General features: G+C 41.6%; 2 protein-coding genes across 8 annotated transcripts; both read left to right on the top strand.

The window, feature by feature from the left end:
* Positions 1-3205: 3205 nt before the first annotated feature.
* On the top strand, positions 3206-24013 carry LOC139228581 (cold-inducible RNA-binding protein B-like). Of its 3 annotated transcripts, XR_011587582.1 has the most exons (8): positions 3207-3333; positions 5002-5109; positions 6562-6665; positions 7153-7285; positions 7903-7954; positions 8035-8108; positions 13840-13916; positions 23500-24013. XR_011587582.1 is itself a non-coding variant. In XM_070859719.1 (7 exons), exons 2-7 carry the CDS (start codon positions 5010-5012, stop codon positions 10684-10686), a joined length of 477 nt encoding a protein of 158 aa, XP_070715820.1. In that variant the 5' UTR covers positions 3206-3333; positions 5002-5009; the 3' UTR covers positions 10687-11407. The 3 variants fall into 3 exon arrangements, 2 of the variants coding, with proteins under 2 accessions (XP_070715820.1, XP_070715821.1); XM_070859719.1 differs by lacking the exons at positions 13840-13916; positions 23500-24013 and adding an exon at positions 10673-11407 and having other exon boundaries at positions 3206-3333; XM_070859720.1 differs by lacking the exons at positions 3207-3333; positions 13840-13916; positions 23500-24013 and adding exons at positions 3758-3856; positions 10673-11407.
* Positions 24014-29275: 5262 nt separating this feature from the next.
* On the top strand, positions 29276-66089 carry LOC139228579 (cold-inducible RNA-binding protein-like). 5 transcript variants are annotated; one of them, XM_070859716.1, is made up of 12 exons: positions 29277-31381; positions 33894-34003; positions 34598-34704; positions 36393-36534; positions 36839-36920; positions 37054-37109; positions 38037-40153; positions 40617-40697; positions 50319-50452; positions 63910-64043; positions 64586-64842; positions 65815-66089. In XM_070859716.1, exons 2-6 carry the CDS (start codon positions 33904-33906, stop codon positions 37106-37108), a joined length of 486 nt encoding a protein of 161 aa, XP_070715817.1. In that variant the 5' UTR covers positions 29277-31381; positions 33894-33903; the 3' UTR covers position 37109; positions 38037-40153; positions 40617-40697; positions 50319-50452; positions 63910-64043; positions 64586-64842; positions 65815-66089. The 5 variants fall into 5 exon arrangements, with proteins under 5 accessions (XP_070715816.1, XP_070715817.1, XP_070715815.1 ...); XM_070859714.1 differs by lacking the exon at positions 50319-50452; XM_070859717.1 differs by lacking the exon at positions 50319-50452 and having other exon boundaries at positions 29278-31381; positions 37057-37109.
* Positions 66090-72089: the final 6000 nt, after the last annotated feature.

Below are 72089 nucleotides of genomic sequence, written 5' to 3'. Positions count from 1 at the left end.
GGAGTCTCGTGTCTGCCATGCGAACTATGTGGCCTGCCCAGCGAAGCTGATCGAGTGTGGTCAGTGCTTCAATACTGATGTTGGTGCGCCTGTCCTCCCAGGGAATTTGCAGGATCTTGCGGAGACATCGTTGCTGGTATATCTCCAGCGACTTGAGGTGCCTTCTATACATCGTCCATGCCTCTGATCCATACAGGAGGGTGGATATTACTACAGCCCTGTAGATCATGAGCTTGGTGGTAGATTTGAGAGTTTGGTCTTCGATAACTCTTTTCCTCAGATGGCCGAAGGCTGCACTGGCGCACTGGAGGCGATGTTGAATCTCCGCATCAATGTCTGCCTTTGTTGATACGAGGCTCCCGAGATAAGGGAAATGGCCCACGTTGTCGAGGGCCATGTCGCGAATCTTGATGACTGGAGGGCAGTGCTGTACGGAGAGGACAGGCTGGTGGAGGACCTTTGTCTTACGGATGTTAAGCGTAAGGCCTATGCTTTCACATGCCTCGGTGAATACATTGACTATATCCTGGAGTTCAGCCTCAGAATGTGTGCAGACGCAGGCGTCGTCCGCATACTGCAGCTCAACGACAGAGCTTGGGGTGATCTTAGACCTGGCCTGGAGGAGGTGTAGGTTGAACAGCTTCCCACTGGTTCTGTAGTTTAGGTCCACTCCAGCAGGGAGCTTGTTGACTGTGAGGTGGAACATGGCTGCGAGGGAAATTGAGAAGAGGGTTGGAGCGATGACGCGGCCCTGTTTGACCCCCCTCCGGACGTGAATTGGATCTGTAATGGATCCGTTGGTAAGAATCACAGCCTGCATGTCGTCATGGAGCGGGCGAAGGATGTTGACAAACTTTTGGGGGCATCTGAAACGGAGGAGGACGCACCATAGACCCTCACGGTTGACCGTGTCAAAGGCCTTTGTAAGATCGAAAAAGGCCATTTATAAGGGCTGGCGCTGCTCCCTGCTTTTTTCCTGCAGCTATCGCGCTGCAAAGATCGTGTCCGTTGTGCCCCGTAGGACACAAAATCCACACTGATTCCGGAAGGAGCTCCTCAGCCACAGGGAGAAGACAGTTGAGGAAAACTCTAGCGACAACTTTCCCAGTGACTGATAGCAGTGAGATTCCCCTGTAGTTGCCGCAGTCGGACTTGTCCCCTTTTAAAAAAAATGGTCACGATCACTGCATCTCTATGATCTCCCGGCATGCTCACCTCCCTCCAGATGAGAGAGATGAGGTCATGTATCCGTGCCAACAACGCCTCTCCGCCATACTTTAGCACCTCAGCAGGGATTCCATCCGCACCCATAGCCTCGTTATTCTTGAGCTGTTTTATGGCTTTGCCTACCTCATGCAACGTTCGAGTTTCACTGAGTTGGTGGCGGGTCGCATGCTGCGGGATGGAGTCGAGAACACTCGAGTCAAAGGCAGAGTCTCAACTGAGGAGATCTTCAAAGTGCTCCTTCCATCGGGCCCTGACAGCCTTGGTGTCCTTGATGAGTGTTTCCCCGTTCTTGGCCAGGAGTGGGTTGGGGCCTTGGGAGTTTGGACCGTAGGTGGCCTTGACTGCAATGAAGAATCCTCGCATATCATGGCTGGCAGCCAGTTATTGTATCTCCTGTGCTTTCTCCATCCACCACCTGTACTTTAGGTCCCGGGTTTTTTGTTGGACCTGAGCCTTGAGCCGTCTGTAATGTTGCTTTGCAGCTCCGAGTTGGGTTGATGCTTGATGCTCAGAAATGCTTTGCGCTTGCGATCTATAAGTTCTTGGATCTCCTGATCATTTTCATCAAACCAGTCCTGGTGTTTTCTGGTTGAGTGACCAAGTGTCTCTTCACATCCACTGGTTATAGAGGCCTGGAGGGCAGACCAAGCGCTGTGGGTATTCAGTATCTCAAGGTCATCAAGGCACGCCAGATTAGCTGTTGAGGCGCTGGATGTATAGGGCTCTCTTAGCTGGGTCTTTAAGTGCCCCGGCATTAACTTTTATGTGGCACTGCATCTGCTGTCCCCTCTGCTTTGGGGCTATGTTAATGTCGATGATGGATCGGATTAGGTGCCGGTCCGTCCAGCAGTCGTCAGCTCTTCTCATGGCGTGGGTGATGCGCACATCCTTGCGATCCCTGGCTCGGACGATGAAATTACAGAGGTGCAAGAACTATAGAGTAGTGAGAATGGGGACTTCAATTATCCTAATATAGACTGAGATAGTAATAGTGTAAAGGGGAGAGAGGGGGAAGAACTTCTGAAATGTGTATTCAGGAGAATTTTCTTGATCAGTACATTTCTGGGCTGAACAAGGAAGGAGGCATTGCTGGATCTGCTTCTGGGGAATGAGAAGGGTCAAGTGGTGCAAGTGTCAGTGGAGGAACATTTAGGGAACAGCGATCATAGTATCAGAAGGTTTAGATTAGCTATGGAAAAGGACAGGGAGTAATCTAGAGTAAAAATACTTAATTAAGGGAAGGCCAATTTCAGGGGTTAAAAATGGATCTGGCCCGGGTAAATTGGAATCAAAGATTGGCAGTCAAAACTGTAATCGAATAATAGGCTGCCTTTAAAGAGATGGTTCGGGTACAGTTGAGTTACATTCCCATGGGGGCAAAGGTAGGGCAAACAAGCCAGAGCTCTCTGGATGATGAGAGATAGAGAGTAAGATGAAACAGACGTCAGGTTTAGAATACAAGTGAGAACCAGGCTGAATATAGAAAGTTCAGAGTGGTAGTGAAAAAAGAAATGAGGGGCAAAGAGAGAGTATAAGAATAGACTGGCAGCTAACATATAAAAGGGAATCCCAAAGTTTTGTATTGGCATATAAATGTTAAAAAAAGGGAAGAGGGGAGGAGCCAATTAGGGACCAAAAAGGAGACCCAGGCATGAAGGCAGAGGGCATGGCTGAGATACTAAACGAGTACTTTAGCAGCATCTTCTTCCTTGATAAAGATATGTGCAAAGTCATAATGAAAGAGGAGGTAATTGGGACCTGGGTCACCGTTCTCGTCAAGGGGCTAGTCAGCCTTGGCCAGGACCAAGGAAAGCAATCTGGCCACCCTCCCGCGCCTGCGCACCGCGGGCCGCGGGGGTAACGGTTTCTTTCAAATAAAAGATCGGTTCGCCGCGCCTGCGCACAACCGAGCGTTTGGGTCCGCTCACAAGGAGCGGATCGGAGATCAACGCGCCGCGCCTGCGCAGTGCTGAGAAAATAGGTCGGGTGGAAGTTTTTTTTGACCCCATTTTAGTTCCGCCGGGTTGTCTCACAACAAACAGGAGACGACGAGGAGGAGTTGTTGTAAAATAAAATATCTGTGTGTCGTTTGTGGAGAAATACACGGTGAGTGCAACAATGTGCTGGCTAAAATGAATTGAAGTTGAGGAGTTCTGACGTAAATCGTGGTTTTAGGGTGTTGTAGGAAAGTGCGGCCGGTTAAGTGTTTACGTTTCTATTTCGCTGAAGGCTAGGGCGCGACAGAGTCGTCCTTCCGGTTTGTGAAGTAAAACAAAATAGAAGTTAACTTTTATTTAGCGCTAAGAGGATCTCCTTTTACACCTCTTTCCGGACGTTGTGTGGAAAATTAAACCCGGATCGGGTGGCGAGTAAATTTAACACCCGGAAATATCCAGTGTGGGTTGTTGAGCGCTGGGCCGAGGCTTGCTTTGCCCGCGGCTGGCGCTGGGCCACGGTTTAAAATGGCGCCGAGGCGATAAAATGGCGGCCGGCCTTTCTCCAGCTTTCTCCATCTATCTCTCTTTCTCACTCTGAGGGGGTTCGGCCGCCTCCATCTTCTGTGTCGCAGTTGGAATTAAAAACTCCGCGCTTCCTCCTTTTCCCCCTTTTTGCGCTTCAAACGGTGATGGTGAGATCGAGTTGTTTGGGTTATTTTTCTTAATTATAATGCAACGCTAATGGGTTGTGCAACAGTGTATTTCTGTTTCGTAATTTGATAAGCCGACTGGGAGGATTCTTTTGAGCCACTGATAAAACAGCTTAACTAATTCATGTTTGTGTGTGTGTGTCTCATTCCGTAATATTGACCGTCCAGATTGCCAATTTGAGTGACTTTTTAGTGAAGTCTATACATAACTTTCAAGCTAAACCCAACCGGATTTAATAATCATTAGCACAAAATGGGGAATAAAGGAAGTTTTGTATTAACGTGTCAACCATTCTGCCTTGTGTAGAATGTCCTTGCCCTTCTAAAGGAGATGTATGTTTTAATTTTAACTGAGTAAAGTTGTTTAAAGGCATACTGACATGTGTTCCCATAATATTTTCAGAAACGTTGTCCTAACCTTCGTTGTTTTGATCCTGCCCCAACTAGTTTAAAACTACATTTTAAAAAGTCAAAATCTGTAAACTTAGTCATAAATCTAGATAAGTTTTAATTATGTCACTTACCTCCATCCTCCCAAAAATCTTGACTCTGTTTTGTATCTTTTATATCATTAAAACATGGCCTTGAAAAGGAGGCCCTACTTGCTGGTCAATTATGTTTTAAAACGCCCCACAAAGGTGTGTATGAACTGCTTTGCTTCATTTCCTCATTCTTATTGGGAAAGTTCTTTCCTCTTGAGTGCCAATGCAACTGTGTGGCAAATTCAAAAGTTGTACTTTTCCTGTAGGTATACTAAAATTATTAACTGTGTTCAGCAAATGATGAATTGAAGTAGGCCTTGCAGTACAGTATATCTGTGTAAGGAAGTACTTGTAGTGTCTCCCAGTTTTGCAGTTGTCTTTTAGTCTGCCATTTTAATCTGTTTTCAGAATTTATCTACAAAAGCTTAAGAAATAAATGCATGTGTGATATACTACTTTAATGCTGAATTAATTCCTTTTTTTAAGAAAAACATGTTCCAATTTAGATGTGCAAGGAAATTAACTGGTCTTAATTTTCACAGTCGCTTTTCCCTTGCAAAATGTAATTTAATCATTGCGGTATGTAGGATTGTTCATTGAGATTGTAAATATATTTATAGTCTGGATTGGTTTATGTTCTCCCAGAAAACACCATGTCTGATGAAGGAAAACTTTTTGTTGGTGGGCTCAACTTTGACACAGATGAGCAATCACTGGAGCAATTATTTTCGAAGTATGGAGAGGTTCGTGATGGTAAGGCCCTGATGTGTATGTTTATTTTGAGCAATTTTAATGTGGCCATTCCCTTTAAGAGAAAATAACAGGCCTGTCCCAAATCTGCTTTGTTACTGGCTGATAGTGTTTGGTATATTAACTGAAACAATAGGGTGCTGCAGTAGATGATAACCAGGAAAGGAGACTGTCAAAATTGGCTGGTATTTGCTGGGAGTGCTGAAAGACACAAAATATTGTATGTATTGAGCTAGCAATACTAAACCTATTCTCTTAAATATGAGATCTTAACTGTTTCAACTTCTGTGGAAAAATTGACTCTGGCTGGAGGAATCGTGTGTCTTCGTTATTTTGGATTGAAGTCCAACTGCAATAATTCTCATTTGCTTGTCTCGGATGATGGCACTGTCTCCTAAATAAAAAGATTGTGGGTCCAAGCCCTACTCCCAGGATTTGAGCATACAAGTCTAGGTTCAGGCTGCAATGTAATACAGTAAAGAAGAGATACTATTTGTTGCTCTTGTGGATATTCAAAGCCCCATGAAGCAAAGTATTGCGTACACTGGGCAGCATTTTTTCTTCAACCATCACCACTGAAAAATAGTAACTGTTTATTCTTATGGTATTTATACTGCATCATCAATGTAGATAACAGGTGCTTTGTTTTGAGGAGGGGAGGTGACTGAAATCATGGCTGAAAAGTTTGGGTTTGCAAAGGTTTTTTTTTAAGTGGAGAGACAAAGATTTAGGCAAGGAACTTGAGTTTCGAGCCGAGGTGGCTGATGTATTTCCTGGGATTGGGACAAAGGGATGGGAAGGATGTTCAAATGGTCCAAGATGGGTTGAAAGAGTACAGGAGGGAAAGTAAGACTGAGATAGGTTAGGATGAGGTCATGGAGGGATTTGAGGAGTGTTCCAAATTTAATGTGTTGTGGCACAGACAGCCAAATGTAGGTTTGTGAGGATGGGAGTAGTGGGTGAGAGGTTTAGCATATGTGCAGTCTAATTGAAATTTGTGGTGAATGGCATGCTGAAAAGAAGGACATTGACAAAATTACAAAATGGAAGTATGGTGATGGGTGACATTAGAAGTGGAATTAAATGGATTTGGGGTTTGAAGCATGGCTCTGGATCAAATATGGCACCAAGGCTTTGTGATGTGGTTCAGCTTGAGCAAATGGCCAGGGTAATGAATGAATACTGGCTTAAACGCTGGCAAATCTTGTGCTCCTGTTAAAGGCGAGCAGGTTTCCTTGATATCTGAAAAATTGTGGAATCATCAGTCCTCAAGTCCACGGACTATCTAGGGCACAGAAATCCTTTTAATTGCATACTTTCTTATAAAAGCCAGCTCACGAGTAATACCCTGTTAACAAATACTATACGCTAAGATGTTTACTTAAGAAATTTAAATGCATTTTTAACTTAAGCTTATTTCTGATGCTGTTTTCTTTTCTCCTGGCTCGTGTTCAGTCCTTGTGATCAAAGATAAAGACACACACAAATCTAGAGGGTTTGGTTTTGTTACTTTTGAAAATCCTGATGACGCAAGGGACGCCTTGGCCATGAATGGAAAGGTATATATTTCTAGATGGGGGTCTTTTAAAGATTAGGTGGTAGGCATCTCTTCAGAGGCAATGTACTTGAATATTTTTAATTAATCTGGGAAAATAGAATATATTCAAGTAAAAGCAATTTGTATATAAAACCCAGTTTTCCAAAGAACACACATCATTTACATCATTGTAAACTGTCTCAACCTATCTAATTACATATATTCTACTTTCCTTGAAGTAACTAAGTGTCTCAAGACTTTCAGCCAGTAAGTGAATTAGACTAGTGGACTCATTATCTCCCACTTGGTTAGCCTGATGTTTCCAGATTTTATTTTTTTCTCCACCCAACACCTCACCTGTATCTAATTACTTGAATGAAACGAGAGTTCATTTTGAATTCTAAAGTTTGACAAAAACAGTGATGAAGTGTTGTGATTATACTCAGTTTATACTATCAATACTGCTCCACTATGGCAATTCATCAGTTTCATTTCTCTTGACACTTCAGTCAGTTGATGGTCGGCAAATTCGAGTAGACCAGGCAGGAAAAGGCTCTGGGGGCCGATCTCGGAATTACCAAAGTGGGCAATCGCGAGGCTATGGATTCCGTGGTGGGAGAAGCAGCCGTGGATCTTACAGAGGTGATCTATAATGGTGGAAAGTAGTTTGCTGATTTGTGAATGTAATGGGATATGGTAGCCTATTGCTTATGGTGCTGAGCTAGCAACCCAGAGGGCATGAGTTCAAATCCCATTGGCAATTTGTGAAATTGAAAACAATAAATCGGGTAATTTGTGGACGTGCACCATAAAAAAAAAAAATTACCATGAATGCTGCAGGATTGTAAAAACCCATCTGAATGTGTTTTTTTAGGTGTGTAACACTCCTGCCTGGCCTGGCCTACACGGGACTTCAGTTCTACACGACATGGTTGACTCAATGCCCTTAGGGCAACTAGGGGTGGGTAATAAATATTGCCTTGCCAATTTCAAACAATAAAAACTTCCTAGAATAGAAAGTGGGTGCTAGCATTGAATGCGATGCTGCACAGAATGCCTGGGAGGTTGATGGCATTCAGCATGTCGGAGCTTAATGCATGGTTCTATCCACAATTGTAATTCAATTTAATACAAACTGATTTTATATAGTAAGCAAATTTTAAAAGTGTAATATCTGGGTAAATGTTAACTTTCTCCCTTTTCGGTTCCCCCCCATCAACACAAATACTGAAAAGCTAACTTGCTCAATCTTCCACTAGATAACGACAGAAGTGGACGAAGCAATTACAGAAATGACTACTATAATAATAGGTAAATATTTGCATTCTTGCATATCACTAAGTCTATTTTGTATTGCACATAGTAAGTACAACTTTTTTTTTTAATTGTAGGAGTCAAAATTCTAGCAACTATAGCTACAGCACTTCAACTGGGAGGTCCTACCGGGATGACTATGATAGTTATGGTAAGCACATCTATAAACCACTGGAAATCTGGGTTAATTTCAATGTTTTAGTATGTTGTCACCTGTTTTAAACATTTGAATACTTACAGGTATTTGTAAAGATTACCTGTTGTAAACATTTGAAAAATCTTTATCGAAGTAAATGTCTGAGGTTACAATAAAATGGTCAATTCGGCTATTAATACAAGCATGTTTGTGTCAGCTTCCAGTGCAATTTAACACACAATCATTAAGCTTTAAATTGTAGTTGCAGCCCCGTATCTTCCCCATTTAATCGTATTTAAAAAGGTCCATATTTCATCTTTCACAATCGCAACTTGATCTTGTTGGGACAATGACATTTCCCATCCTATTAAAGAACTTGGTGCCAATGTACAGATGAGATTCAACTTGATGTGAAAATATTACATACTGCTTTGTAAAGTACTAGCTTTCTTCAAATCTCACCTGGGGTACATGGGATAACTGGAGCTGTATATTCCTTTCACCTTCCTTTTTCACCTTTTCCCAATATTTGGTTTTAACTGCAGTAATAATGCGGCATTAAGTTAATTTAAATGTAAACAGTTTAATGTATGCCTTTATATCAATGGACTTAATTACAATAATGTTGCAAAAATTCAGTATTGAGCTGGAGATCAGTCATAGGTGATCCCTCAAACGAGGATGACTTGCTTTCACATGAGTTCACAGATGTTTCAATGAAGGACCCATATACAAACCATGACTGGCAGTGATATATTGGGAAGGAACTAACCTGTAAGATTAGTCTATATATTAATACAGCATGGGGCATATTTTTACTCATTGGAAATTCAACTGCCACAATTGTCAATTTTTTAAACTTGGAGATTCAAGTAGCTGAAAAGCTGTTGGTCAACTCCTCCCCTTGTGTGTGCACAACTTTTTGAAATTTATTCCTTCCTCTAAACTGGAAGAGGAAGCCAGCAGAAAGGGCATCTACAATTTCTAAAAGGCTACAATGGATTAGATTTTAAAAAACTGAGGAAGAGATGGAAATTCTGATGGGGTGAGCAGAAGTAGTTGCATTTGTTTTAAATTGTATTTTAGATGCTTGTTTTTGTAATTTAGGATTTTGTTACAGCAATACTCAAATTTCTTTTCCAAAAGTGCAGTTACATCGATTACTGTTTTGTAAAATTCCACTATTAATCTCCAGTGTTTTCAATAAAATGTGCTTCAAGGACTGTAATTATGCAACTGCTTAGCTCAACAGATTTATTTTAGATTCAAAATGTGAAGTCTAAAGGCTAGATTGGATAACTGGGAGTTTACTGTGCTAAATTTCCCATTATCTGTTATCTTCTACCTCAAATAAATTAAGTTCAGTTTTAACAGCTGGATAAATGGAGTGCTCCTGTTGGTCATGTATGTTTACAGAAAAACGCTGGTTACCCTCAAGTATTGTTTCCTGGAGTCTGTTTTTCTGCAAATGTTTGTAATCCAAATTACACAAGATGAGAAAATTGTATCCAGTCAGCTTCAAATTCACATGAAATTTTGGTTTAACTGTCCTCTGGGACTGAAGAAATTGTTTCTATTAAATATGTACTTTATTGCTTGACTTGACAAATAAGATCCAGTATTTTTAAAGCACTATTTTCTAGCTCATTTTTGAGACCATGGCTTCTGCCACTGGTAGCAAAATTATCTTAATGTTTACTATATGTGCTATTTCAGCAACAGTATATTGAAGGCAGAAAGGGATGACTGGCATGAAATAACCTCTTCTCTGCATTGTGGTCCATGGTGCTTTGGCTGTTGAACTTTGTTTGCCAAGGGGCTTCAGGAGTGGAACACTAAAACTTGGGTTACTGGACCTATTTGTGTGAATTATCTATATCATTAGCAATGCATGTTGCCCACTTCTTCTTTGGGCATTGACTCAGTCCTGCAGCTACTACACACTTCTATCCCTAGAAGAAGCTTCAGAAGGTCCAGGTTGCCCACACTTTACAGCATTACTGATGCACTCAAGGGCATTTGCTTTGTCCTGATTTTCTATGAGCAGCACCATAGGAGATCCTTTAGCTTTGATATTTCTCTTGGTATTTCTATTTTCTGCCTACATACAACCTTACGATAACTGAAGGAAATTGTCTTGGTTGTGGATGTTGCCACAATGTCTTCAGTGGCATTCTGTATCAAGTGTTCAGAGGTGGGTGCTTCATGTGCTAGCCTTTCTTCTCTACCTCCTTTTCCCCATTGACTTATCTATAAACCCCAAGAAAAAAAAATTTGAATGAAGTCTTTATCTAGCATTCTGGCAAATGCAAGAACTTTCCAGTTGAAATAGATTCCCAATTTGGAATTGGAATCTTGTGCTACCTGCCCGTTTGTTTGTTTTGAATATACTTAAGTTTGAGCCTTTTCAATACTGGCACTTAATGCAATATGTAGTTAAAATGAATGGTGCTAAACAAGAAGCGTGTGCCAGTCAGGTGCTTTTTTTTTTTACAATCTGATAGAATATGGAGAAGCTGAGTTTAAAAAAAAAAATGTATTACAAATTCTTTACATTGTGCCTGCTTCTCCTCCTCCAGCTACAAATGAATAATCAATCTCCTTGAATCAAGATCATCCTCCTTTTGGCTCTTGAGTTTTGGAACTACAGAAAGCAGTTGTCTTCTGAACTTGTTGCCTGTTTAACATTATCAAAATTATTGACAGTCTGATAGCTTCTGACTTGAATGTGCATTTACTTTTAGGTCAAAAAAGACCTATTGAGCCTATTTATTTTAAAACACTTTTTCGCTTTCAGGCCGATACCTGTAAAGAACAGACTTGGTCTTAATTTTTTTTATTATCCTGTTGAAAACCTCAGTTCCCCTCCCATCCTGTTTTTTGCTGAATTTTGATATATTTCTCATTCTCTTTCCTCTCTTGCCCGTAAACTGATCAATTTGAGCTAGATCACACAAGCTGCGCATGCTGCAAAGTATTGACTTTTTTCACGCTTATTTGATGAAATACAATTATAACACCGATTACTTTCCTGATGGTAAATCAACATTCAGTCGTTCTGCCTGTCATTGAAAATTAACTTGCAGTGGAATGTTCAAATCTGCTGGGTCTTGAGTATTTGCATAGAACCTGTTAAGATACAATTTACAAAAAATGCATTCATTTTTAATCTAATATAGGAGGCTTGTTTTTGGAAAATTATATACCAGTAAAGTTGGCCATTTGTTCATGCTGTATTTCATGCACAAGGATGAAACACCTTTTTTTTGTATAAACTTGGCTTTTTGGAAACTGATTAAAGAACCTTGCCCAAAGATCTCTTGTTGCCTTTAATCAACCATAAATGTTATAGTGAACCCTGTTAACTGAAGTTCATCCAATTTGGATAAAATGTAGCGACTGAAATTGGATGTTGAATACTCATTTAATTGACGTGACATTCTGATTATTGGGTCCTTTATTTACTTTTATAATTCTAAATGCTGAATTTATGCAGTAAGAACTGTTTTCTATTTGACCCATAATTTAAGTAATTCCATGTTCTATGTAATCACTTCCCAGCACAATTTTTTAAAAAGCTCTGTATATGGCGGTTTCCAAAAACAGAAAATTGCATTGTTTCACAGCTTGTTTTCTACAAAGCTTTTAAAAGCAATATAAATGTTCCAACTCTTCCTATTTGTTGGGTAAGCTGTAGTGCATCATCCTTAAAATGGGTTTAATGGTGCAAGTGAAATGATGGACATTTTATCTTTTCTATAAAGTGCTCTACATTTGAAATCACTGAATATCCTACATTTTTAAAAAGTGGGGACATTTGGAACCAAATGAAGATGGGGTGTAGTTGGAACCCAGTTATGCAGAGATGATGATTAATTAACATTGATCTGCTGCTTTATTTCTTCCAATGATTTCCGCTTTTCGTCTAAGCCAGTTTCTCTTTATATGCTGAAAATGATATATCTTTAGACCATTTTTTGAAAAGTCATGAATGAGTCATTTTGATTTGTAGTAAGTGCTGTCATATAGGGATGACCTACTGGCTGTATGCAAACGTGGAAATCCATGTCCTTTCTACCCCCTGTATTTTTTGTAATGACCTCGCCTGAATTTATTTTGTAAACCCTCTTTCCTAGTTCAGGTGGCAAACTAGATGAGTAATCATCGCGGATCAAAACTGCCATGTTTCTTTAAGTCGTTAAAGCTAGTTTGCTCAGGTCAAAACATGCTCCCATTTTGCATAGCTGTTCAAGAAAATTCCACAACACCAGTCCTGAAAGGAACCCAAATGATAGTCGGCATCCTAGAATTCAGGTTGTCAATAGAATGAGATCAATGATTTTAAGTTACTACTTTAGCCCCAAAGCTAGTGATTTAAAAAAAATACTACTGCAATTCTAGTTATGTGGAATGCAACCTCTTCGTTTCTTCTTCTTTCTCTCACCCCCTCCCATAACCAAAAAGCCCTATTTCATCAAGTATTTAAGTAAAATTTCTTCAGGCTATCTTATCTGAAAGTACTTCCTGTTATTTTATCCTTTTTTAATATTCAAAACTTGTGCAACAGTTATGTGAATTAAGATAACAGCCCATATTACCTGTCAGATTTTCATATACTTTACAATATCAAGATTTTTGCTAGCTTTGGTGAAAGTAGTGGCATTGAAGAATGACGTGTTCCTCCTGCAAAGAAACTTCAGCTGGTTATGACTAATGCATCAATGGATATAATCATAGCCTTGAGGTAACTCATTTTGATCTCATACAATGTCCACTTTCCCATTTCCTTAAGCTGATCCATTTTAAATGTTCTGGTGATGTGCTTGGAATAAACTCGAGTGGATTTTCTCCTTGGCCTCTTGAATGTGTACATCTCTATAAAGTTCCCCTGTTTGTGAAATGCACCCAGATCAAGTTGACTTGTTGCCATTGGGTGAAAAGATCAGTGGAGGACTCTTGATATGAAACTGATTTTAAGTGTCTGCTTCCTATCCTAGATCTTAACTTGCCAAACTCAGCAATATGAATGCTACGGTCAACTGTACTGTTAAGTGGAACAGGGAGAGGAATTTGTGTCTTGAGCAATTTTATCAAATATCCCAGTTCCTGTTCATAATACAAGTTATTCCCAATATTATATAGCATAGGTTTACAAACTCAGGTTCGCAAGGTCCCCAGATTTCAGTCTGGGGCCCGGCATACCACGAGCAATGGCTCAATCTGTATTTTTCTTGTATTTAATTTACTAGCATGTTAGTTGTTGAATACTAATGTTTTCTGCAGTTAAAGCACTGTATTCCCTTTTGTGTAGCTAATGTATTTAGGAAGTTGGGATGGAGGATCTCTGGGTCTTGAATATTTGCGCAGGGTCTTAACACAAATTTGGAAACAATCCACAGGTTATGTAATGAGTTTGACTCTTAAATTTTTTTCTAAACGTGCAGTCTTTAATTCCCCACACCGTGCCCCCACTAACAACTTTTTAAATGAGAGGAATACAAACTAGTTAATGATTCATCATACTGAGTAGCACTTGTGGGCTCTCTTGAATTTCTTAATTGCACGAATACTATTCATCTATTTTTGGATTTAAGTAGACATTTTGAAAGCAAGGACGATAACTTTGACGTCTCATCTAAACTACTATGCTGAAGTAGAATGTTAGGCTTGGGTAGAATATTGGTTAATGGATTAATATTTGAAATGACATGCAAGAAAAGGTTAACTTTGACTTATTCCATTATAGAATGAACAAAGCTGAAGTAAGAAGATTGTCGTATTTAAATTTTGGAAAGGATGAGGTGAAATCTCATGAAATGCAATGTAAGTACTTTTGATTAGTTTGAAACAAAATGTGTATAGTAGGCGTGAGCATGTCACCAGTGTGAATTAGATAGTTGTACACATCTACGTTTGACCAAATACAAAATGGAAAAAATGTAACATTTTGAAAGCTCCACCTGATGCCTTTTTTAATTGTAAAACTAACATGTTAGAACTGTGATGTTGCTTTGGTGCCTCTTGCCGTTTCAGTTTAGTTTCTTCTATGCAATCAATTTATATTTTATTAATGTACAAGTGGTGCTGTCAGTTCACATTTATTTAGGAATCTTACCACTTTTGGGTGCAGATCTGAGTCGGTACATATAAAAGACTCTTTGACTTAAAAAATTAACTCCTATACATTAGTTTGGGTTCTAATATATCCTGACCAATCTTGCCTTGACATTACCATGTTAATTGCACCAGTATACAGGAAGCAAATGGTGGTTGTAGAGGAGTATTTAAAATAAACACTCGACACCAGGTCTGTGTTCGAAGATTCAAGTGGTCTCCTCGCACCGGTGGGAGGTGACCTGCTAGGAGTCTAGCCAGGTCACTGTCCAATGATACGTAGTTTCAAACAACCTTTTATACATTTAACGTACATGCTCAACCTTGTGCACGACCCTTTGACACAATTTGATTTGTTTAAAGCCCGCGTGCACAGTGACTGGTTAATTTCCTTCAAATAATCACTTGCCTCGGTTTTCTGCCGAGCTCGCAAAACATTAAGGTACCATCTTCATACTGGTGTGGCCACAATCTATTGTCCGTTAGCCTGACCTTTGCTCAGGCCATGTGGTATCCTGTTAACAGTTCACTTCTGTCCCATTGTTCTGCTTTCCTACCCTCCTAGGCCCCTTGTGGTTCTATTTCTAAATCATGCAGCTTACCTTTGGTAGCTATTGCAAAATCAACATGTTGTTCTCAACATTAGCTCAGCTGCCTTTTCAGCAATCTAAAAGCTGAACACTGCAAACAGCCCGTTAGTTTATTTTGATCCCCGAGACCCCTTCTTAACCATAAAATTATAGCAGAGCTCAAAATCCCCACTTCAGTGGTGGTGGAAGGATGTTTTTCAGACTGGGAGGAAATTTTTGTGCAGTGGTGTTCCCCCAAGGGTCAGTTTTGGGTTTATTACTCTTTGCAATTTATATGGACAACCTAAATTCGGGTGTAGGGAGCAGCATTATAAAGTTTGCAGATAACTTGGCAAAGTATAGATCATGATGAGGATAGTTGTAGGCTTCAGGATGGTGGAATGGGCAGAAGCATGGAAGATGGAATTCAAAGCTGAGAATTGTCAAGAGCACTTTGAGAGGACCAATGTGGAAATACTATAAATGGCACAATTTTTAAAAGTGTAAATGAGTGGCGAGACCTTGGTGACCACATACACAGATGCTTGAAAGATGGCAGGGGAAGTTGACGAGGTGTTTTTAATTTTTTTTTAAAAGTTACTTGCGTTTTATAAATAGAGGACTAGAATTTAAAAGCAGAGATCATGCTAGAACTTTATAAATCATAGATACATAGAAACTTAAGTGCAGGAACAGGCCATTCGGCCCTTCAAGTCTGCACCGCCATTCAATAAGATCATTCAACCTCAGTACCCCTTTCCTGTTTTCTCTCCATTCCCCTTGATCCCTTTGGCTGTAAGGGCCACATCTAACTCCCTTTTGAATATATCTAACGAACTGGCCTCAACAACTTTCTGCGGTAGAAAATTCCACAGGTTAACCACTCTGAGTGAAGAAGTTTCTCCTCATCTCGGTCCTAAATGGCTTACCCCTTATTCTTTGACGGTGACCCCTGGTTCTGGAACTCACCAGCAACGGGAGCATTCTTCCTGCCTCTAACCTGTCCAATCCCGTCAGAATTTTATGTTTCTATGAGATCCCCTCATTCTTCTAAACTCCAGTGGATACAAGCCCAGTTGATCCAGTCTCTACTCATACGTCAGTCCTGCCATCGCGGGAATCAATCTGGTGAATGTCATGTATCTTATATTATATATAACTGTATCTTACATTATATATAACTGTATCCTAACATGCTATACATGACTGTAATAAGATATGACCTGTAACCACCAGCATACCTTACCACCAGGGGTGCACTTGTTAGAGACAGGTATATAAGGACAGGTCTCAGGCAAGTGCAGCATTCCAGAGCTGTGAAATAAAGGAGCAGGTCCAGAGTGACCTTGACTTCACTATATGCCTCGTGTGAATCTATACTGAGGGGACAGGACTTTACAATGGCGACGGGTTACGGGATTACAGAATCCACAGAATGGCAAACAACGGATCAGATGAAAAGTACAATGCGGGAGACAATTGGGAGGACTTTATAGAAAGGCTCCAGCAAAGCTTTGTAACCAAAAACTGGTTAGGCGATGATAAGGCAGACAAGAGAAGAGCCCATCTCTTGACCAGCTGTGGCTCGAAAACATACGCTTTAATGAAGGATATATTGGCACCCGAGAAACCAGCAAGCAAGTCGTTTGAAGAATTGAGCACACTGGTAAGAGACCACCTGAAGCCAGCGAGCAGCCTACACAGGTTCTACAACTACAGACGCTGTGTGGGCCAGAGCATACCCGACTTCGTGGCGGAACTTTGGAGGTTGGCTAGTTTGTGAATTCTCCGATGAACTGAGGAGAGAAATGCTGAGAAACTTTTTCATTGAAGGAATAGGCCACGCAGGCCGTATTCCGAAAGCTCATGGAGACCAAGAACCTGGCCTTGGAGGCAGCAGCACTGTGCACAGACATTCTTGGTAGGGGAAGAAGAAACAAGGTTAATTTACAATGCAGGTTTGACAACTAACGAAATGTTGGAACAAGAAGTTCACAGCACTAAACAAGCTGCTACCCCCACACACAGACAAACCGGGAGAACAGGTTCTCTACAGCAGACAGAAGCCATCAAGGGCCACAGGAACGGCCGTTCACACCTCATCAACCCACAATGCGAGCAATCAACTACAAACTGAGAAGCTCAAGAGAAATCAGCCAGACGCAGCTAATTCTTTGGGAACTCTTTGAACAATGGAACAGGTCTGTGCTGGAGGTGTTGGGGTGGGCACTCGTCAAGGGGATGTCGATATCAGCAGGCTGTTTGCAGAAATTGTGAATATACAGGGCATTTGGCCCGCATGTGCAAAAAAACGGCAGCTCGGCTGGTATACGAATCAGATGGGTCGGAAAGCGGACCAGAAGATGGTGGGGACAGTACCCGGGACACCGGTGTACAGCGGGTCAACACGATCAATGGCCGCTGCTCCTACAACAGGACGCCTCCTATAATGAGGGTCCTACTCAACGGGATATCTGTCAATATGGAGCTGGATACGGGAGCGAGCCAATCTCTCATGGGGGCTCAATAATTTGAACAAACAACTGTGGCCCCATAAGAGACAGACCAAAACTCACTGGTCGACACCAAACTAAGGACCTATACCAAAGAAATCGTACCAGTCCTCGGCATCGCTATGCTGTCACACACAAAGGGACAGTGAACCGACTTCCCCTGTGGATTGTCCCCGGAGACCTCCCCAGCACTGCTGGGGAGAAGCTGGCTGGCAAATGGGATGATGTCCATGCCATGTCATTAGAGGAACGGACCTCATGCTCAACAGTTTCAAGCGATTTGAACATCTCTCTCAGCCAGGTGTGGGCACTTTCAAAGGGGCAAAAGTCAAAATCTACATCACACAGGATGCTAGACCGATCCATCACAAGTCCAGAGCTGTACCCTATGTGATGACGGAAAAGATTGAACATGAACTAGACAGGCTTCTGCGGGAAGGCGTTACATCACCTGTGGAATTTAGCGACTGGGCAAGTCCCATCATCCCAGTCATGAAGCTTGATGGATTCGTACGAATCTGTGGGGACTACAAATCTACCATAAGCAGAGTCCCTACAGGACCAGTACCCGCTGCCCAGAGCGGAGGACTTATTTGCCACATTGGCTGGAGGTAAACTTTTCTCAAAATTAAACCTCACATCTGCGTATATGACGCAAGAATTAACCGAGGAATCCAAGCTACTCACCACCATCAACACACATCGAGGCCTTTTCATGTACAATCGATGCCCATTCGGCATCAGGTCGGCAACTGCCATATTCCAGCGTAACATGGAGAGTCTGCTCAAGTCCATCCCGGGGACGGTTGTATTTCAAGACGACATACTTATCACGGGCAGGGACACCGACTCCCATCTCTGTAATTTGGAGGAAGTACTAAAGCGGTTGGATCGGGTAGGCCTACGAGTCAAGAAATCCAAGTGCCTGTTTCTCGCACCCGAGGTTGAATTTTTGGGCAGAAGGATTGCCGCTGATGGAATCCGCCCAACGGAGTCCAAAACAAGCAATTCGCCTGGCACCCAGGCCCTGGAATGTGTCAGAACTGTGCGCCTTTCTCGGGCTACTCAATTACTTTGGGAACTTCATGCAGAACTTAAACATGTTGCTGGAACCACTCCATGTGCTACTCAGGAAGGGGTGCGATTAGTTTTGGGGGGATGCCCAGGAACGCGCCTTCAATAAGGCACGCAACCTTCTGTGTTCCAACAGTGTGTTGACTTTCTTTGACCCAGGTAAAAAGCTAGTTCTCACATGCGATGCGTCAGCGTATGGGGTCGGGTGCGTTTTGCAACATGTCAATAGTGCGGGCAAATTACAACCCATAGCTTATGCCTCCAGGTCGCTTTCGCGGGCGGAGCGTGGGTACGGAATGGTAGAGCAGGAGATGCTCGCGTGCGTGTACGGTGTCAAAAAGATGCACCAACACCTTTTTCGGGGCCAAGTTCGCGTTGGAAACCGACCACAAGCCCCTCACGTCCCTCCTATCCGAGAGCAAGGCAATAAACGCCAACGCCTCGGTGCGAATTCAACGGTTGCCACTCATGCTGGTGTCCTACGACTATACCATCATGCACAGACAACTGTGCCGATGCGCTCAGCAGGCGACCACGGAAGGGTCTGACTAACAGGACTGCGAGATAGTCATGGCAATCAATGCCTTTGAGTCCACAGGTTCGCCCATGACGGCTCGCCAAATCAGAGCCTGGACGGCCAGTGACCCCACGTTATCTTTAGTAAAAAGATGTGTCCTAACCGGTGACTGGGCAGAGGCTCGCGATGCCTGCCCTGAGGAATTAAAACCCTTTCACAGGCGCATGCATGAGCTATCACTACAAGCAGACTGCTTGGTGTGGGGCAGCCGAGTAATCATGCCTCTGAGGCAGAGAGGCATTTGTCCGGGAGCTCCACCGCGAGCACCCGTGGATCGTTCTCATGAAGGCCGTAGCCAGATCCCACGTCTGGTGGCCTGCTATTGACGTGGACTTGGAGCTCTGCGTCCGAAGGTGCACCATTTGTGCCCAACTCAGCAATGCCCCCAGGGAGGCTCCACTGAGCCCCTGGCCTACCAAACCATGGTCGCGGGTGCACGTAGACTATGCGGGTCCATTCATGGGCAAAATGTTCCTCTTAGGTGTAGATGCATTTTGAAAGTGGATCGAATGCACCATTTTAAACTCGAGCACAACCTCCACCACTGTGGAGAGCTTCGCAACCATGTTTGCAACACATGGAATCCCTGACATATTGATCAGTGACTGGTCTGTGCTTCACCAGCGCAGAATTCCAAGACTTTATAATTGACCACGGCATAAATCACGTCAAGACGGCACCGTTCAAGCCGGCCTCCCAACGGCCAGGCAGAGAGAGCAGTGCAAATCATTAAACAAGGCATGCTTAAAATCCAAGGTCCTACGCTATAGGGTTGCCTGTCATGACTGCTGCTGGCATACAGATCCCGTGCGTACTCATTGACTGGGATTCCCCCCCACGCAACTGTTGATGAAAAGGACTTTAAAAACAAGGCTCTCATTAATCCTCCCAGACATGCACAAAATCGTTGAGGCAAAGTGCCGTAAGCTGACTGAGTACCATGACACAAATTCGAGGGGGAGATGGAATGAGATTGGGGCAAAGTGTTTGTACTAAACTATGGCAGGGGTCCCAAATGGCTTGCAGGGACAGTAACGGGCAAGGAAGGAAACAGGCTACTGGTAGTACAAATGGACAATGGCAAAACCTGCCGGAGGCATGTAGACCAAGTCAAAAGCAGATTTACCAACAACACTGCGGAACCAGAGGCAGACTACAATGTGGAACTCGCACCACACCTGGTGGACAGACAGGGAACAACCTGAGGAAAGGGCAATCCCAACAGAAAGCCCAGGCAAGTCAACAACAATCACACCAATCGAAACAGACAGCCCAGGCGAAATACCAGCAACCACACCCAAAGAAAAACAGACACCAAGGCAAACAACTGAACCACAACTCAGACGCTCCATGCAAGAGCATAGACCACCTGAGAGACTGAACCTATAAAGACAATAAGACCTTGGGGGAGGGTGATGTCATGTATCTTACATTATTATATATAACTATCCTAACATGCTATACATGACTGTAATAAGATATGACCTGTAACCACCAGCATACCTTACCACCAGGAGTGCACGTGCAAGAGTCAGGTATATAAGGACAGGTCACAGGCAAGTGCAGCATTCCAGAGCTGTGAAATAAAGGTGCAGGTGCAGAGTGACCTTGACTTCACTACATGCCTTGTGTGAATCTGTACTGAGGGGACAGGACTTTACAGTGAACCTTCGCTGTACTCCCTCAATAGCAAGAACATCCTTCCTCAAATTAGGAGACCAAAACTGAACACTATTCTAGCTGTGGCCTCACCAAGACTCTACAACTGCAGTAAGACCTCCCTGCTCCTCTAAAATCCTTGAGCTATGAAGGCCAACATGCCATTTGCTGTCTTCACTGCCTGCTGTACCTGCATGCCAAACTTCAATGATTGATGTACCATGACACCCAGGTCTTGCACCTTACCTTTTCCTAATCTGTCACCATTCAGATAATCTGTCTTTCTGTTTTTGCCACCAAAGTGGATAACTTCACATTTATCCACATTATACTGCATCTGCCATGCATTTGCCCACTCACCTAACCTGTCCAAGTCACCCTGTAGCCTCTTAGCATCCTACTCACCTCTCTCACCGCCACCCAGCTTAATGTCATCTGCAAACTTGAAGATACTACTCAATTCCTTCATCTAAATCATTGATGTATATTGTAAATAGCTGGAGTCCCAGCACTGAACCCTGCGGTACCCCACTGGTCACTGCCTGCCATTCTGAAAAGGACCCGTTTATTCCAACTCTGCTTCCTGGCTGCCAACCAGTTCTCTATCCACGTCTATACATCACCCCAATACATGTGCTTTAATTTTGCACACTAATCTCTTGTGTGGGACCTTGTCAAAAGCCTTTTGAAAGTCCAAATACACCACATCCACTGGTTCTCCCTTGTCCACTACTAGAATCTTTTGAGGATGTTACTAGAAGATGTGTCAAGCATGAGTTCCCTTTCATAAATCCATGCTGACTTGGACCGATCCTGTCACTGCTTTCCAAATGCGCTGCTATTTCATCTTTAATAATTGATTCCAACATTTTCCCCACCACCGATGTCAGGCTAACTGGTCTATAATTCCCTGTTTTCTCTCTCCCTTTTTAAAAAAAAAAAAGTGGGGTTACATTAGCTACCCTCCAGTCATAGGAACTGATCCAGAGTCAATAGAATGTTGGAAAATGATAACCAATGTATCCACTATTTCTAGGGCCACTTCCTTAAGTAGTCTGCATCCCAGACTATCAGGCCTGAGGATTTATCGGCCTTCAATCCCATCAATTTCCCTAACACAATTTTCTGACTGACAAGGGTTTCCTTCAGTTCGTTCTTTTTTGCTAGACCCTCGAACCCCTAGTATTTCCGGAAGGTTATTTGTGTGTGTCTTAGTGAAGATAGATCCAAAGTATTTGTTCAATTGGTCTGCCATTTCTTTGTTCCCCATTGTAAATTCACCTGATTCTGACTGCAAAGGACCTATGTTGGTCTTCACAGATCTTTTTCTCTTCACATATCTATAGAAGCTTTTGCAGTCAGTTTTTATGTTCCCTGCAAGCTGCTTCTCATACTTTATTTTCCCCCTCCTAACTAGACCCTTTGTCCTCCTCTGCTGGATTCTAAATTTCTCCCAGTCCTCGGGTTTGCTGCTTTTTCTGGCCAATTTATATGCCTCTTCCTTGGATTTAACACTATATCCCTAATTTCCCTTGTTAGCCACGGTTGAGCTACCTTCTCCATTTTATTTTTACTCCAGGCAGGGATGTACAATTGTTGGAAGTTCATCCATGTAAATGTCTGCCATTACCTATCCACTGTCAACCCATTAAGTATCATTTGCCAGTCTATCCTAGCCAATTCACATCTCATACCATCGAAGTTACCTTTCCTTAAGTTCAGGACCCTAGCCTCTGAATTAACTGTCACACACTCCATCTTGATAAAGAATTCTACCATATTATGGTCAATTTTCCCCAGGGGGCCTCGCACAACAAGATTGCTAATTAGTCCCCCCTCAATACACAACACCCAGTCTAGGATGGCCAGCTCTCTAGTTGGTTCCTCGACATATTGGTCTAGAAAGCCATCCCTAATACACTCCTGGAAATATATATATAAGGCCTCAGCTGCAGTATTGTGGGCAATTCTGGGCACAACATTTCAGGAACGATGTAAAGACATTGGAAAGGGTACAGGGGATGTTTACCAAGATGTTGCCAGGGATGAAGAACTTCAGTTCGGAGGAGAGGTTGGAAAAGTTAGTGTTCCTACAGAGATGGTTAAAAGGTGACCGAATAGAGATTTTCAAGATGAGAGATTTTGATAAAAGTAGGGAAAAAGTGTTCCCTCTGGTGTGGGTAATAACGAGGTCATAGATTCAAAATCTTTGGAAAAAGATCTAGAGGGGAGATTAGCAGTTTTTTCAGTCGTTGTTGGGATCTGAAACGCTCTACTTGAAAAGGTGGTGGAAGCTGATTCTGTAAATAATTTTAATGGGGAGTTAGACATGTACTTGAGGATGAGGAACTTGCAGAGTTACGGACAAAAAGTGGGTATGTGGAACTAAGAATGACAAAGAGCCAGCACAGGCACAATGGGCCAAATGGCTGCCTTCTGTGCTATAAGTTTCTATGAATCTAGTGTAAATTAATCAGGATGGGCGAGGGTTAAGTAGTGGTTAGGTTTGTTTCTTTAGCCTAATTATTTTGAGTGCTGCTATGTTTGCTGTTAAATAAATGTTCTGACTGGTAAACATGGATGTTCGATTTCTTCAGTTCTTCCCACTTCCATTAACCTTGTGTTTTCCCAGCTGTGTATTGAGTTAATCCTTGAACAGTTTCTTCAAGCCATTGCGTTTGTAGAATCTTGCATCTAATAGCAAGATATAATTGAGTTTGAGTAAGATCTTCACTCTTGTATAACAGTTGTAAATGTAGATCATCAATACTCAATACCCTAGATTTGTTTCATTTCTATTTTGTATAGAAGTTTTGAAAGAGTCAACAAATTCTTGGATCTGGCTCTAAATAAGCACATTTGATTGAACAATCTTTTAATGCTGTGTTTACTCATTTCAGGCTGATCCTTCTGTTGGAAAGAAAAAGAAAAAAGGAAAAACATTTTTAGCATAGTTGCAGTTAATGTTTTCAGGTAACTGGACCAGACTTTTGTTGGATAAAATTGTTTGTGTCCAGCCAACAGTTTTCCCTCCCATTTTGTTACACATTGCAATCTCCGGAATTTCATTGTTGAAAGCACCATACTTAAAATATTGTGTGCACCAAGGTGTGTCCCCACCCCAACCCAAGAAAAAACGCTTGCAGTTACACAATATGCTGTCCTGATGAGCTAAATGTGGGCACACTTGGACATGATGAATTTTTCCTTCATTCTCTTATGCATCAATCCCTGTCCAAAAATGTTCCATCTAGCTGCCAAACCAGATCCTGACTCTACATCACTGGTTACTTCAGGAAGCTCAATTAATGTGCTATAAATGAGGACCATGCTTACTGTAAAAAAAAAAAAATTAAAAAAAATTAATGTACTTAACCTGTTAAATGTTCAATTAAATGTTTTAGTTCTATTGAATATTGTTAGTGTTTTTACTTTAACAATTAAAAGTGATCAAGACCCAATTTTGTTTTTTATGAATCTATCTGGTAGCTGCAAAAAAGAAATTGAATTCGAAGTCAAGATTACAGCTGGATTACAGGTCATTTAAAAAGCTAAATGATCTGAATTAGCCCCACAACCCCCCCCCCCTCCACCCTGAGATATCTGCGCTCCTCTAATTCTGCCATCCTGAGCATTCCCAGATTATAATTGCTCAACTGTTAGTGGCCGTACCTTCTGGGCCCTAAGCTGTGGAATTCCCTGCCTAAACCTCGCTCCCTCTTTCCTCCTATAAGACGCTGCTTAAAACCTGTGAGGTAATGCATTTGGAGAGGTCGTACAAGGAAAGGGAATACACATTAAATGGTAGGGCATTGAAGTGTAGAGGAACAAAGGGACCTTGGAGTGCATGTCCACAGATCCCTGAAGGTAGCAGGCCAAGTAGATAAGGTGGTTAAGAAGGCAAACTGAATGCTTGCCTTTATTAGCCGAGGCATAGCATACAAGAGCGGGGGGGCGAGGGGGGGTTATACTTGAACTGTATAAAACACTAGTTAGGCCACAGCTAGAGTACTGCGTGCAGTTCTGGTCATCCCATTACAGGAAGGATGTGATTGCACTGGAGAGGGTAGGGAGGAGATTTAAGAGGATTTTGCCAGGAGTGGAGAATCTTAGCTATGAGGAAAAATTGGATAGGCTAGGTTTGTTTTCCTTGGAACAGAGGAGGCTGAGGGGAGACCTCATTGAGGCGTATAAAATTGAGGGGCCTGGATATAGTGGATAGAAAGGGCCTATTTCCCTTAGCATAGGGGTCAACAACCAGGGGGCATAAATTTTAAGTAATTGGTAGATGGTTTTGAGGGGAAATGTCTTCACCCAGAGGGTTGTGGGGGTCTGGAACTCACTGCCTGAAGGCTAGTAGAGGCAGAAACCCTCACACATTTTTAAAAAGTACTTGGATATGCACTTGAAGTTCTGTAACCTGCAGGGCTACGGACCAAGAACTGGAAAATGGGATTAGACTGGATAGTCTCTTGTTGGCCGGCACGAACACAATGGGCCGAAATGGCCTCCTTCTGTGCCATAAATTTCTATGATTCTATCCCTTTGACCAAACTTTTGGTCATCTGCTCTAATTTATCCTTGTCTAGCTCCGTGTCATTTTTTTTTGTAATGCTCCTGTGAAGTGTCTTGGGACGTTTTACTGCGTTAAAGGTGCTATATAAATACAAGTTGTTGAATTAGTATTTGATTTATTAAATTATACTGTACCTGCAGCATTTCATTTCCAAACTAGCCTTCAAGTGCATATCCAAGTACTTTTTAAAATCTGAGGGTTTCTGCCTCTACTACCCTTTCAGGCAGTGAGTTTCAGACCCCCACAAACCTCTGGGTGAAGACATTTCCCCTCAAATCCCATCAACTTCTGACCAATTACTTAAATTACCCGTAAATTTTTACCCCATGTACGTGAAGTAAATGGGGTAATGAGTGGAAATTACTAATTGCAATAACTGTCAACCATCTCAATTATGTACGTTTTAAACTGACCAAAGCTGGCGCCTGACAATGTTTTAATTGAGAATTTACAGATATATATATATATATATATATATATATCTGTAAATATATATATATTATATGTATATCCACATACATGCATGTGTATTGTATAACACGATTTTTTTTTAAATGAGTTGGCTTCAATTGAGCACCATGTGTAGATTAGGTGAATGGGAGCCTGTTCTGCTTTTGAAAGAGTATTTAAATGTTGAAAGGTGCTCCACCATTTGATTTTCTGAAAGTGGCATTCCTCACTTATCCATAAATAGGGATAGTGCTGCTCAGTACAAGTAGGAAAGAGTCACTTTGAGATTCATTAATAAAACTAGTGTCGTCACCATTTTTGGTTGCATTCCTTCTGCTTTTGTGCCCTGCCTCCAAATTGTTGTGGCCAGGTGGCAAAAGCAAATTGAACCATCAGATGTCCAATAGACTGCTGTTAACACCTTCAGTGCCTATAAATGGTTAATCTTAATTTCCTGATCATTCAGAAGTCAACTTCAAATGAGCCAACATCAGACAAGCATATAATTGAGCAGCTGCCCTAGGGACCTCCGTTCTTCTCTTTGCCCAGTCGGTCACACACGGGTAGTGCAATGAAAAGCTATTGGAACAATGACAAAGATCTGTCATTTTTTTGGTATTAAAATAGCCTGCATATGATGCAATCCAATTATTCAGTGCTAATTTCATGCTGCGTAATTATCTAAATTGAAAATAAATCTGGCTTGCTTTTAGGCTGAAGTGTTGAGTATATTTTAGAGGGCTGAAGAGCATAGTTCAGACCCGAATGCTCTATTAACTTATACCATTTATTCCTGTGACCTGCTTTGCCATGTATTGGAGTTTTGAGATTTGGTTTGGTTTGTGGAAGATTGCCTTTGTTAAATTTTGGAAGGATTCCTGAGCATACTCCAACCTGTCTTCAGGTGTGATTATCCCAATGATTGCATTTTATTGCCCTTTAAAGCTATGTCACCTGTTGTGCAAAAGGTTGTACTTGTTCTCACAGGTAGTGAAAACATGTAACTGTCATAGGAACAATAGGCCATTTATCCCCTCAAGCCTGTTCCTCCAGCTGATGTATACTTCAAACTCAACTTGCCTAACAAAGGATATGGAGATCAAAGGATATGGAGAAAAGGTAGGTAAATAGAGTTGAGGTGCAGATCAGCCATAATATAATGGAATGGTGAAACTGACTTGAGGCTGAATGGCCTACTTGTGTTCCTATGTTTTGGCAGAAATTAAAAGTTTATTTGCTGCAATCAGCTTATTTTTTGGCCCAGCTGGTCCTAGATTTATGAAAGCTGTCTATGAAGATTATTAGCCTTTTTAACCAGTTTTTTTTTTCCTCCTTGGATTTGAATTTGGAGCTGAAGTCTGAGTTTGTCCAGGAAAATGAGCACGTATTTACACAATGGTTTATCGCTGGGATAACCTGGGTCAGCTGTGTATATGTTGACTCAAGACTGAGTTCTTGCCTCCAATTTAAGATGCTTTGGCACATTCAACAAATTACACATGTGGCAGACAAAGCATGAGGCCTTTCCCAACATAATTCCACTAGTTGGAAAAAGCTGCAATATGATCAAGGCTGCCGATTGAAACCGTAAGATTTATGAAGTGTAGGAACAAAAAAAAACTAGTCAAATCCCAGGCTGCCAACTACTAAAAATGGTGTTTGGCTTAATTCAGTCAGTGCAAAGAGGTACTTGGGTTGGGTACATCGATTGTGTTAAATCATGTTGACAATTTAATATGTAGAAGATTGGCCATTAGCCTCACTTTTGGAATTTTTGTATTTTTCCTCAGTCCCTTCCCCTGGAATGCTTTGAAGCTTACTTGTAACAGCAATGAGGGTGCTATGTTTTCAAATGTGTTACTCCTGGTAAGGCATAGTTTGTAAGCTATTGCAAAGAATTATTGCCTTGATCTGGCTAGCATTTTGATGTGCAGCACTCCAATGTTCTGAATATCTGGCTCTTCAGGGGTATGTCACAATTTATAGTGCACTGCTTTTTCTATATGGGGCTGAGCATGCCAACTAATTCTAACCTGGTATTGTTTACAGCTGTTTTAGTATATATGCTTTATTGATTACCTGCTCTATTTGACAACTGTGCTGCAGTTTTTGGCTGAATAAGAATGAGATGCTGGTGGATGGATTTGGACTGGGAGAAGAATTCATATAGGAGAAAAGAGATGGTGATTGAAGAGACCCTGGTTGATGAGGGGAATCTAAGGTGATAGAGGTCCAAAGGATGGTAGTGTTGGAGAGAAGGGAGCTACATGAAGGGTGAGATTGAAGTTCACAAGGATGTCCATTCTGTTGAATGAAATTACATTCATATAGCGCCTTTAGTAAACCATCCCACGGCACTTTACAGTAGCATTATCAGACAATCTGACACCAGGCCACTGGAGACACTAGGGCAGGTGACCAAAAGTTTGAGCAAAAAGGTGGGTTCTAAAGAGAGTTTTAAAGGCAGGGAATTCCAGATACAGGTGTTACTATTAGAAGTGGGAGAGGGTAGCTTTAAGTGGAGGTGGGGATTGCTAATGAGGTGCAGTGATTGAAGGCAGACAACAGAATCATTTGGTGAGGAAGACACGAGGATCTGGGAAGACATGGGGGAGGGGGCAAGATGTTTAAATGTGGGGGAGAAGCTGGAGATCAAGTTGATAAATGTACTTCCCGTGTGTGTGTATATATATTATATATATATATATAAATATATATTTTTTATATATATTAATAAAAAAACAAGCATCTGCCACATTTCAATGTTAAACTTTTAACAAGTCTCTTTCACCAAAGTTTGGAATTCTAGCATGAATTCAGACACAGCACATCTTGATGCAGCTTCTGGGTTTTTGTCCGGCAGTTACGAGTGGTGCTTGTCCTGAGTGATTGCTGCGAACGTTTACTCACACGAGATGTGGCAGACCCGCCCTTGCGTTCCATTGTGGTTGGATGCTGCTTGCTTTTTGCCATGATGTGTACCATTGGAGCTGCTCTTTAATAGTTTGGTTTGCTTTCCTGGAGTGGTTATTCCAACAATAGTGCTAACCAAGGTGATTGCTCCCTTCTCTGTACGATGTTGTTGGTGTTTCCATGATGCTGAAGTTGTGTTTTTACCCATGTTACACATTTTAACACATAACCAATGAGCAGTAATTGTGGATGTAAAGTGCGCACACTGATCAAAAAAACATGCACACTTTTTTGACTTGCTATTTTACGAACAGAGTTTAAAGTACACATGCAATTGTTGTGTGAATTTGAGCATCATTATGCCCAACAGCTATCTTACTGATTTTTAATTTAGAAAGCAAAAATGCAATTAGCCACATCTGGATTCCCAATTGGCCGCATGTGGAATGATGTGGCTAACATTGGACAACACTGGTATACCACTACTTTTTGAGCTGAGCAATTACTATTGGTGATATGAACACTAATTATTTGCTTATGAGATACTCCTTTGGTCTGCTAATTTGATGTAGTCATTAGCCTATGGGCTGGATTTTTGGGTTTTTGCAAAAATGGTAATTTTACGCCAAAATGACCGTTTTCACTGCGCTACCGTTTTCAGAGCTAACTTTCGGCGTTCTGCGCAGAAAAATAAAAACTTTTAACTTGCCTTTTTGCAGGTCTTCATACTTAGCTCTGCTGGCTGTGCTGTACAGACAGGTTTGACCCGGTCAGTATTCTGGGCGTGGCGTATGCATCCAGAGCGCCGAAAGTGCGACGCAAGCGCAATCTGCAACGTTGCACGTCGCCGCTCCTCTCCCCGGTGGTACATGGAAGCGCCGCCGCAAAGTGGTCACCGAGGATCCCGCCGACTAGGTTTTCGCCGCGGAGGGTCAAATCGTGGTGAAAACCCAGTCGCAAAATCGTCCAAAATCTTGCCCATGTATTTTAATCTGGTTAATACCTCAGGCCATAAGAATGTCAATGAACGAGATGACGTGAGTAGTTTTAACATGGCTTTTTATTGCAGTAACTGCCACAGAATCTTCAGAGGATGGCTGTATGCAATGCCTTGACATTGTCGTCTGCCATTTTATGCTTTTGGAGCCAGGATCTGATGTACTACTTTGAATCCCAGGAGGTGGTCCATTTCTGCTGCACAATATAAAACTTGCCATGTTTTGAGATGTTCTATTATTTTTCTTTGTTAAATGGCCTAATTTATGTATTTTCCTTAACACATTGGGTTTGCTCAAATTAAAAGTGAATTTATTTTTTTTTAAAATGCTATACAGCATCTCAAAAAAATCTTAGTCTTGCTTTCCAAAGAGGGATGTGATTGAGGATAAGATGAACCCAAATTATTAATCGGATGCCAGGTTTGAGCAATTAGTGGGGATAAATTGTATGGACAATAAATCATTCATAATTATCTACTTAGTATTGGAATAGGGATTTATTTTTAGCCTTTGGTAATAAGCGTGAGGGGGAAATTACATTTTTGCATATGTGTATGAATGATGAACATTGCTAATAAATGGATTATACATGGAATATAATGTATGAATAAAGATTAAACATAATGTCTATATAAATGGAAGATGTTACCATATAATAGTTTTCCCCCTACTATCCTACCCCTCTTTTTTTTAAAAAAAAAAGAGGTAGTAGTGAGTTTGAATGGAAAACTGGGCATAGGGATATGATAAACTGATGTGAGAAGACTATTTGCCCTGTGGTGATGTACACAGGAAGTCAGGACCAGGTGTGTCTTTGGGTGAAGTGGGGTTAGGGGCAAGGGGTAATGCGACCAAGGTGCACTGACATTATATCCAATTTTAAATTCACGCATTCTGTCTTTATATTTACACTATAAATTCCTGTGTCCACATTTGTAATGGAAACAGACTAGTGTAATCTTGTCACCAGGTAATTATATCCTCCCACCAATTGTGGTAGTGTGCCTCCATTTGGAAAATGTGAAATTAAGACCTGATGAGACCTCTGTTATAAATGGGAGCTTGGGCAATTTGTAATGTGGGGAAATTGATTGGCAATGAGTGCAGATCTATTGTTTTTAATAGATTTATGACTATTACAGTTGTAAGTGCTTTCTGCTCCTTTCTAGTTGTGTTGACTATTTCTCTACTTTCATGGCTTTCTGTGGTGTTTCATGCCTACAGAAGATTCCAGCATCTGCAGTATTTTGCTCTTGGAGAAGTTATTTCACTTATGTAATTCACATTCAAAGGAAATAATTTGCAGCACTGTTCACAGCCTCAGGATGTCCTAAAGCACTTCAATGTGAATTAAATATTTTAAAATATTTAAATCATTATTGTCATGTGTGCTTGTGGTGTAATACTTCCCCAATTTTTCCCAAATTCTCAACACTAAAATTTGTGCAACTGAAATCACAAAAATTACCTTACAAAATAAGTTAGTAATTCTACAAAGTACACTTTTTTAATAACTTGAGTGGAGATTGAGTTTTATAAATGGAACCTTGCTTGTTCATTGCATGGTTTCAAAAATACTAGAATGCTGAAAGAGCAGAGGGAAAAATTCTAATAGTTTGCAATATCACTTCTACACTTGAGGGAGTTTATTAATTCTACTTTGTTGCCCAGCTAATTATTTTGGTTGATGGCTTGGCTTGATCTGTTTTTAGATGTGTCTAGGAATTCATAATTTATCAAAGTGAAGCTATGAATTGCTTTTTTTTTTAAGCACTTGTCTATACTGGTGGTGGAATTCTCATCAAACCCTCTTTAATGGAGAGAGAGAAAAAAAGAGTGGAAAAGGTGAAATTACAAGCAATAGCTGCAGTCTTGCTTTCTCAGCCAAGATATGGATGATGTATACCATAGCAGTGTTTTACAAAGAAAAGCATAGCCCATAGTGCTAGTGATGTAGCATGTTGCAGGACTATTTTAAATGCAGTAAACCAAGTACTATAAATGGGCCCCCAGCACAAAGTGCAGTATCTGCATTGAAGATAAAGCTATGGCAGGCAAAGAACTGTTCAGTGCTTCGGATACAAGCCTTGTAAAATTCCTACATTTCATAGGCAGCCAAAGGCATGATATGTGCTAAGTTCTCAAATTCCCTCCCTATACCATCTCAAGCCTACTTCTTTGACAAAGCTTTTGGCCACCTGCCCTAATGTTTCCTTATGGGGCTCTGTGAAATTTTGTTGGATCACAATTAAGGAGTAGGTCATGTGCCCTTTTAAGCCTGCTCTGCCATTCATTAAGATCATGCCTGATCCCCACATCCCTTGATTCTCATGAGCCCAAAAATTTAATATACCTTGAATATACTCAGACTGCATCCACAGCTGTTTGGGGTAGAGACGTCTTAGGCAGTCCCCTGGAGTCGAGGATGACTTGCTTCCACACAGAGTTCTATGGTGACTGATTACAATCTGCCACAGGTGGGAAGGTAGTGGTGGGTGGGGTGCTTAGTTTGTCGCACACTCCTTTTACTGTTTGCGCTTGGCGCCTTGTCGGATGATTCTCCTCCCCTTTGAGCGGTCTTGGGGCCAGAGATTCAGAAGAGTCATTGGGGATGTTACATTTTTTTTCAAGGCGGCTTTTCGGTAGACTAACCCTCGTGTGAAGTGCCTTGTGCCGTTTTTACTAAGCTAAAGGTGCTATCTGAATGCAAGTTGTAGGTTGGGCCTATACTCATTAGAGTTTAGAAGAATGAACGGTGATCTTACCGAAACATATAAGATACTGAGGGGGCTCGACAAGGTTGTTGCAGAGAGGATGTTTCCACTTGTGGGACAATCTAGAACTAGCGGGCATAGTTCAAGAACTGAGATGAGGAATTTCTTCTGCGGGTTGTAATTCTGTGGAATTCTCTGCCGCATTGGATATATTTAAGGTGTATAGACAGGTTTTTTGAAAGATAATGGAGTCAAGGGTTAGGGGGAGCAGGCAGGCAAGTGGAGTTGAGCTCAAGATCAGATTAGCCATGATATAGAATGGCAGAGCAAGCTCGAGGGGCCGAATGGGCATCTATTCCTATTTCCTATGTTCCTAGAAGAGCAACTTCAACTTTACTGAGCTGTAAACAGACCAACCTGCCCTGCCTGGTTTATAATGTGATAGACCCCCCCAGCCTCGTGTTTTATTTTGTGTGTGTGTGTATAAATAAAATGCACCAGTGCTAAAAGACGACTGATGGGGCTTGGATCAGTTCCCTCTCGCGTTGGGCTTGGCTGTTGGGACGCGAGTTGCTCAAGACACTAGGAGCCGCTGGCAGCAGCTGTGGTGGATGGGGGTTTCATTCACAAAAGAGTGGGGAGAGGGGCGGGTTGGAGGATGCGCAGAGCTGTGGATACGGGGCCGCGGCTATAAATACCACCCAGCGGCGCCATGCTCCCATTTCGACCCTGACACTCGGAGCCGCGGTTGCTGAGCCGCTTGTCCTGTGAGTGAGTTGTGAGTAAATCCTGGTGCCGCGTTGCCAGTCTCGGTGTGAAGAGTGAGCGGCTCCCGGTTGGCGGGGTCTCGGGGGCCGCCCGGGGGAGGAGGGATGGGGGTTGAACCGCGTTTCTATCGGTGTGGTCAGCGGCTTCCTTTGAACTGGGAGCGAGGGGTGGGGCTAGAAGCTGGTCCTTTAAACTCGGGCGGGCTCGAGGACAACACTAACTCAAATCTGTGGAGATTCGCGCAATTGGAAGAATTTCTTTTTTTTAATTAAAATTGTTCGACTTATTATTTTAACCCGCGCCGGTCGCAGTCGCCTTCATGCAAAACCGAATGCAATCTGTGGAGATGCGTCCAATTTGGAAGCATTTCTTCAATATAATAAAACTGCTGACTTTATTATATTTTAACCCGTGCCGACTGCAACCGCCGTGTAAAAACCGAATGCAATGGGGAGCCCAATTATTTCTTCAAAACGCTGACTTAAAAAAAAATATATATATATTCCCCTAATGTAAAAAAAACAATACAAGAGAGATGGGGAGGGCGGTCCCTCGGGAGTCGAGAGCGAGCAGCCAGGGCGAAGATGTTGGCGGCAGTGGCGGTGGGTGGGTGGGTGGGTGAGGGAGAGATGGTCTCCCACAAAATGGCGGTTAGCCGTGCGGCCCGGCGGCACAAAGCCCGGGTGGATGGGTGGGCGTGTGCTGCCCATTGGCTGCGACCCGGATCCTGCCGCAGTGCGGCACGCGCTGGCTGGGGCTGGGGCTGCAACAAGCCTTCCACTCTGGCAACCGCGCGGCTGCAAAGTCGTCTCAATATCTCTCATTAAATTCTGTTGCACCCTCTTCTTTAACCTCCCACCCCCACCCCAAATCAGGTAAAGCAAAATGTCGGACGAAGGAAAGCTTTTTGTCGGCGGTCTCAACTTCGACACCAACGAGCAGTCCCTGGAATCCGTGTTCTCCAAATATGGACAGATCTCTGAAGGTCGGTATCGCATCTAAATATAATCCTTCCCCGTGTTAGCCATGCACGCACGCAATGCACGGTTTTGGGTCTGCAGTCGCTCAGTCCATGAATGCCTCAAGACCATTCTGACCCGGGGGTTATTTTCAAGATGGGTGTTTGTTTACATTCTCCATCTTCGGTTTATAATTCAAGACTGGAATGTGTTTTTTCCCCTGACCAGTGCGCATCCTCATCACATTCCTTATAATTTTGCAGTTTTAAATGGTCTGGAAGTTTTTTTCCCCATATTGTACCGTGCTCAGGCAAATAATTGGGGGAGATCACTAGTAACTAGAGTGGGAGGAGGCTGTAGTGGAGCATAAACACCAACAGACCTGTTGGGCCAAGTGGCCTGTTTCTGTGCTGTAAATTCTATGTAATTCTATTATAAGTAACAAACTACTTAACTGACGTTCAAGATCTCATTTTGATTTGGGAAAGAAACTTGGCATTGGTTTCCAATTGCAGCTTTAAATTATTGAAAGTTTGTGTTTTAGAACTTTTTTTCTTTAGCTGTTTTGGTCGTGAAGTGGTGTTTGATAACTTGAAATGTTTTCCCCTTATCTGCTTCAGTTATTGTCATTAAGGACCGGGAGACGCAGAGGTCGAGGGGGTTTGGTTTCGTCACATTTGAAAATCCTGATGATGCAAAGGATGCTATGTTAGCTATGAATGGAAAGGTACATTTTAAATATCCATCAATTGCAAAGGTTTTGCAGTTTAGGTGTCAGCCTTGGTTAAGTGGTATTGCTCCTGTCTCTGTGTAAGAAGGTCATGGGTTCATGCTTCTATTTCCAAGATTGAGCACATAATCCAGGAAGAGTCTTCAGTACAGTATTGAGGGAGTTCTGTCAGAATGTGTCCTTTGGATGAGATGTTAAACAAGGCCTCGTCTGTCCTGTCGGTTGGATGTAAAAGATCCCACGGCACTATTCGAAGAGCAAAGGAGTTCCCCCAAGTGTCCTAGCCAACATTTATCCCTCAACTCTATTTATTCCTGCATTACAACAGTGACTACACTCATAGAAACATAGAAAATAGGTGCAGGAGTAGGCCATTCGGCCCCTCTAGCCTGCACTGCCATTCAATGAGTTCATGGCTGAACATGCAACTTCAGTACCCCATTCCTGCTTCCTCGCCATACCCCTTGATCCCCCTAGTAGTAATAGAAACATACTCAAAGTACTTAATTGGCTGAAAAGCACTTTGAGACATCTGGTGGTCATGAAAGGCACTATATAAATCCAAGTCTCTTTTTTTCAACCAACATTATAAAAACTAATTATCCAGTCATTTATTTCATTGCTTTTCCTGTTGTCTGACATCCAGTCTCGGATGAGCTGAAATTTCTTCCAATTAAACATCGGGAAGACCAAAGCCATTTTCTTTGGATCCCAACCGCAAACTCTGCTCCCTGCTCCTTAGCCGCTGATTCCATCAACCTCCCCGGCAGCTGATCTAGGCTGTGCAACTTCAGCGCCCTATTTGACGCTGAGCTTCCAACCCAATATCCTGCACAAAGACTGCCTATTTCCACCTCCATAATATCGCCTGTCTCTGCCCATGCCTCAGCCTATCTCCTGAAACCTTCATCCATGCATTTTTGTTAGCTCTAGACTCAGGTTTTTCAATGCTCTCCATTGCTCTCGTGAACTTGAGCTCATCCAAGTCTTTTGCCTGTACCCTAACTTATACTAAGTCCCCTTTACCCATTATCCCTGTGCTTGATGATCTACATTGGCTCCCTGTCCAGCAACTCCTCAGTTTTAGCATTCTCGTGCTCAAGTTCCCCTATGGCCTCGCCCCACTCTATCTCTGTCACCACCTCCAGCCCTACAACCCTCCAAGAATTCTGCATTCCACCCACTCTGGCCATGTGCACCTCCTTCACCCCACGATTGACAGCTGTGCCTTCAACCGCCTGGGCCCTATGCTCTGAAATTCCCTCCCTACCTATCTCTTTGACCAAGTTTTTAATCAGCTGTTTTATCTCCTTCTTAGGATCAGTGTCAATCTGTCTTGTTACATTGCTGTGAAGCACCTTTGGATGTTTTATTACATTAAGGTGCTGCATGAATGCACGTTGTTATTACTGTTGATGGAAGCTAACTGCTAGTTAGCTGCCACATTTCTCTACATTATAAAAGTGACAACACTACAAAAAAAAATCAAGATCAGCCATAACTTAATTGATTGGTGGAACAGACTCCAGAGGCTGGATGTCATACTCCATTTGCTATGTTTCCTTGTAAAGTGTGTTGGGATGTTTACAGATCATGGAAAGTGCTATATAAATGCAGGTTCTTTATATTTTAACACAAAGCCATTTGATAACCAATAACTAGTTGATGCTTTTCTCCAATTCTAGTCTATTGATGGGCGTCAGATTAGGGTGGATCAAGCTGGCAAATCCTCTGGAGACCGATCCCGAGGCTACAGGGGTGGAAATGCAAGCAGCCGTGGATTTTTCCGTGGTGGGTCTGGACGTAGAGCACGTGGGTTTTCTAGAGGTATGTAACTTTACCAATATGGTTCATATAATTTTATCCACTTTAGTGTTCAGAGACAGTGGCGGTTAAGAGGATCGATTCTCCTGAATGTCATTGGTCCCTTTGTTTGTTATATTGAACACTAAAATTACTGCGCCTGGAGAAAGTGTATAGCAGTATTAAAATCAGTTTTTAACTTGTAGGCAGGAACTTTTGGCCACTGGAGTCTTCCAACAAAAGCCCATTTCATGTAGTTTGATTTGATTAATGATGCACCTTTTTCCATTTGATTGTATTCACACCTTTTATTTGGATTCTTACACAGGTGGAGGAGATAGGGGGTACGTTGCACGCTATGATTCAAGAAGTGGTTACTCAGGGTCAAGAGACTACTATAACAGAGATAGGTAAAGATGTTTCTTTATCATTTTATAGTTTGATTTTATTATATTCAGTTTATATTTGGGTACATATTGTTATGATTGGCTATTTGCTCTGAACTGATCTGCAAACACTACAGGGGTTTTTGTTTGTCCCTAGGAGTCAAGGGAGCTATGGCGGTGGTGGTTCCTACAGGGACAGTTATGACAGTTAAGGTAGGTGACATTAAAAATGGAAATCAAGTGAAAACTGTCGGGTTGGGGTAACTATAATCTTCTGAAAAGATCTAGATAACATTATTATATAATGTGAATGGCCAATAAGCAGTGTATCTGCATGTCAACGTTGTCCACAAAGGATTTGGGTTACTTAACCATAACCTGAATAATGAAAGTCCTCAAAGCTCAGTACAATGCAACATTGATTCTTCCTGTAGTACCAGTCAACAGTGCATTTCTGGGGGCGGAAAGTTCTACTGATGGTAGGTTCTGGCCTTGCAGTTCTGTTGGGTCTAGGCGGAAAGAACAGGTTCTTGGTCTGTGCTGCACCACAGTGCTTGATCCTTGCTACTAGGTTGTATCAGTTAACTGCAGCAGTGCAATATTGAGAAACGGATTACAAACCTTGAAGTCAAATATAAAGTACCATAGTTTAATGCATTTTTTTTTTTGCATTGACGTCTTGGGCTAATATACTTTTAGCTCTTGTTCTGCATGTCAAACTTTTCAGCGGTCATTTGGATAGCTGAATGGATTTGTCCACTCCTTTATAAATCAATTTATATATGTATTACTACCTTGAACCAAAACCAAGAAAGCAGCAGTGTATTCTAAATTTTTGAACCATTGAGGGTATCTTAGGAAAGTTCAGTATCGGACTTTAAATATATCAGAAATCTCATAAACCAGTTCCCTGCTGCATTCCCATAATAATATATTCAGTTTGAGATTGCATTTACTCTGATATGAGAATGCAAATGCCATAACTTTCAATGTTACGTGATGCTTCAGATAATGTTCTACCATACCCCAGTAGCTCTAAACCATGATCAAGTCAGTCCATACCACTGATCTAACAGTAGGAAGAGGAAGCTATGATTACTGTTGCAGTCTTTTTACATTGTACCTGCTTCTTGTTCTCAGCTACACACAACGAATAAATAAATCTTCCTGACTCAAGATCGTCCTTCCTATGGCTGTATTTATAAAGATTTTCGGAGCTTCGTGGAATCGTATTGTGTTCTTGTATTCTCACTGACTTGTAGTAATTCAGTTTGGCCTTGTTAATCACAGCCTGACAGCTTCTGACATGAGGATGCACACTAAGTGTTGGCTCAGTAATTTTGGAATTAAACAATCAAGCAATCTTAAGCATTCTCAGGCACTTGGCAGAGCCCTCAATATTTTATTTTTTAGTAATGTTTTGAGGTTTTCTTTTTACTTTAGATCTGTTTTCTTTGTTTTTGTCTTAACATTGCTCAAATGCTTCAATCCTTCCCATAATGTCTAGCTATTTCTGAATTGAAGTTGTGGGGTTGACTGGAATTCTGGTGAAAACACATGCAAAAGGGGTTAATAGTGTGTTCTCAATCTATTTTTATGCTAAGCAAACTGATGTTTTATAGAAGCTGAACAAGCTGTGGTCTTTATTTTAAAATAAAGGCTTTCATAGCCACTTATTCTTGTAAAAAATTGTCATTTGAAACGTTCCTTTAGTGTAGCAAGGTAGGGAAGCAACACGGGAACAGAAGATATTCTCTGCCTCACAAACCGCCTTGATACTGCTAAAGATAAAAGGCTTCATTTTTGACTTGTAATTGGACATTTGTGCATCTTTCAGTAGTTTCAAGAGTTCTGTACACTGTAAATAACTAGTTAATCATGTTCCAAATTCTTCAAAATTTACAAATGAAGTTCTGAGCAATGTATCTTTATAAGCTGACATGTATTGGATGAGAAATATTTGGAAATGGCTTTCTTTGTGTTGTATGTTCAAGTGGTTTAGAGTTGACCTTTTTGTACTGAAACAGGCTTCACGAAGCCTCATTAAAAGAAATACCTGACTCATAACCCTGATCTTCCTGTAGTTGGATTCTTGTGGGATGGGATATAGTAGAAAGGGTATAGGTGGGGATTAATTGTAATTAAACTAATAGTAAAAGCAGTTGGGGAAAGGTAATTTTATAAAGTAATTAGTGGATATTAGGAAACTACTCTTGAGCCAGCAGTGAAGTCTTGTATTGCTGTTCAGTTGTAGATGTATAGCCACTGCAGTTGATGCCCCACATAGCTTGACAACTAAGTGATGTGAACAAATTGCCAGCTTAGCATCAAGCAACCTGTGGCAAAAAGTTGTTCCAGATACACTGCATTGTCATGATTGTATACCATATAAAGTACTGTATGGTGTACAGTATTAACCAATTGATCTCAACTGTCCCTTTGGAACAGTTGTAGGAGTACTAGTAAAAATTAGTACTACTTGTTTTCCCATGTAGTTGGCATGTCTGAGGTCATTGGCAACTATGGTGCTTATTTGAAATGGTTCCTTAGGTTGGACTTGAATCTGTCCAAGCTTTTATTTTCGATCAGCCATTTATAATGCATATAAACATCTCGTCATGTTTTAGTGCTAACTCTTACCACTTCACTTGTGCAAAATGGCAAATTATGAAGTGGAGATTTTCTATGTATGATTGCCATAATTGGTTTGAAAATAATGTTTTTTAGTGCCAGATATCAAAAGGCTATCTGTCTGAAACTTCTTCATTTAAAAAAAAAACTCCTCTCTGCCCTTTCATGTTTCTCAAAAACTGGTAGCTTTGTAATGACTTTGATGACATAAGGAGTAATTGATAAAAATGGAAAATTTCCATTCCGAAACTTGCTGCTATATCGGTGAAATGATGAAATTAGTATTAGCAGCTGGATGGTCTATAATAGCTTTTTGGAGTTCAGTTATCCGAAACATCAGGATAAAAGGTTACAAACAGTTCAAAAATAAACTGTCTCTGTTGCTGTAAAATAATTTTTTATTAAAAGGAAAAATTGGGCACAGCTAAATTTAGTGCAAACGTCTGTTCAGAAAGGTGTTCAAGTCCATTAAAGATTTTTATAACACTTCACAACTTCTAAGGATCTTTGCTAGCATTTGGAAAGAAATGGCCATGGAGAACGAAGTGCTGTGCCTTCTTCAATGAAACCTGAGATGAAAACAGCACATGGCTAAGTGCAAATGTGGATATAGTCCTAGATTTGAGGTAACTCCTTTTACTCTCGTGGGCAGTTTACGTTGACTGTTCATTCAAAACACTTCTGAAATAATATGCTTGTGAAATTTCATTTATTTTATTGGGTTAGTTCTCTCAAAGAATCCGACTCTTAAGATTGGACACCACAGCAAACCTTACTATAGTGCTTCAGTCCTTGATCTTTTATTCATTCAGTTGCTTGCTGTATTCTACTCCATTGACGTGTAACAAAGTGAGCACTCTAAAATATTGTGTCTCCCCCCCCCCACCCCCGAATAAAGGAAATTGCATCTTATACTGTTAGTGGCACAACGTGTTTCCTTAAATAGGATTCGCCTTGTTAGTGACTCAAATAGAAAGTGATTTTCTGAAAATTGTAAAAGTAATCACATCTTTACGCTTGAAAAGTTTATATTTTGCTGAGTTGCTTCAAATGTCCAAATATAACTAATGGTCTCTCTTCATATTACAGAATGAAATGGAGAGATGACTTCATGAGTGAATAATGATGTTGATGGCCCATTGACATTGAAGGCAAAGGAAAGCATGTATGGTATGTTTGGCTTCACATTTATACTAGCCTGCTGAATATGTAGTTACATTTTAACTTTAAGTGCTTGTAGGTTAATAGACTTCATGTAAATATTTTTGGTGGCTCCTAAATTGCCCATCTACCACATTTCCATTAACTTGAGGCTAAAACTAGTACAGGTGATCACTTAGTTAAATGAAGCACTTGCTATGTAATGTAATTGCTCAGCAAAGTTGCTGTGTCTACAATTGCTGTATTATTTTTTTTTTGGTAAAGGGTGAAGTGTCCTGTACCATTGAGCCAGGCAAATAAAAATGAAGCTGCAAGACACTAAAGGAGTGCTTTTGAAATTCAAAACAGTCATTGATGCACCTATTTTTCTTAAATGCCCCAGAAACTGGTGTGTACTATATACTAGTATTCAATATATTAGTACTAGAATTAGTCTCCTTTACTACAGTAAGTACTTATATGTTGCAGTTGTATGGATATGATATAATAACTTGGATAAACATCTTAATACTTTTTAATGGTCTCCAGTATATTATGCTAATAATTATAGACAATAATAATAGACAAGTTGGACTTGCAATGCATTATGACCATATTTGGAAACCACAATTCCACAATCCATCATTGTAACTTCTAGTGTTTTAAATGGTGCAGTATTGTTCCCTGGTGTTGACTCTTTTTAAATATAAGTAGAAGCTATTTGGAGCTAAAGTTTACCGCCCCCCCCACCTTTGACCCCTTGCTAAGGTACAATCTCACATGAGTGATGGCCGCCCTTTGGCTCCTTGCCCAATTTGTCATTATTCATGTTGAGCATTGATGGTGAGTGGCAACTGACTATTTGCAAAGGGGTTATTGCATCCAAGTATCAATTTTCTTCACCCACTGTTTACAGGCATGCACTTCTAGCATGGGCCACTGGTTAGTGATCAAGAGTGGGAATCCTGGCTGTTTTATCTTAACCCAAGGATATTGAGGCTAGTTGCCACATTCCTTTTGCTACCCAACTGAAATCTGTTAATTTTGCTGAGCTTGGAGCCTTTTTGATCTGTATAACTTAGCCTGTTGTTCAGTAAACCCACTGAGCCAAAAAGTTAGTTTGCAGGTGCAGCAGGTAATCAGGAAGGCGAATGGAATGTTGGCCTTCATTGCGAGAGGGATGGAGTACAAAAGCAGGGAGGTTCTTCTGCAAATGTATAGGGTATTGGTGAGGCCGCACCTCTGGAGTACTGCATGCAGTTTTGGTCACCTTACTTAAGGAAGGATATACTAGCTTTGGAGGGGCTGATTCCGGAGATGAGGGGGTTACCTTATAGAAACATAGAAAATAGGTGCAGGAGTAGGCCATTCGGCCCTTCTAGCCTGCACCGCCATTCAATGAGTTCATGGCTGAACATGTAACTTCAGTACCCCATTCCTGCTTTCTCACCATACCCCTTGATTCCCCTAGTAGTAAGGACTTCATCTAACTCCTTTTTGAATATACTTAGTGAATTGGCCTCAACAACTTTCTGTGGTAGAGAATTCCACAGGTTCACCACTCTCTGGGTGAAGAAATTCCTCCTCATCTCGGTCCTAAATGGCTTCCCCCTTATCCTTAGACTGTGTCCCCTGGTTCTGGACTTCCCCAACATTGGGAACATTCTTCCTGCATCTAACCTGTCTAACCCCGTCAGAATTTTAAACGTTTCTATGAGGTCCCCTCTCATTCTTCTGAACTCCAGTGAATACAAGCCCAGTTGATCCAGTCTTTCTTGATAGGTCAGTCCCGCCATCCCGGGAATCAGTCTGGTGAACCTTCGCTGCACTCCCTCAATAGCAAGAATGTCCTTCCTCAGGTTAGGAGACCAAAACTGTACACAATACTCCACGTGTGGCCTCACCAAGGCCCTGTACAATTGTAGCAACACCTCCCTGCCCCTGTACCCAAATCCCCTCGCTATGAAGGCCAACATGCCATTTGCTTTCTTAACCACCTGCTGTACCTGCATGCCAACCTTCAATGACTGATGTACCATGACACCCAGGTCTCTTTGCACCTCCCCTTTTCCTAATCTGTCACCATTCAGATAATAGTCTGTCTCTCTGTTTTTACCACCAAAGTGGATAACCTCACATTTATCCACATTATACTTCATCTGCCATGCATTTGCCCACTCACCTAACCTATCCAAGTCGCTCTGCAGCCTCATAGCATCCTCCTTGCAGCTCACACTGCCACCCAACTTAGTGTCATCCGCAAATTTGGAGATACTACATTTAATCCCCTCGTCTAAATCATTAATGTACAGTGTAAACAGCTGGGGCCCCAGCACAGAACCTTGCGGTACCCCACTAGTCACTGCCTGCCATTCTGAAAAGTCCCCATTTACTCCTACTCTTTGCTTCCTGTCTGACAACCAGTTCTCAATCCATGTCAGCACACTACCCCCAATCCCATGTGCTTTAACTTTGCACATTAATCTCTTGTGTGGGACCTTGTCGAAAGCCTTCTGAAAGTCCAAATATACCACATCAACTGGTTCTCCCTTGTCCACTCTACTGGAAACATCCTCAAAAAGTTCCAGAAGATTTGTCAAGCATGATTTCCCTTTCACAAATCCATGCTGACTTGGACCTATCATATTACCTCTTTCCAAATGCACTGCTATGACATCTTTAATAATTGATTCCATCATTTTACCCACTACCGATGTCAGGCTGACTGGTCTATAATTCCCTGTTTTCTCTCTCCCTTCTTTTTTAAAAAGTGGGGTTACATTGGCTACCCTCCACTCCATAGGAACTGATCCAGAGTCAATGGAATGTTGGAAAATGACTGTCAATGCATCCACTATTTCCAAGGCCACCTCCTTAAGTACTCTGGGATGCAGTCCATCAGGCCCTGGGGATGTATCGGCATTCAATCCCATCAATTTCCTCAACACAATTTCCCGACTAATAAGGATTTCCCTCAGTTCCTCCTCCTTACTAGACCCTCCGACCCCTTTTATATCCGGAAGGTTGTTTGTGTCCTCCTCAGTGAATACCGAACCAAAGTACTTGTTCAATTGGTCTGCCATTTCTTTGTTCCCCGTTATGACTTCCCCTGATTCTGACTGCAGTGGACCTACGTTTGTCTTTACTAACCTTTTTCTCTTTACATATCTATAGAAACTTTTGCAATCCGTCTTAATGTTCCCTGCAAGCTTCTTCTCGTACTCCATTTTCCCTGCCCTAATCAAACCCTTTGTCCTCCTCTGCTGAGTTCTAAATTTCTCCCAGTCCCCGGGTTCGCTGCTATTTCTGGCCAATTTGTATGCCACTTCCTTGGCTTTAATGCTATCCCTGATTTCCCTTGATAGCCACGGTTGAGCCACCTTCCCTTTTTTATTTTTACGACAGACAGGAATGTGCAATTGTTGTAGTTCATCCATGCGGTCTCTAAATGTCTGCCATTGCCCATCCACAGTCAACTCCTTCAGTATCATTCGCCAATCTATCCTAGCCAATTCACGCCTCATACCTTCAAAGTTACCCTTCTTTAAGTTCTGGACCATGGTCTCTGAATTAACTGTTTCATTCTCCATCCTAATGCAGAATTCCACCATATTATGGTCACTCTTCCCCAAGGGGCCTCGCACAACGAGATTGCTAATTAATCCTCTCTCATTATACAACACCCAGTCTAAGATGGCCTCCCCCCTAGTTATGATGATAGATTGAGTAGACTGGGTCTTTACTCGTTGGAGTTCCGAAGGATGAGGGGTGATCTTATAGAAACATTTAAAATAATGAAAGGGATAGACAAGATAGAGGCCAAGAGGTTGTTTCTACTGGTTGGGGAGACTAGAACTAGGGGCACAGCCTCAAAATACGGGGGAGCCAATTTAAAACTGAGTTGAGAAGGTATTTCTTCTCCCAGGGGGTTGTGAATCTGTGGAATTCTCTGCCCAAGGAAGCAGTTGAGGATAGCTCATTGACTGTATTCAAGTCACAGATAGATAGATTTTTAACCAATAAGGGAATTAAGGGTTACGGGGAGCGGGCGGGTAAGTGGAGCTGAGTCCACGGCCAGATCAGCTATGATCTTGTTGAATGGCGGAGCAGGCTCGAGGGGCTAGATGGCCTACTCCTGTTCCTAATTCTTATGTTCTTATGTGTCCGGTTAGGGGGAGTGGTCGGGGCTGGCTGCAGTTAGTGTGCAAGTCTAATCTTGATTTCTGGAACCTATAGAATTTCTGACGATTGTTGAATTATAAAGCTATCTTTATATAAGATTCAATAAAATGTTTGAAACAAAACGGTTTGATTGTAGTTGACAGTACTAAGACTTGGTATTTACTTCCTAATCATACAAGTGGTTATAACTTAATTTGAAATCTAGGCCTGCTATAGTTCGTGGAGTCACACTTTGTTGCTAATTGTTGGGTCTAACTATAATAGACAACATGTGGTGACTTAAGCAAATGTGACTAGTACTTGTTTTTAAAAATGAAAGTGGCACACCTTTTAATTCAGCAGAATGGTAATAATGGTAAGCTTGCATGTATATTGTACTGTGGGAACACAGGAACTCTTCAGTTCAAATTTGGATTGACTTCATAAAATCATAGACATTTACAACACGGAAGGAGGCCATTTCGGCCCATCATGTCCACGCCAGCCAACAAAGAGCTATCCAGCCTAATCCCACTTTCCAGCTCTTGGTCTGTAGCCTTGTAGGTTACGGCACTTCAAGTGCACATCCAAGTACTTTTTTAAAATGTGGTGAGGGTTTCTACCTCTACCACCCTTTCAGGCAGTGAACTCCAGACCCCCACCACCCTTTAGGGGATAATATTTCACCTCAAATTCCCTCTCTAAACCTCCTACCAATTACTTTAAATCTATGACCCCTGGTTATTAACCCCTCTGTTAAGGGAATAGATTCATCTCAGTGATGGCTAATTATATGTTCTGTTCCAATGTAACGATTGTTTCAACTCAGACGAAGGACTCAACATGTCATCTTATTTGCTTGAAGGCTAGCCTCGCTCTTGGATTCCATATATATTCTAAACAAACATGAAAAATGGCATGAGCCAGGCTGGCTGCTTAATTAACAGTGCCTTGGATTCTTGCAAACATGCCTGACTGATGCCAGAGCAGATCAAATCCATTTTAATCTCCAGGTGTGCCAACTTGAAGCTAACACCAAAAAAAACCACTTAATTAGAGACAAGGTAGATTGTCCTGCAGAGAGGTGCAAAGCTTGAGATGAGCGACACATCGCCTGTTGGATGACTAGCATTTTTTAATATCCTGCACAGGAGTGCAAGAGAGGAGTTAGTCCCGAGGCATATTTGAATTTTGTTGTATTTTATGGAGGGAGGGAAGGGGATGTGGGGGTGGGGGGGAAGGGAGGAGAAGAAGAGAGAGTTGGAGGCCAGAGTTTAGAGAAGAATCACTTACCAACAAGCGTTTTTCTTCTATCCTATGAAGAACTAGAGCTTTCCATGATATTGTGGCAGTATTTAATTGTTGGGTGCACTTGGACATTAGAGAGATTGAGGACAAAATAATTTTTTAACATGACGAAAGTAGGCAGATTGGACCCAGCTTTAGTACCGGAGGATATGGTGAAACCACAAAGATGGTGCTGTTTCAGGGAAACCCATCATAGATGAAGTGATAGCAGTTGGTTAGACTTGAGCGACATGAAAAAACTGTCTGAAGAATTGTAAACCAAGATTTCTTTCCTATTGAATGATAGATTAAGATGTAGTGATTCAACTATTAGGGAGATGCAGGTAATATTGTAGTTGAAAATAAGGAAATGTTAGACTTGCTAAATGATTAATTTGTTTGTCTTTCTCTACTGTGAAGACCTAATGAGGAAAACAAAAGGGTGTTTGCAGAGAGGATGTTTCCCCTTGTGGAGCAATCTAGAACTAGGGGGCATAGTTTTAGAATAAGGTTATGGGGAGTGGGCAAGGAAGTGGAGTTGAGGCCAAGATCAGATCAGCCATGATAATGAACAGTGGAGCAGGCTCAAGAGGCCAAATGGTCTACTCCTGCTCCTACTAAGGTTCTTATGAAACATAACTCACAGGGAGAAACTTACAGGATTTAATACAAATCAAGTGGAGGAGAGGTGGTGGGAAACTGATAGTGGAAAAAATAATGAGGCTGAAGATTGACATCTGCAGTACCTGGGTTTCCACCCACTGCCCACATGTTGCATAGACTAGGCTTGTATTTCTGAGTATAGAAGATTTATGATACTCTGGGTATTGGGAGAGAAAAGATGCTGCGCTTTCTTCGGTAAGAGTCATGGAGATGAGCAGCCATGACCCGATTCTAAAATAGATAGGGCATATATGGGTACTCAGTGCATTCTGGATACTGACGTCCGCCACTAAGGCCCAGAATCGTGTACCAGACCCTTTTCATATCCGGCTGGGGAGAATCGCTTTTACGAATTGAAAAATTAAATCAAGTATTACTATGCCTGGCTGCTGTTCAGATCCATCTCTGACCCACAAGGTGAAAGTGGATAGACTAATGTGCAGCTTGAGCTCCGGCTCGCGTTCTATTTCTGTCCCGTCCAGAGGGCCAGATAGAATGGCTTGGCGGGTGGGATTTTTTCCACCACCAGCTTGGGGCTTAGAAGGCTGAAGGCACAATTGCCAATGGTGGGGGGTGGGGGCGGTGGACAAGATGCCAGAGTTGGAGGAACATAGAGTTCTTGGAGGGCTGTAGGGCTAGAGGTGGTAAGAGAGGTAGGGAGGGGTGAGGGCATGGAGGGATTTGAACACTATATGATTTTAATATTGAGGCATTGCTGCACTGTGAGCCAATCTAAGTCAGCCAGCACAGGGGTGATGGGTGAACAGGACTTGGTGTAAATTAGGATATGGACAACAGAATTTTGGATGAGCTAAAGTTTATGGAGGGTGAAAGATGGGAGGCCGGTCAGGAGAACATTGGAATAGTCGAGTCTGGAAATAACAAGTGTGGATGAGGGTGCGATAAACTGCAGTAGGTAAAATATTTATGCTTGTGATGCAAAAAGATTATTGTAGTCATTCTGATCTTTATTTTTGTATTTTTTTTATATAGTGATGCAATTGAGTTTTTGTTCAGGCAACATTTCTAAAGGAAGCACTTGGTCAGTTACATTTTCTGTATATAGGACTCAGATTCTGATTCCTGGTTGTAATGGTGGCTTTGCACATTGCTGAGCATTCAAAAGAGCAGTACAAAGGATTCAACTCTTCACTGATTCAGTTAGATGGGTTTTATTTTTGTGCAAAATGTTTAGGTATTTTTGTCATTTATTGAAACTGCATTAATTTCTCTTTCAAGCTGCAAGTAGATTGCATTAAAAATAAAATTTTAAAATGGGAATTTTCTGATTGCTGTCTGTTAGCTTTGCGAAAAGTTCAACTTCTCTATTTGCTAACTTCCAAATACAATTTAATGATGGGTTTCATCACACTGTGCTGCAAAAATACATAATGTAGCTGGAGTTCTTTAAGTGGAGGATACGAGTCCAGCCATTGATGAGGATTAAAAAAAATAGTGCAATGTTATTTGATCTGTTTTTATGCCTAACAGTTGCTATGCTGGAAACAGGACAGTAACCAACACTCCCTCATAAGTATAAATATGTCCACACAAATGTAGAGGCATTTCTGCCATCTTGGTACATACTCGGCAGAGGTCATCAATATTACTGTCAAAAATTTGTTTGTATGGTGTTTAATCATTTAGTTTATTTGCTATTTGGTAGTTTGCTTTGTAGCTTTAATGCATGTGGAATAAATAGTACTGGGTGAAGTAGTGTTGGGAAAACGGTATGTATGGTTTACTTAATTATATGAACTTGATTATCTGCATTAGGCCCGACTGTTACTAATCAAAAAAAAGCTTAACGCATGATAGTGTCAACCAAGCAAGTGTCTTAGCATGAACTTTTGGTGGCAGTGGAGGGTTATCCACTGCTCTGAATTAAGACAATGATTTTTAAAAAAATTATGTGTAGTTGAAGAATAAAACCATTTGTAGTGATAGGGTTTTATTCTTCAAATCTACATGAAATTCTTGAATGTTGGTACAGTGCACGTGACTGTATTGTCCCTTAATTAGATATACAAAACAACAATATTGTCTGACTGTAAAATGTAACTGACATGCCAAAGGTTACTTTTGTGACATCCAGAATGCTTAGCTAATTTGCATTTTGTATAATTAGGGAGTGATTTGACCCCGCACCAAATTCTGGGAAATATTGCAAGACCATAGTGCTAGGTAGTCTGACATTGCCTCACTTCCCACAGTTGCAATATAATTATAACCAATGGAAAGCGAACTTTTTCTTAAAAGTTCATTTTAAAGTATTTGTGTTGGCAAAGAGCTGACCCGTCCTTTTGTAACTACTGCCCGCATCTTGTCAAATGGATAGTTGTAGCGTAACAGCACCAATAGATAGCTGGCTTGTTAAGTGCACCATCAATTAGGTGTTTTAGGTTCTTTTTTTTAGAACTAATTGCAAGTCAGGAGTATGAATGATTTGATTAAAACAATGGAACATTGTGTTTCATTTGATGAGGATATTTTTGAATTTGGTGTACCCAATTTGACGTCTTGGAGTGTCTATAACAATACAATAATAATGCAAAAGCAAAATACTGCGGATGCTGGAAATCGGGTATAAAACCAGAAAATGCTGGAAATAATCAGCACCTGTGGACAGAGAAACAATAAAAAATAGCTTGTGCTAAGCAACTATCTGAGATATTTTGTTATTTACAGGGTTAAAATGGTTAGATGGCTAAGCTGCTTAATTTTGCCAGTTGGAGCGACTAGCTGTTGCCAGAGAGGGGGGGCATCAAACAAGTTTTTCTACATTCTGGGAGGCTTTAAAAGTATAACTTGCGCAAATATTAATGAGAACACTATCCTCCCCATCTGCTAACCCAGGTCCAGCAATCAGCAAGAAAATGTGAATGGTCTGGGTCAAACCCCAAGCCTCATGAGATTTAAAAATGGAGTCACTGTTCTAATATTTGGCTGGAGAAAAACAAGAATCCAATTTTGGTTTTCCCCTCCCAATCCTGGGATTACTGCAAATTGCATATCCTTCATTGATGCCCTATGTAAGAGCTACTAATTTTACACAAACGGGGCACTGTTGGTATGACTCAGTACATCGCTTTGTAGCTATGTATCAGAGTAGCTATGTGGTAAGAACACTAGAATGCGATATGATTATTAGATTAGTCATGCATTTCTTTGAATTCAGGAAACCTTGCTTGAGGAATGGATTAGATGCCTAGTGTCACCTATTCGCATTGTGTCGGCATGTACTGTTTTTAATAAAGTAACAGCCTGCAGCAAGCAGTTATTTTAAGATGTGTATATATCACAAAACAACTTGGGTTAAAGCCTTTAACAACCTGGCAGAAGATCTGTCAGAAACTGGTCATCTGATTGGAAATGTAAGATATCCGAATTGTCTGGATTTCAAATCTAAAAGGCGATTGTGTTGCTGAGTTAATGCTGTAAGATGATCACAGGGTGGGAGAGGAAAATCACAGAGAAATGTAGTATAATCCCCTCTATCAGCCAGTAAAATCAATACCGATAGAATTCATTCTGGCCTAGTCACATGGCACATGCGGAATATGCTACAACACCAGCAAAAGAAAAGAAATGGAAAACCGTAAACAGACCATGGAAAAAGATGAAGTCACTGATACTGTACTAAATACTGTAAGGAACTGAAATGCACTCCCAAGGTGAGCTAACTGTTGATATCATATTTTATGTTGCATCCATTCATTTTATTTGAATTGTATTTTATATGCATTTGTTCATTTAAAAAAAAAAATTCATTATGCAACATTACAGTATCTTGAAGAATTTGTTTTACATAGCCTAATGGCTAGTTGGAGAGTAATAATGGAAGATATTTGGGAGCACAAGAAAGATACAAATGAGGAAAGTCCACACTAGTTCATCTTTCCAGAAAAGCCCTACAACCCTCCCACGCACATCATCTTCCTTAAATAGAAACATAGAAAATAGGTGCAGGAGTAGGCCATTCGGCCCTTCGAGCCTGCACCACCATTCAATAAGATCATGGCTGATCATTCACCTCAGTATGCCTTTCCTGCTTTCTCTCCATACCCCTTGATCCCTTTAGCTGTAAGGGCCATATCTAACTCCCTCTTGAATATATCCAATGAACTGGCATCAACAGCTCTGCGGTAGAGAATTCCACAGGCTAACAACTCTTGAGTGAAGAAGTTGCTCCTCATCTCAGTCCTAAATGGCTTTACCCCTTATCCATAGACTGTGTCCCCTGGTTCTGGACTTCCCCAACATCGGGAACATTCTTCCTGCATCGAACCTATCCAGTGCCGTCAGAGTTTTATATGTTTCTAGGCGATCCCCTCTCATCCTTCTAACTGCCAGTGAATATAAGTCTAGTCGATCCAGTCTCTCCTCATATGTCAGTCCTGCCATCCTGGGAATCAGTCTGGTGAACCTTTGCTGCACTGCCTCAATAGCAAGAACGTCCTTCCTCAGATTAGGAGACCAAAACTGAACACAATATTCCAGGTGAGACCTCACCAAGGCCCTGTACAACTGCAGTAAGACCTCCCTGCTCCTATACTCAAAATCCCCTAGCTATGAAGGCCAACATGCCATTTGCCGCCTTCACCGCCTGCTGTACCTGCATGCCAACTTTCAATGACTGATGTACCATGACACCCAGGTCTCGTTGCACCTCCCCTTTTCCTAATCTGCCGCCATTCAGATAATCTGCCTTTGTGTTTTTGCCACCAAAGTGGATAACCTCACATGTATCCACATTATACTGCATCTGCCATGCATTTGCCCACTCACCTAACCTGTCCAAGTCACCCTGCAGCCTCTTAGCGTCCTCACAGCTCACACCGCCACCCATATTAGTGTCATCTGCAAACTTGGAGATATTACACTCAATTCCTTCATCTAAATCATTGATGTATATTGTAAATAGCTGGGGTCCCAGCATTGAGCCCTGCGGCACCCCACTAGTCACTGCCTGCCATTCCGAAAAGGACCTGTTTATCCCGACTCTGCTTCCTGTCTGCCAACCAGTTCTCTATCCACGTCAGTACATTATCCCCAATACTATGTGCTTTAATTTTGCACACCAATCTCTTGTGTGGGGCCTTGTCAAAAGTCTTTTGAAAGTCCAAATACACCATATCCACTGGTTTTTCCCTGTCCACTCTACTAGTTACATCCTCAAAAAATTGTAGAAGATTTGTCAAGCACGATTTCCCTTTTATAAATCCATGCTGACTTGGACCGATCCTGATTCTGGTTTTTGCCTCTTATCCTATCTAGAAGTCTGAAACATTCTGTGTGCGTAAGAACTTTCTGACCTCCGTCCTGAATTTGTCTTTTACTAGTTTGAACCTATGTTCTCTTGTCTTATGCTCACGTTTTATGTTTTAGGTAGTGTTCGGGATCAATTCTGTCATTTCCTGCCTTTTTAATATTCCTGTAGAAGCCTCCCAGTTGCCTCCTTTCAAGGCTGCAGCACACATCTTTCCTCATCAATCAGTTCTCATGGCTCTTCTCTGAACTGCACCTATGGCTTAAATGTCTTCTTTGTCTCTAACTAGACCTAGACATGACATAACTCCTAACAAGTACCTGATGTTTTCTGTCCTTTATTACCAGTTTTTGAGCTTTAAGCTCAAGTATGAGCCTTTAATACAGAACTTTGTCAAATGGTTTTTGGAGATTAAGGTACACCACATCATGGAGTTTTCCATTGTCCATGTGAATGTTCCTCAAAAACAGAATTTGGTCAGGATTGTTCCCTCTGAACCTATGTTGGTTGCTATTTACTAGATTATCTGCATGCAGGTAATTCAGTTTATTCATAGTTGATTCCATTATTTTAATTAGTATTGATGTAGGACGAATGAGCCTGTAGTTGCCTGTGTCTGCTTTTGTTTCCTTTTTTGAATATGGGCATCACGTCAACTAGTTTCCAATTTGGCATGACCTCGCCAGTGTTCAACGATTCCCTCATAATGACGGTTAGTGCATCACAAAGTGGATCCCTTGTCTTGTCTTAGTCCTGTTACATAAATACTAACCATTCCAGGGGATTTATTTTAAATTCTTAAAGCTTATCTAGAACTTCAATCTCATTTATGTCAGTTATTAATTCTACTTGGATTAGTATTATTTAGCACAACATGTTATGTTTTCCCTAATGAGTACTTGGAGGAACAATTCATTTAGTATATTAACTATATTCTCCTCTGCTACTTCAGCCTCATTAGTATCTTTTGAGATTCTTGTTTCTTCTCTAACTGTCTTCTTACTGTTAAAATATTGAAGAGATTTCTTACTGTTATGCTTTCCACCTGCAGCTATGCTTTTATCCAAGGCTTTATTTTCCTCTCTTCTCATCCTATTATTTTTGCATGTATTTAAGTCTATGCCTGCTAATGCTGGAATTAATGAATTTTGCATACTAGCATTATGCCTTCTTCCCACTTGGCCTCCACTGATGTATTGTTGCACAACGCTCCCATCCCATCAATTTGTTTAAGCTGTACATCCATTTCCTCAATATTTATCCTTTTTAAAAAAAAATAGATAATGTATGTGTGGTCTCTTTCCCCCCCACCCCAGTGTCCACAGAATTTCTGAATCCCAGATCATATTGCATTTATTCTTTGTGGTTGTTGCCATCTTTCTGCATGTTATCTGGGCTATTTTCCATTACCAAGCCAAGATATCCATTGCCTCTAATTGCTTCCCTGATGCAATGGGTCATGAAGCAGTCATTATGTTTAGTAAGTGACTCCAAGCTATACCAACTCCTGATTCCAAGCTGCTTCTGTAGTCCCAATTTTTAATTTTATTAATTAAAGTCCCCATTAAAATAAGTTTCCTGTTTTCACACACCCTTCTTAATCTTCAATGAGTAAGCTCTCTTCTCATTCTGAACTGGCAATCTAGCATGCTCCTTTGCCAAATTTCCAGCTACAAGCCAATTGTCCAGGAAATAAGGCAGTTGAGCTGAGGGCACAGATGGACATATGGGAGTATGATGTAGCGCTTACTGAGACATGGCTGAAAGAAGGGCAGGAATGGCAGCTCAACATTCCTGGTTACAGGGTTGTCAGACGAGGTGATGATATTGATTGAAGAAGCAGCTGTGAAGGGGGATTATATGTTGGAAGGATCATCAAATGAGGCCATATGAATTGAACTGAAGAACAAAAAAGGGGCAATCACACTGCTGGGAGTGTACTATAGACCCCCAAACAGTCAGAGGGAGATAGAAGAGCAAATATGTAGGCAGATTTCTGAGACGTGCAAAAACAATAGGGCAGTAATAGGGAATTTCAACTGCCCTGATATTAACTGGCATAGAATTGGTGTGAAAGATATAGCAGGAGCAGAATTCTTAAAATACATTCAGGAGACCATTTTTAGCCAGTACGTAGCAAGACCAACACGTGAGGGGGCAGTTCTGGACTTATTTTTAGGGAATGAAACAGTGCAGGTGGAAGGGGTGTCATTGGGAGCATTTTGGTGGTCGCGGTCATAATTCAGTTAGATTTAGGGTAGTTATGGAAAAGGACGATAGACCACGAATAAAAATTCTCATTTGGGGGTAAAAGCTAATTTTACTAAGCTAAATGATTTAGCCAAAGTGGACTGGAAACAGCTACTTGAAGGTAAGGACATAAGAAATAGGAGCAGGAGTAGGCCACACGGCCCCTCGAGCCTGCTCCACCATACGATCATGGCTGATCCGATCATGGACTCAGGTCCACTACCATGTCCGCTCCTCATAACTCCTTAATCCCTTATTGGTTAAGAAACTGTCTAACTCTGTCTTAAATTTATTCACTGTCCCGACTTCCACAGAATTACAACCCTCAGAGAAGAAATTCGTCCTCATCTCAGTTTTAAATGGGCAGCCCCTAATTCTAAGATTATGCCCCCTAGTTCTAATCTCTCCTATCAGTGAAAACATCCTCTCTGCATCTACCTTGTCAAGCTCCTTCATAATCTTATACATTTCGATAAGATCACCTTCCATTCTTCTGAATTCCAATGAGTAGAGGCCCAACCTCCTCAACCTTTCCTCATAAGTCAACCCCCTCCTCCGGAATCAACCTAGTGAACCTTCTCTGAACTGCCTCCAAAGCAAGTATATCCTTTCGTAAATATGGAAAGCCAAACTGTACGCAGTATTTCAGGTGTGGCCTCACCAATACCCTGTGTAACTGTAGCAAGACTTAACTGCTTTTATACTTCATCCCCTTTGCAATAAAGGCCAAGATTTAATTGGCCTTCCTGATCACTTACTGTACCTGCATTCTAACCTTTTGTGTTTCATGCACAAGTACCCCCAGGTCCTGCTGTACTGCAGTACTTTGCAATTTTTCTCCATTTAAATAATAACTGGCTCTTTGATTTTTTTTCTGCCAAAGTGCATGACCTCATACTTTCCAACATACTCCATCTGCTAAATTTTTGCCCATTCACTTAGCCTGTATGTCCTTTTACAGATTTTTGTGTCCTCCTCACATTGTTTTTCCTCCCATCTTTGTATCGTCAGCAAACTTGGCTGCGTTTCTTTCTTTCGAGTCAGTCCTTTCTTTCAAGTCATTAATATAGGTTGTAAATAGTTGGGGTCTCAGCACAGATCCCTGCGGCACCCCACTAGTTACTGATTGCCAACCCGAGAATGAACCACTTATCCCGACTCTCTGTTTTCTGTTAGTTAGCCAATCCTCTATCCATGCTAATATATAACCCCCAACCCTGTGAACTTTTATCTTGTGCAGTAACCTTTTATGTGGCACCTTGTCAAATGCCTTCTGGAAGTCCAAATGCACCACATCCACTGGTTCCCCATTATCCACCCTGTTCGGTAGATCCTCAAAGAATTCCAGCAGATTTGTCAAACATGACTTCCTCTTCATAAATCCATACTGACTGCCTGACCGAATTATGCTTTTCCAAATGTCCTGCTACTGCTTCTTTAATAATGGACTCATACATTTTCCCAACCACAGATGTTAGGCTAACTGGTCTATAGTTTCCTGCTTTTTATCAGCCTCCTTTTTTAAATAGGGGCATTACATTTGCAGTTTTCCAATCTGCTGGGACCTCCCCAGAATCCAGGGAATTTTGGTAAATTACAATCAAATGCATCCACTATCCCTGCCGCTACTTCTCTTAAGATCCTAGGATGCAAGCCAGGGGATTTATCCGCCTTTAGTCCCATTATCTTACTGAGTACCATCTCCTTAGTGATTGTGTTAAGTTCCTCTCTTCCCCCACCTCCCCCTCTCATAGCTCCTTGACTATCCAATGTTGGAATATTGTTAGTGTCCTCTGCCGTAAAGACTGATACAAAATACTACTTCAGAGTTTCTGCCATCTCCATGTTCCCCATTACTAATTCCCCGGTCTCGTCCTCTAAGGGGCCAACATTTACTTTAGCCACTTTAGTGTCCGAGCAGTGGGAGGCATTCAAGGAGGAGATGGTGAGGTTTTAGAGAAAGTGTGTTCCCTTAAAGAAAAAGGGTGAAGGGTGGGTCTAACAAATCTAAAGCCCACTAGATGTCAAAGGGCATGCAGGGTAGGATAAAGAAAAAAAGGGAAGCTTGTAACAGATACTGAGGGCTTAATACTACAGAAACCTTGGAGGAATATAGAAAATGCAGGGGTGAAATTAAAAAGGAATTTAGGAAAGCAAGGAGGACATGAAAAAATATTGGCAAGTAAAATCAAGGAAAACCCAAAAATGTTTTATAAATGCATTAAGAGTAAGTAGATAATTAAAGAAAGATTAGGGCCTATTATGAACCATATAGGTAAACTGGAGGCGGAAGACGGGGGTACGTTTCTTAATGAATAGTTTGTGTCAATTTTCACAAAAGAGGGACGATGCAAACATTGCAATCGGGGAGGAGGAGTGTGAAATATTAGATGAAATAAATGAAGTGAGAGGAAGTATTAAGGGGTTTAGCATCTTTGAAAGTGGATAAATCCCCAGGCCCAGATGAAATGTATCCCAGGCTAAGAGAAGCAAAAGAGGAAATGACAGAGGCTCTGACCATCATTTTCCAATCCACTCTGGCTATAAGTCTGGTGCCGGAGGACTGCTAATGTTGTACCATTGCCGAGAAAGCGATAGACCAAATAATTATGGTTGATAATGAAGAAGAAAGTTGTAGACTGTCAGAAGATATCAGTAGACTGGTCAGGTGGGCAGAGCAGTAGCAAATGAAATTCAATCCGGAGAAGTGTGAGGTAATGCATTTGGGGAGGCCTAACCAGGCAGTGGAATACACAATAAATGGTAGGACACGGAGAAGTATAGAGGAACAGAGGGCCCTTGGAATGCATGTCCATAGATCGGTGATGGTACCAGAACAGGTTGATAAGGTGGTTAAGAAGGCATATACTTGCATTTATTAGCTGAGGCATAAAATTTATATTTAATTCCTCAGCAAGGAGGTTATGCTTGAACTATATAAAACACTAGTTAGGCCACAGCTAGAGTTCTGCGTGCAGTTCTGATCACCACATTACAGGAAAGATGTGATCGCACTAGAGGGTACAGAGGAGATTTACGAGGATGTCGCCTGGGCTGGAGAATTTTAGCTATGAGGTAAGATTGGATAGGCTGGGTTTGTTTTCTTTATAACAGAGGAGGCTGAGGGGGAGACCTAATTGAGGTGTGTACAATTATGAGAGGCCTAGATATAGTGGATAGGAAGGGTCAATAACCAGGGGGTATAGATTTAAAGTAAGTGGTAGGGGATTTGAATCGTCATTTTTTCACCCAAAGGGTGGTGGGGGTCTCGAATTCACTGCCTGAAAGGGTGGTAGAGACAGAAACACTCATAACATTTAAAAAAATACATGGATTATGCACTTGAAGTGCTGTAACCTACAAGGCTACGGACCAAGAGTTGGAAAGTGGGATTAGGCTGGATAACTCTTTGTCGGCCGGCACGGTCTTCTATACTGTAAATTTCTATGATGCCAGCATATTTTGGAAAATTGTGGGTGTGTTGCCTGCAATTTTGTCTCTTGAAATCGGTGGATGCAAAATCACAGTTGTGTTTTTGGATGTGTGCTAGGAAGGTTTTTAGGCACAGCTGCATACTCCTAACATAGTGTTAGCTTTATAGATAGCCAACCAGAATAGCTCAGTAGTGTAACTATCCATCTCCCAAGAGAACAACTCATTTAATTTCCGAGTTGCCCCTGATCTAAAGGGCTCCATTGCCGCTTTTCTTGGATGCTGGACCCTGCATTTTCTATTATTATATTGGGCATTGGAGGTTTCTGATATTCCAATTACATCTTCCCTACTGCTATAACAGCCTCCAGTTCAGGTAATTCACTCCTAACACTTCATATTCATGTATACACCTCTTGTAGATCTGTCTCTTTTGGCACTTGATGGCTACTTTCTACTCTTTGACCAGTCTACTTTTAGATCAAGTTCAATTTCTTTCTCCCCGCCCATCCCCCCTCCTCCAACCACCTTTATGACTAACTGCTTCGATATTCTTCGCAAGTCTCATTGTCCCTACTTAGCTTTTGTAAGAGTCCTTATTTTTCTGAAAATATTTTTACATGGCATTGTTATTTTCACATCAGATTGCCAACAGAAAATAAATGAAAAGGATAAAGGAACAAATTATGAGCCATAATGGGAGAGTTGGCTCAAAAATTGATGAAAAGTTGGCTTTTGAGAAGGTTTATAAAAGTGGAGAAGCAGACATTAGAGAAAGAGTTCCAGAGGGAGGAGAGGCTAGAGTTGGCGTACTGGAGGGTATGTGGGTGGGAGGTTGTAGAGATGGGGCAAAGCTAGGAACATAATCAAGGACTATGATTTTTATGCATTGGAGGGCATGAAGCCAATGTCGGTCAGTGAGGATAAGGAATGATTGGTGAATGAGTCTTCGTGCAGCATAGGATACAGACAACTGTTGGAATTTATGGAGGCTGGAGTGTGGGATGCCAGCAAAGAGGACATTGGTGAATTTGAGCTGAGGTGAGAAAAGCGCAAGTAAGGTTTTCAGTGAGGATGGGGTAGTGACGACCTGAACGATGTTGCAGAAGTGGCAATGAGGTTTCTAAGATGTGGGATTTGCTGCTTAGCTGTGAGTTGAACAAAATCAAAGTTTTACACAGTCTGTTTCAACCTGAGTGAGTGGCCAAGTGGAAGATTGGAGTCAGTGGCAAGAGAGTTGAGTTTAATCCAGAGGCTAAAGCCATGGCCTTGATCTTCCCGATTGTACAGTTGGAGGAAATCTTGACTGATCCATGACTTAATGGTGGATAGGCAGTCTGAGCACTTGGGTGATCGTGGGAAGTGTTGGAGAGGGAAAACTGGGTGTGCTCACCAAACACACAAGCTGACCCTGTACCAGTGGATGATGTAATCAAGGAGCAGCATGCAGGTGAAGAGGAGAAGCCGAAGGATACATCCTTGTGGAACTGGAGGTGCCTGTGTGAGAGTGATAAGAGAAGAGCGTGTTGCATTGGATATGCTTGGACAGGTGTGAGTGGAACCACACGGTCCTATTAGAACATAAGAACAGAAGAATTAGGAACAGGAGTAGGCCATCTAGCCCCTCGAGCCTGCTCCTCCATTCAACAAGATCATGGCTGATCTGGCCGTGGACTCAGTTCCACTTACCCGCCCGCTCCCCGTAACCCTTAATTCCCTTATTGGTTAAAAATCTATCTATCTGTGATTTGAATACATTCAATGAGCTAGCCTCAACTGCTTCCTTGGGCAGAGAATTCCACAGATTCACAACCCTCTGGGAGAAGAAATTCCTTCTAGAAATTCCTTCTCAACTCGGTTTTAAATTGGCTCCCTCGTATTTTGAGGCTGTGCCCCCTAGTTCGAGTCTCCCCTCCTTGCCTCTATCTTGTCTATCCCTTTCATTATTTTAAATGTTTCTATAAGATCCCTCCTCATCCTTCTGAACTCCCAACGAGTAACGACCCGGTCTACTCAGTCTATCCTCATAAGGTAACCCCCTCATCTCCGGAATCAGCCTAGTGAATCGTCTCTATATGCCCTCCAAAGCTAGTATATCCTTCCTTAAGTAAGGTGACCAAAACTACACGCAGTACTCCAGGTGCGGCCTCACCAATACCCTGTACAGTTGCAGCAGGACCTTCCTGCTTTTGTACTCCATCCCTCTCGCAATGAAGGCCAACATTCCATTCGCCTTCCTGATTACCTGCTGCACCTGCAAACTAACTTTTTGGGATTCATGCACAAGGACCCCCAGGTCCCTCTGCACCGCAGCATGTTGTAATTTCTCCCCATTCAAATAATATTCCCTTTTACTGTTTTTTTTCAAGGTGGATGACCTCACACTTTCCGACATTGTATTCCATCTGCCAAACCTTAGCCCATTCGCTTAACCTATCTAAATCTCTTTGCAGCCTCTCTGTGTCCTCTACACAGCCCGCTTTCCCACTAATCCATGCTGTCCCCATCATACAATGTATTATACTCACTGAGAAACACCGTGGGAGATCAACCTATATACAATATTGATTATTTCACTTACAAGATATTAAATTTGCTATCTCTTGGTGACCAACTATTAGGATCTCATCTTCAGCTGCTTTGGAGTCATTTCTGTGTCGCACTGGATTGAATTTGAACTCATTGCCGTATAACTCCAGCCTTACTGTATTTCCCACATGAGATAATACTGTTGATTTAGGAAAAAAATTCCAGGTTGTCTTAACTACTTGAGAACCCATAGAGACTTAAAAAATATACATACATAGATTTACAATAGTGCACCTTTTAGATGGTTGGCTTGGATTAAGGGGCCGTCCATTTAAAACTGAGATGAGGAGGAATTTCTTCTCTAGGATTGTAAATCTGGAATTTGCTGCCTCAGAGCTGTGGAAGCTGGGACATTAAATAAATTTAAGACCGAGATAAGACAGTTTCTTAACTGATAAGGGGTTATGGGGAGCGGGCAGGGAAGTGGACCTTAATCCATGATCGGATCAGCCATGATCGTATTAAATGGCGGAGCAGGCTCGAGGGGCTGTATGGCCTACTCCTGCTCATATTTCTTATGTTCCTGTGTATCTCTGGGTTAACTGCACCTTTTGGTGTCCATAGGCAGAGCCTAAAAGGAAAAACTAATTTAAAGAAACTCTTTCAAGAAGAAAATTATGGAAATAAATAACCGATTTATCAGCATCTAAAACTGGAAATGGTTTAATGCTTCAGGTTGATTGGAATACTCTTTTTGTGCTTCTGGTTCCATGCTTTGAAAGCGGTATACATGTATTGGAAAGGGTGCAGAGAAGAGCGACAAGAATAATCCTAGATTAACTATTAATCAGCTTGGCTCATTTAATAGCACACATCTCGAGTTAGAATGTTGTCTGTTTGCATCCCGCTGTGGACTTGACTGATACCCAAGATGGTAGAGGGAGTACTGTTGTGTCAGAGGTATCCTCTTTCAAATACAGTGTTAAACCTAGGCCCTGTTCAGGTGATTTAAATGGTATCACTATTTGAAGAGCAGGGAGTTCTTGTCTCCTGGCCATCATTCCCCCATTAAATCATGACAAAAACATGATCTGGTCATTCATTTTAATGTTTATGGGAACTTGCTGTGCACATGCCTATATAATAGTGACTACGTTTCAAAAAAAGTAAATCCATTGGCTGTAAAGTACCCAAGGTAAAATGCTATATAAGTCCAAATTCTATCTGAATTTAGTACCATGTCAATTTAAAAACAATCTTAGAAAGAACATTTTTACTTGAGTGATAAACAATTGGAATGATTTACCCGATAAGATAATGGAAACGGAAACATCAGTTGGATGCTAAGCTGGGTGAGTTGAAATAGTCGAGATAGATTTGATGGGAGAAATAGTCTTTTCTTCCACTTGACTTCCTTGCCTATGACCTTTCTTGGGGAACATTGAAGCACCACAAGTGTTGAATTTTATTCCCAGCATTTCGTGTTTAAAAAAAAATAACTAAATGTACAGGCATTCAGTACAGTATAAGAGCCAATGTATACTAATCAAGGTGAAGCATAAAACTATTACACACCAGTTGAAATACAAAGACTGGAGCAGACCCAAAGTATTTTTTTACACCGAGGAGGATGATCAGCAGGAATGTGTTGGTAGAAAGCATGGTCAAAGTCCAAAAAACAACTTGCATTTAAATAGTGACCTAAACCTAGCAAAACATCCCAAAGTGCTTCACAGTTGATCAGCACTCTGGACTCGTGCTGTGATTGAGTGTGATGAAAGTTAATATCCTGGGAGGATGAGATGTAATGGGTTAATTTATCTGAACCTAACTTAATTGCAGAATGCTGTGTGAATTTGAGGGTGTTTGCCATTTATATATTCTGTAAACCTGGGCAATATTGAATAGAGTGATACAGCACAGAAGGAGGCCATTCAGCCCATCGTGCCTGACAGCGCATTGAAAGAGCTATCCAATTATTTCTGCTCTTTGCCCACGGCCCTGCAAATTTATCCTTTTCAAGTACAGGTTAAACCTCCTTTATCTGGAACCCTCGGGACCTGCCCTGTACTGGTTAAGGGATTTTTTCAGACGAGGGGTGGTCACGTTAAATTGGATGGTACAGGTACTGAGCAAGGGGGTATTGGGGCTGGGAGTGCGGCAGAGAGATTGGGGGGGGTGGGATCACAGGGTCAGGCCAACGATTGCGGGAGTCGGCAGCGAGAAAGGACTTCAATTTGTTCATGTCGGAGTTCTGTGCATGCGCCATCTGGTGGTCGGGAATGGTTCTGGATGATGGGTGGTTCCAGGTAAGGGAGGTTCAACCTGTATATATCTCATTCACCGTTGAAAGTTACTTTTGAAGCTTCCACCACCGTTGCAGGCAGTGCATTCCAGATCATCATAACTTGTGTAAACAAAAAAAAATCATTTTTCCCCCTGGATTTCTTTTGCCAATTATCTTAAATCTGTCTCCTGGTTACTGGCCATTCTCCCAGTGTAAACAGTTCTTCCCATTTATTCTATCAAAACCTTGCATGCACAAAAAATGTCATTTTTGGGGCGGGTGGGAGTTTTAAAAAAAAAACTATTATTAAAACATGAATTGTGATTTTTAAATTGCTGGTAGAGGATTAATTGTTTATCTTCAATTTTTGCCCCTCATCAGCCTGAATTAGTCAGTAGGCTATTCAATTACGGGAGCATTAAAAATCTAATCCTGTCTTCACCCACTGTCCATGCATGCATTTTCTCTTGGGACTCTGCACTTTTTAGGCAGATAGGGTGAAGAGCAGCTAACCTTGTCTGTGCCAGGAATTGCATCTGGACCTTCCTGGGTTTTATGGCTAAACTCTAATAAGCAAAACTGGGCCATGCAAAAGGAGTCTTATGATTTTTTAATTCTATTTTTCAGTTTTTGAAATAGCTGGCCTAAAACACAATGTATCTTTAATTTCCCATTCTACTTGTTTTAGCTAGGATTTCTTGCTAAACTGTTCATTACCACCTTCTTGTGAGAATTTAACACTTGAATAGTCACATCATTTACATAGCTAACCACTTCAGAATTGGATCACAGAAAGTCAAAGCCACTTTCATGCATCGCCGGTTTGTTGTATCAAAGCATCTTTGCATATTGAGATGAATTTGTTTCACAGTTGTCAGTTCTTGCTAAGTGGTGGTAAAACGGGTGAGCATAAAAATGTTACTGTATTTAAACATTTGATAATTTAGGTTGATCTGTTCAAGTATTGTTTGCGCATTGATACTGGACACTCATCTTGTTGCTGTTGGGTGAAGATTAATGCTTTGCGATCTTATCGGAAGTGGAGTCCTCTCTCAATTAACCTACTTCCTCTGTCTCCAAATCTTCTTTGAGAAGATTCTCTGTCCCTTTGTCTTCAGTGTTACTATTTTAGTTTATAATTATTCCTCTCCATTCCACCTGTGCACTTGTACTTCTGACAATCTGCTTGCAGTTCAGTATGGTTAATGTTCCTGGGTCAAAGACTGGGTCTAACTGCATAATTAAAGGATGGAAAAAAACATGTATTCTGTTCTCAAAGGTTAAGGTCCTAAATTATGAATTTTACTGAAGATCTGCCTGCAGTTCGATATGGTTAATGTTCCTCCATTGGCTTTCTATTGCAGATCAGAATTGCCATTTGAGGTTGTATTGGCTGCTTCTTCTCTACGAAACAATGAAGCACAGAAGAATTCAGGTTTACTTTCATCATCTGGAATATAATGGTATCACAAAAGTAAACAACAGCATGCTTCCCAAGGTAGTGTAAGAATTAGAAAAAAGAGCATCTCTAAGTTTCCAATATACAGTCTGCTAATTTATTGTAATTTAATGCAAATTATTGGATTATTTTCATTTTTAGCACTAAATTCACCACTTTGCTGTTATTTACATTGCTTATTTTGAGGTATTGGATAGCTTGGAATTATCAGGAGTAGTTTGAATATATTTTAAAATAAACCAATTTTAGCATGCAGCTGCTTAGTTAAATTCTTTATTTTAATGTACCAAAAGGAAAAATCGCACGGCACTATTTGAAGACGAGATGGGGAATTCTGGTGTCAAGGCCACTATTTGTCCCTCAACCAACATCACTAAAACAGATCATGTATCACATTGCTGTGAGGGGGCCCTTACTATGTGCATTTTGGCTGCCATGTTGAGCTACATTACCACAGTGACCACACCAAGTATTTATTAATTGGCTGTGAAGCACTTTGTGATGTCCTGAGGATATGAAAGGTGCTATATAAATGCAAGCTTGCTCTTCTAATATTTATTTTGCATTGTGCCCAATTGCAGCTTGATGTGAAAGGGGCTATTGACACTTCGAAAATCCATCAACTTTAAAAAAAGAAAAGAGAAATCTTTCTGTTGGAACCATTTGCAATGTAGCTGGATGAAGAGCAAATGGTAAAGGAAAATATCCTGACAAATGAGAAGCGAATATAACGACCATAAGCAATGCAAAGCGCAGTCGGCTGTATTTGTTTGATCATCTGGTGAAGGATACAAAGATATGTGCTGGTGACTTGAATGAGGAGAAAAATGCCTGTGTGGTAAGCATTTCACACACTTTATTTTATTTTCAGTTGAAATTTGTTCTTTGTTTTCACCTATTTACAGCTATGGTTCATGCTCATTTTTCAAATCAGTAGTTTTTCTGTACACATAGTCGATTAGTAAGTGATAAAATGTAGAAAGATGGACCTGCCTCCTTTGCTAAATTTTAATCTTGACAAACAAGGGTATTATGTGTTTATAGTTAAGCGCTGTATGAGCCAGACTCAGCCAGTTGTACCATTTTGCTGGCTTGTAATGCTTAAAATGCATTCATTGAATTTTGTTCTGATTACCACTGATGATGCTCCCTGTAAGGACCCTGGAATAACTCCGTGTCATTGCCACCCCCTTAATAATTTTTTACACTTGATTCTTGTTGTGGAAAGTGAATGTCGATGAGCAGAGCATGCTCCAGTTGCCCAGTAGCCTTCGAGAAGAGAACACGCATGTTGATACCGAGTATGCTGATTGTCCTGCCAGCAGTGTTCCAAAAAAGGATTCCCACTTGAAGCCAGTTTTCTCTGTTTCTCTTTCTATCTGCCTCACCCCTCTTGGCTATATACATGTTCTATGTCTTGTAAATGTCTCCATATCTCCCATTGTCTCTTAATATCATGCCTGACTTTTAAGCCTCGTGTGTTTTCCCTCCCCTCTCGCTTGGTTCTGTTCCTTTTTTAAATGCGGTTTCTCTATAATATATTTTCCAGTCTTGACAAAGGGTCCACAACTGAAATGTTAACTTGTGTTTTTTCTCCAGATGTTTCTGATTTCTAGCATCTGCAATTTTTGCTTTCTGTAAAGTTCATAAATTGTATGGAATATGAAATTTTAATGTGAATTTAAATTACTGCTGTTGAAGCAGCATTTTATTTATGACAGCTACATAGTTTGCCAGTGAAGTACTTTCTTTTAATGTAGTTAACACTTCTTTTTTTGCCTCTAATGTTGAATACTGGTGTGTTTTCCAGGAGGATTGTGCTGGGCCACTGGTTTGCAAAAAGAATGAGGTTGAAGAATTACTTTCCTTTGGCAAAGATTACGACGGTCTGATTGAAGGAAATGTTTACAAAAGGATTTCCAGCTATATATCTCTTGGATCAAGAAAATTACTAAGCAAAAGGAGAAAAAAAATCGTAGTTCTGCATGTTACTGAAAACCGTCTTGATGAAAAGGGCTGTTAGCAATGAAAAACATCACCTTGCTTGATCTTGCATATACAAAATAAATGTTTGAATTATTAAAATGTATGTTTATTGACTTTGATGTTTTAGATGATTCTTAGCTCTATTAGTGAATAAACCATTGTTCTATAAAGTCATCGGGATCAGTAAATGGTGTCTCGGAATCTGAACTCAATCCAAGTCAAACCCATATTTGCAGTAGTTAATACTCTCAGTTCTGCTAAGACAAGTGGTACCACTTTTCTGGTTTCTGCAGTGCTGTTAATAGACCTTTGGCACACAACTTCAATACACCATACTGGAGGCTGATATAGAGATATGTGAGGCCAGGGGAAGAGTGCTGTGCACTTAAAAGAAGCTCCAGTTTTAAAAGCTACACATTGAAGCCATGAACTGTCGTACCACAGAATGTTTCCTGGGACTGGGTAGGGCTTACACACGCACCACACATTTAATACAACAAAATACATAAAGCCAAACTTCATTAGCAACTAAAATAAAATCATATGTCCATCACAGTCAACTTGGCTTAGTGGTAGCACTCTTGCCTAAGAGTCAGAGATCATGAGTTAAATCCCACTCCAGAGACTTTAGCACAAATGCTAGACTGACATTTCCTTACAGTATTCCAAGGAGTGCTACATTGTAGGAGGTAAGGTCTTTTGGATGAGACAGTAAACTGGGGTCCTGTCTGGCTGTTCAAGTGTACGTAAGAGATCCCACAGCATGATCTGAAGCACTGGGAAATTCTCCCAGGACCTTGGCCAGCATTTATCGATCAATGAACATCAAAACAGGTTAACTCATTTATCTCTTGTTTGTGGGACCTTTGCTATGTACAAATGGACTGCCATATTTGCCGATATAAGAACAGTAACTACACTTCCAAAGTAGTTCATTGGCTGTGAAACACTTCTGTGGTGATCTCAGGATGTAAAAGTGCTACATAAATTTGACAACTCATTTGCTGTATAATGTTAAGGAGGCATTGTTTACATTAAAAAGTTTTAGGGAAATATTTTTGCCTTTGTCAGGGAGACAACTTAAATTGCTACAAGCCACATCTTGAGATCACTTGCCTGTGATGATCACATGGCTCTTTCCAAATAAACAAAAACTTGTCAAACACTTCTTAAAGATAGCACCCCTTTAACAGTGGAACTCATGTAGGTCACTCAAATGTAAAATGTTGGGTATCTAAATTAAAATTGTGCATGTTACTTTCAATTTGCTAGTCAGCATAGTGACATTAAAAACTGACTGACCGGTTGTCACTTTCCTTACAGTTATGTTAATACAAGATTGCAGACAGAATATTCTTGCCAAAGATACATTTTCAAAACTATGTTCAAAACTGTTATACCACAGTAACAGGCTGGGCATGTTTCAGCATCTTTTAATACCTCGTGGACCATTTTATTTTGCTGGAAAAAAAATTCAGTCAATTAGAAACCTATATGGTTAGAAGTTTGTACTGCTGCAAATGTATTCTCTTGTGTTTTGGTCCAGTTCCTGAAATATGTCTTACCATTTGTAGAAAATTAAACCTAGGAACAGGAGTGCCATTCAGCCCCTCGAGCCTGTTCTGCTATTCAATTAGATCATGGCTGGTCTGTATCTTAGCTCCAATTGCCCGCCTTGGCTCTGTTAGCCCTTAATACCCTTGCCTAACAAAAAACTATCAATCTCTGTTCTGAAATTTTCAATTATACCTCTGCCTTAACAGAGGTAAGGGGGAGAGAGTTGCTCCTCCTGGGCCCACCCAAAAATAATTAAACCTTTTCGTGGCCGTTTGCTGAGTGGCTTCCAGTTATCTATTTAAGGATTGGTGGTAAGCCACCTAGTTAAATAGGCCAAGTGCACGGCACACGCCACCATTTGTACCTCAAATTTGCAATCTGGGTCCTAGGAGCTTGATTTGCTAATTACAAGTGTCAGTAAGAGCAGAAATTGACGACGAGGTCCAACACCGCCTACAGTGCGCCAGTGCAGCCTTTGGTTGCCTGAGGAAGAGAAGATCAGGATCTCAAATCCGGCACCAAGCTCATGGTCTACAGGGCAGTGGTGATACATGCCCTCCTATTCGGCTCAGAGATGTGAACTATATACAGCAGACACCTCAAAACGCTGGAGAAATATCACCAGCGTTGCCTCCGCAAAATCCTGCAAATCCATTGGCAGAACAGACGCACCAACGGCAGTGTTCTCGCTCAGGCCAACCTTCCCAGCATCGAAGCATTGACCACACTCGATCAGCTCCTTTGGGCGGGCCACATCGTCCACATGCCCGACACGAGATTCCCAAAGCAAGCGTTCTACGCAGAGCTTTGACACGGCAAGCAAGCCCGAGGTGGGCAGAGGAACTGCTTCAAAAGGACACCCTCAAAGCCTCCTGGACAAAGTGCAACGTCCCCACTGACTCCTGGGAATCCCTGGCCCACGACCACCCAAAGTGGAGGAAGAGCATCTGGGAGGGCACTGAACACCTCTAGTCCCATCGCCGAGAACAAGCAGAAACCAAGCGTAGACAGTGGCAGGAGTATGCGTCATCCGAAGCTCCTCGGCCACTCTTCAACCACTGTCTGCCCCACCTGTGACAGAGACTGTAGGTCCCACATTGGACTCCTCAGTCACCTGAGAACCCACTTTTAGAGTGGACGCAAGTCATCCTCGACTCCGAGGGACTGCCTATGATGATGACAAGTGGCCTACTACCTGAAACAGGCTGATGCTCTGGCCACCCATCTCGGGACCCTACACAAGATGGCAGCAGTTGGACCGCCAGTATAAACAAAGCGTTAAGTTGCCCAAAGCCATTTTCAGGCTGCAACTGCCCTGTTCCTGTTGGGCAGAGTGAGTTAAAATTGACCCTGTGCAGAGATCAAATAAAGTACATGAATAACACATATACTTGGGCCCATAATCTACTAATGTTGAAAATGAGGCCATCTGCCCTGCATAGTATAAAGAAGACCTTGTTCAAATCTGTTGTGACATTGTCCAACATTTAAAAAAAAACTTTTTTTAAAAACTCTCAGCTTATACCCAGCCTTGCTTCACACCATTTTTTATGTGGAACATGTTGGTTCCATTACCATCAACAGGTAGTATTGACTTAAATGACCTTTTGTTAATAATTTTATCACGATAACCAAACTCATTCAGCAGCGTCCAGATTTCTCTCTTTTAACCTCATTAAAGGGCCTTGATTGCCGACTATAAAAGTTGATGTTGCCACAGGCACTGCTTATACATCTGTCAATCTGAAGACCATGTTGACTGTTCAGTTTCACATGAAACACATTTTGCCTCAGGAATATGTATCGATAATGACTGGATAATGAATGATATGAGATACATGTATACCTCAAAGGTCGGGGAGTGGAAGGAGCAGCGTGGGGCCTGGCCCAGCAGGCTGAGCAGCCCCCAGCCTGTGAGCAGCACGTGCTGGAGCAGGAGAGCAACAGTAGTGAAGAGGGACATCACCAAGATCCGGGTCGGTGATTGGAGCGTGAGCAGGTACAGCATAAGCAGCAAGGTCGGGGCGAAGGAGCGGCGAGAGACTGGAGGGATGTGATCGGGGCCCAGGAGAGTCGTGAGTTTGGGGCTAGGGGCCCAGGGGCAGCATGGGCCAGCCCACACTGATATGTGTGTGACCTAGGCCCGTGCAACAGAGCTGGTCTCCAGTCATCTTGGTTAATCCTTGCCACTGGACCAAGACCTAGCTCTGTCAAGCCCATGTGGTGGCTGGTGTGCAATGACCACCACATGTTAAAACAAATCCGCACACAGGCATCTTCCACACTTCAAGATTTAGTTCGGGATCTGGAATATTAAGTCCTTCATTGAAACACCTGTGAACTTTTTTGACGTGGAAGCAAGTCATCCTCGATTCGAGGGACTGCCTGTGATAATGATGATGATGATGACCTCAAAGGGGTCATCCCTTGACTTTTTTCTAGACTATACAGTTTAAGCTTCTTTATCCTTTCCTAATATCTGATTTTCTTTAAACTTGAGATAATTCTTGTTATTCTCTCATACTCACCAGTGCATGCATGTCCTTTTTGTGTCCTGTTTACATAGAAACATAGAAAATAGGTGCAGGAGTAGGCCATTCGGCCCTTCTAGCCTGCACCGCCATTCAATGAGTTCATGGCTGAACATTCAACTTCAGTACCCCATTCCTGCTTTCTCGCCATACCCCTTGATCCCCCTAGCAGTAAGGACCTCATCTAACTCCTTTTTGAATATATTTAGTGAATTGGCCTCAACAACTTTCTGTGGTAGAGAATTCCACAGGTTCACCACTCTCTGGGTGAAGAAGTTCCTCCGCATCTCGGTCCTAAATGGCTTACCCCTTATCCTTAGACTGTGACCCCTGGTTCTGGACTTCCCCAAAATTGGGAACATTCTTACTGCATCTAACCTGTCTAACCCCGTCAGAATTTTATATGTTTCTATGAGGTCCCCTCTCATTCTTCTGAACTCCAGTGAATACAAGCCCAGTTGATCCAGTCTTTCTTGATAGGTCAGTCCCGCCATCCCGGGAATCAGTCTGGTGAACCTTCGCTGCACTCCCTCAATAGCAAGAATGTCCTTCCTCAGGTTAGGAGACCAAAACTGTACACAATACTCCAGGTGTGGCCTCACCAATGCCCTGTACAACTGTAGCAACACCTCCCTGCCCCTGTACTCAAATCCTCAGTTGGGCTGCAACCCCCCTATTCACTCCAGTAAGGCCACACACTTCTATCTCTGTAATATTACCTCTCTCAGGCCTTGCCTCTCCCACCATTGATGACATCCTAACCATAATATCCATAATTTCATCAGTTCCTCCAAAGATAGGTTTGAAGAAAACCCTCCTTACTGACCTTCCCAGCTCGACCCTAACAAACTCTAACTCACCCAAAACCCCTTCACCCACATTGTGTGGGCAAATTTCCACTTCCGTGTCACCCAGTTCTCGCTGCCTTACACTGGATGCCTGTTTCCCAATGCACTGAATTCAAAACCATTGTTCACAAATCCCTCCATCACCTCCTACTTCTGCAACCTCATCTTAGCCAACAGTCATCAGACTCTGGCCTCCCATGTATCTCCTCCTTCCACCACTTTTCCTTCAGTGAAAGACCCTTCAGCCATCTTGCTCCTACTTTTCATTTTGCCCCTTCCCTCCCCAACCTAAACAAGCTTCTTCAAACCTATCTTTTCAAACTTGCAATTCGTCATCATTCCTAACTCTTCTACTTCTGCCCGGTTTCCACTCTCTCCCGTGTGAAGCTCCATGTGATGTTTTATTGCATTAAAGATATGAGTCCTGAAATTCCTCCCTTCTGGGCATAACACTGCTGTCACCCAGGTGAACGGAGGAGGAATTTAGGGCAGGACTCAGTTATATTGGGCCTCCGCCCATTCTTTAGTGTTGTAAAATTACGCCACAATTGGGACTGTTGCTTCTTGCATCTGCCCCAACTGGTGTGGACATCAGAGGAAGAGGCGAGACTGGTGGGACGATGTAATCTGCTGGAACTCCTGACAGTTCCATCTCCTTCAGCTTCCGCACTACAAGTGCCTGCAAGAAACAAGGATACAATTGTACGCATTTAAGGAGATAATTCATAACTCGCAACAAAAATATATCCCAATGAGAAAGAGACTGTAAGAGAAGGGATAACCATCCATGGCTAACTAAGGAAATAAGGGATGGTATCAAATTGAAAACAAGGGCATACAATGTGGCCAAGACTAGTGGTAGGCCAGAGGATTGAGAAACTTTAAAAAGCCAGCAAAGAATGACGAAAAAAATAATAAAGAGAGGAAAGATAGATTATGAAAGTAAACTAGCACGAAATATAAAAACAGATAGAGTTTTTACAGGTACATAAAAAGGAAAAGAATGGTTAAAGTAAATGTTGGTCCCCTAGCGGATGAGACTGGGGAATTAATAATGGGATACAGGGAAATGGCAGAGACGTTGAACAAATATTTTGTATTGGTCTTCACAGTAGAAGACACTAAAAACATCCCAGTAGTGGATAATCAAGGGGCTATAGGGA

The sequence above is a fragment of the Pristiophorus japonicus genome, chromosome 18 (genome assembly GCF_044704955.1).
Source record: "Pristiophorus japonicus isolate sPriJap1 chromosome 18, sPriJap1.hap1, whole genome shotgun sequence".
NCBI classification, from domain to species: Eukaryota; Metazoa; Chordata; class Chondrichthyes; family Pristiophoridae; genus Pristiophorus; species Pristiophorus japonicus.
The sequence above is the reverse complement of the archived record's forward strand: the minus strand, read 5'-3'. Positions and strand labels throughout refer to the sequence as shown.

Excerpts from the sequence above, each read along its gene's own strand:
- LOC139228579 (XM_070859715.1), top strand. The coding sequence starts at position 33,904 with ATGTCGGACGAAGGAAAGCTTTTTGTCGGCGGTCTCAACTTCGACACC. Across the intron at positions 34,004-34,597 it reads ATATGGACAGATCTCTGAAG|TTATTGTCATTAAGGACCGG; the intron begins GTCGGTATCGCA and ends TATCTGCTTCAG. Across the intron at positions 34,705-36,392 it reads TGTTAGCTATGAATGGAAAG|TCTATTGATGGGCGTCAGAT; the intron begins GTACATTTTAAA and ends CTCCAATTCTAG.
- LOC139228581 (XM_070859719.1), top strand. The coding sequence starts at position 5,010 with ATGTCTGATGAAGGAAAACTTTTTGTTGGTGGGCTCAACTTTGACACA. Across the intron at positions 5,110-6,561 it reads GTATGGAGAGGTTCGTGATG|TCCTTGTGATCAAAGATAAA; the intron begins GTAAGGCCCTGA and ends GCTCGTGTTCAG. Across the intron at positions 7,955-8,034 it reads AATGACTACTATAATAATAG|GAGTCAAAATTCTAGCAACT; the intron begins GTAAATATTTGC and ends TTTTAATTGTAG.